Here is a 72,089-nt window from a genome sequence, read left to right on the forward strand (position 1 = left end):
CCTTCAAAAAAATTAAAAAAATAAAATTACCTTATGATCTTGCAATTCCACTTCTGGGCATATACTCCCAAAGAATTGAAAACGGTCTTCAACAGATATTGTATGCCCATGTTTATGGAAGCATTAATCAAAGTAGCTAAAAGGTGGAAGCAACCCAAGTGTCAATAATGGATGATGAATAACCACATGGGGCTTACATATACAATTCCACCTTAGAAAGAAAGAAAAGTCTGGGGGGTGCCTGGGTGGCTCAGTCTGTTAAGCATCCAACTTTGGCTTAGGTCATGATCTTGCGATCTGTGAGCTCGAGCCCCACAGGCTCCGTGCTGACAGCTCAGAGCTTGGAGCCTGCTTTGGATTCTGTGTCTCCCTCTCTCTCTGCCTCTCCCCTCCTTGCTCTCTCTCTCTCTGTCTCTAAAAAACAAACATTAAAAAATTATGAAGAAAAGAAAGAAAGAAAGAAAGAAAGAAAGAAAGAAAGAAAGAAAGAAAGAAGGAGAGAAAGAAAAGAAAAATCTGACACATGCTACACCATGGATAAACCTTGAAGATCTTATGCCTAATGAAATAAGCCAGTCATTCTATGATTCCACTTACATGAGACACCTATGGTAGACAAATTCATAGAGTCAGAAAATGGAATTGTGATTGTCAGAGACTAGGGAAGACAGCAATGGGGAGTTACTGTTTAATGGGTAGAGTTTTAGTTTTTCAACATGAGAAGAAATTTGGAGATGGATTGTGGTAATATTGGCACAATAATTCAAGTGTACCAATATTACTGAACTGTGTACTTAAAAATGGCTTAGATGGTAAATTTTATGTTGCATGTATTTTACCACAATTTTGAAATATTTTTTAAAGGATTTTAGGTTTGTAGGCTGTTGTGCAAGTTCTGGTCTTATGGATTCTGTTACCTCTATGAATTAAAAAGCAATCATCTGTGATGAATGAAGGAAATGAGTGTTTGGATCTGAAGTTTGAGAAACAGAGAAATAAAGATTCTTCTATTAATTTTCTCTTGTTTGTATTCTTATTAATACAAACCTGACCATAGATTGTTCTTTTGCATTAATCCATATTTTAGCTATAATATCTCATTGATAGGTGAGAAATAAATTTGGGGAAAAACAGCATTATAACGACTATTTCCTGCTCTATACCTTGGCCTATTGAGAACAATTTGCACACTGATTCGACAACTTCAAATCAAATTAACCAATTGTCAACAAAGTTTACACTGTTTCCCGATGACCATCAATCCCAAGACTTTCACAATTACTCAGCGTTACAATTCTTTATTAAGAAACCTCTCCCGTTAAATCCAAAAAATCAGAGGCCTGAAACTTTTATCAGGTCTTAGAGGAAGATCTAGTTTCATCCACTATCCTGTGCTAACTATACCCTGGATGCCAATCTCCACGCCACAGGGATATACAGTCAGCAAAAGACATGGTCTGTGCACTTAAAGCTGCTAAAATCGAAAATGAGGATTTTTGTCCTAAACCATTTAGGACTTGAACTTCTCAAATTGTATGCCAGTATCTTGAATGAGACTGTTTTGTATTCATGTGAATCAATTCTACTTAAAATGTAGGCAGTAGCTTTTCCAACAGGATTTCCTAGGTAATTTTTGCTTTCAGGACTCAGGTGCCTAAATGCCTACTGGTTCAAATGTGTTCTTCACATATCAGACATTGTCCACCAGTGAGCAGTTTGCACCCTCATAAATGTGTACACCAGTTGGGCTCAGGGGTGACTGATTGGATGGGGTGCCACACTTATTTCTTTGACTCATAAAGTGCATTGACGACCCTGTGGTGAAAGCCATAGGTAGAAAAGTACTTTGTGTTACTGGCAAATATCCAGGTCCTGTGGTGGTTGGACAAACAATAATCACTCCCTAATACTATTCATAATTGTTCTTTTTTTCTTCAGCATGAAGGACAAAAAACATACCATGAAAAATAATGTAAAAGAAAATGACGTAAAGTTCTATCATTAACATTTAATCATAGGAACTGCTGACAAAACCTATGTAATGGTTAAGCCAGACAGATTTTTCAACAACATCTGGGTGCATTTCACTTAAATTATTTTTATAATTGCATTTTACATACACTGTATTTCAGTTAGCAGTCCGTCATTTCCAAACAAATTATCTACTATTTCCTGAAGTTTAAACGTTTAGGTAAGAATACAGAATTTCCCTGGTGGTCATTTCTGTGAGGTACACTCGGATAGAATTTATTTTCCTCCTAATTCCAAAATAAAGATTTCAATTTTATTTATTTATTTATTTTTGAGAGAGAGATAGACAGACAGAGTGCTAGTGGGGGAGGGGCAGAGAGAGAGGGAGACAGAATCCGAAGCAGGCTCCAGGCTCTGAGCTGTCAGCACAGAACCTGACACGGGGCTTGAACTCACAAACCGTGAGATCATGCCCTGAGCCAAAGTCAGACGCTTAACCAACTGAGCCACCCAGGTGCTCCCCAAAATAAAGATTTCAAATATTTGGTAATAAATGTCTGTGCCACATGAGTAAGAGTGTATTCATTACCTTCACTGATGCTAGATATTTGATGGTCAAAATTGCCTGGAATTTGAACTGATGACTGATGACAACTTTTATTTACTTGTTCTATTTCAGCTACAGTAAAATTTCACTTGGATTTTGATAGCTACCTTCAATGTTCTGTTAGGAGGATCTTTTTTTTTTTTTTTTTTCAACGTTTATTTATTTTTGGGACAGAGAGAGACAGAGCATGAACGGGGGAGGAGCAGAGAGAGAGGGAGACACAGAATCGGAAACAGGCTCCAGGCTCTGAGCCATCAGCACAGAGCCGGACGCGGGGCTCGAACTCACGGACCGCGAGATCGTGACCTGACTGAAGTCGGGCGCTTAACCGACTGCGCCACCCAGGCGCCCCTAGGAGAATCTTTTAGGACCCCTCTGCAACTCACAGGGATGTGATGTGAGACATTCTTTGTCATAATTGTTGGTTCCATAAAGGACACTTTTATCATCTGTTTATTCCCTTGCAAATGGCACTTCCATCCAAACAAGTTCATTGTATTTACCGATCCCCTCCTACTTATGGGTTAGGGGATTGGAGGATCCTGAACACCAGTAAATGTGCATTCGGATTCTGCATTCCACCTCTAGCACCTCTCTAGGCTTGCTTGCTAGAGTCTTTGCTTTACTAGGTAGATAGGCCAGGTTCACTATTCTGATGAACTCCTTAATTTTCTCCTCTGCCTACGGAAGTGATGCTAATTTGGATTTTATTTGATTCTGAAGTTTATCTTTGCTTCCTGAAAACTCTTGTCAGTCTCCTTAGCACCATGTCTCCCCACCAGAGGCAGCGTGGACCTGTTCCCTGCCCAGAACCTCTCAGTGGGCTCTTCCAGGTCAGAATCTTTGATGCCCTGCTTGTTTCTACTATGAAACTAAAGGCAGTTATCTCCCTATATAAACATCCTTGATGAAATTCCTCAGGCGAATTCAGCATGGTTCAACAAACATAAAACATAATCCTTCATAGAAAAGGAAGAGCACACCACATCAGAATGGGTCATAGAGACAGGTATACTACATTCAGATGAAAAGAATCACATAGTTGTTTTATATAATCACATGAGTAGATTGTGGAACTAGAAGTGGAATGAGACTTCACATTCTAGGAATGTCAAAGTGCCTATTTCAGATAGCTAGCTCACTTTCCAATTATTAGTTAGCAAGTGATGTTGTAGAAATCACTATGGAAAATAAACATTCACACAAAAGTTCAGATCAAGGAAAAAACTTTGGCCGAATAAGCATATGCATGCACAAACATTAGAAACTATATAGGTTGGGGTATTTAATTATTGCACAAAGACTGAGTCGGATGTCCATTTCTTTATTAATTCAGCTAAGGATATGATCATCCTTTTTAAAAAGGGGGCAATTTCACACACACATATATGTGGATGACATAGACAGAGGATCAGTACATGAAAGATGGAAGTTGGGAGGAAGCAGGATGAGAAATGAAGAAATAAATGAATATTTGATGACCAAAATCATGACCTTAATGATGTTAAGGAATATAGAGAGGAGATGAGAAAGATAGAAATGGAGAGAGGAGACATAAAGGGAGAGATACATGTATACTCACACTCACACACATACAAAGAAGAAGATAAACATAATGAGCAAGAGTGAAAGAGGCAAGAAGGAAGCAGAGGTAGATAGCAAGATATAAAAGAGAAAAAGATGGGTTGCCACACTGTCCATGGTTCAGATGATCATAAGTCCCCTAGCTGGTTTTTGAAAACTACAGTTTCATGCATGACTGGAATATCAGCAAAAAATTAGTGATGTGGCTAATTTTATGAATTTGATCATGCAGTGAATCTTTTTTTTTTTTTCAACGTTTATTTATTTTTGGGACAGAGAGAGACAGAGCATGAACGGGGGAGGGGCAGAGAGAGAGGGAGACACAGAATTGGAAACAGGCTCCAGGCTCTGAGCCATCAGCCCAGAGCCTGATGCGGGGGTCGAATTCACGGACCGCGAGATCGTGACCTGGCTGAAGTCGGACGCTTAACCGACTGCGCCACCCAGGCGCCCCAGAATCTTTTTTTTTTAACGTTTATTTATTTTTGAGACAGGGAGAGACAGAGCATGAACGGGGGAGGGACAGAGAGAGGGAGACACAGAATCTGAAACAGGCTCCAGGCTCTGAGCTGTCAGCACAGAGCCCGACGCGGGGCTGGAACTCACGGACCGAGATATCATGACCTGAGCCGAAGTCGGCCACTTAACCCACTGAGCCACCCAGGTGCCCCATGCAGTGAATCTTAAGAGTGCTCTATCTCCTATTTTCCTTTTTACTTCATGTACTAAACAGAAGCCTTCAACCCTCTTCATTATGGTCACAAAGTACAAGCTTTTCTAATGTAATAATGAAGATATTTGCTTGGACAATGAAGTAAAGGTAGCATCTAAACACTTAAGAGAAATACAGAGAAATACCCTGCAAGTTGTATCACATGTTTTCTCTGTCTACAGAGCTTGGGGGACGATACAAATGATATAACTGAAAGCAACAGAATTTAAGCTCTCAATTATGTCTCTATATTTGTGTCCATAAAATATGCATATACATATCATATTTTATGACCCTAAGTTATATATATGTATATACATATATATGTTATATGTATATATATACATATATATGTTATATGTATATATATATATATATGTTATATGTATATATATACATATAAGTATATATATGTATATATATGTAAAAAATCCTGCCAATTTTATTTCAAAAGTATTTCCGATACCCAGTCCAATATCTATATTCCATCGTTCCTCTTAAAGGATTAGAAAACTCATGTCTGCCCTGATCATATGGTATTTTCTTGTTTGCCTGTTGATTATCTGTCATCCCTGCTTAAGAATATGAACTCCAAGGGAGCAGAGATCTGTCTTGTGCACTGTTTCCCCATCACCTAGAACTCTTCCTTGCACAGAGTAATTGTTTAATGCTGAAGCACAAAAAATCTTTCATTCACTGACAGTTACTGAAAGTACCCTCTTCAGTTCATTGTTACTGCAAATCTAGTTACTTCTTTTCCATTTTATGCTTTAATAAATAAAATATGACTCTGACACTTTTATGAGAAGTATAGATTTTCTTTTTGTTCCCTGTATTACCACAGTTTTACACATACACTAGTCAATAAAAATTAAAATATGCACATTACCAGATATTGTTCTGATCATAAATCATTATTAAGCAGTAATTTAAAATATTTCTTAATAATTGATGTTGCAAACATTGACCTTGAGTGCCTTTTTACTACCCAAAAGTAAATTTTCTACTGTATTTTTTCTATTTTGTTGTTTTCCTAATCATTTTATTTTATTTTTAAAGCTTATGTATTCAATTTTGAAACAGTGAGAGAGCAAGAGACACAGAGAGAGAGAACAGGGGAAGGGCAGAGAGAGAGGGTGAGAGGGAGAATCCTAAGCAGGTTCCACACTGCCAGCGCAGGGCCCAATGCAGGACTTGAACTAAGAAACTGTGAGATCATGACCTGAGCCAAAATCAAGAGTTGGATGTGTAACCAACCAGGTGCCCCATGTTTTACTAATTATTTTAAAGCTCATCACTTATCCTATCTCTCTCAATAGACCACACATTTCCCTATGTGACTTTTAAATAGAGTTTTTTTTTTTAATTTTACAGCCTCAGTAAGTCTTAAAATGGAAAGTGAATTTTGTATTAACTGCAGTAGTATAACAAGGCCACATTAACATATTGGGAAGCTATGACGAGATATAGATGGATATAGATGACATAGATATAGATTTATATAGATATAGATGATATAGATATAGATAGATATGCATTTGCCATTCCTATACAGTGTGATATCCCCATACTCAAGGACCTATGATGTAACCTTAGATTAGATTTATTATTTACATGGGACCTATCACTATCTAATGATTAAGCACTCTATTACTTTGGAAAAAAAAATTGTTCTTTACATATATATATATATATATATATATATATATATGATGTTAGAATACAGTGTGAAGTTTGAAAAGAGATATATATTAAGATGACTTATTGTTCTTGGCTTTCCTGTCATGTACTTCATTTGACTTCTCACACTATAACCAATATCTCATCATGCACTATCAGTTAATAACAAGCTATGGTTAGTCGGAGGAGGAATAGGTTTTGTGCATGTTATTTCAATCCTAGAAGGCAGAACAATGCCCCAAGACCTCTATTATTTCTTCTCTAAATGTCAAATTCACTGAATATCAGACATTTATCATTTGTATGATGAATCCTTGACATCAAGGACAGCTCGCTGTTACTAATATGGAGAAAGAATCCAAACATACCTTAACTCGGAGGCTGCTTTCCTTTTGATAGATTAACTGATTTTGTTCTTTTATTACATATAGTATGTTGAGTGTATATTTGACCAGCCCTTTAACTAAAGAAAAATATTTATTTATGTGTTTTTCTTTCTCTGTGCTTTAGTATTGGATATGAAATCAGAAAAATTATTGCATGTGATTAAATTCAAATATTACAATATTATTCTTGCACTGATAAGAAAGTAACTGCCACACATGAGCTCAAACCAATAGTTTAGTTCCATGACAAATCATTAAAAAGGGAAAGCTAATCAATTTATACCTGCTTTCTAAAGCAAGTTGGTACAACTTTGACATATTGACTTTAAAACAACTTTATTTCAACTCTATACAGAGTACATATACATATTCTGAATAGCTTCCTCTAAGTAAAAATTCATATCCCATTTGGGAAATATTATTGGATGACTTGAACTTGAATTGTGTTATAAATACCAATATAATTTCTATATCGTATTCCTAGAAATGAAGAAACAGTTTAAAATTCAGAGTCAGTCTGAAAATTTTATTTTCTATGTTCACTTGTTATTCTAAACTCTTCCTCATCTTCAAAAATATAAGCATTACAAGAAGTCAGATTCACTTACTTCACCTCTCTCAACTAAGTATATCAAAGGGTAGTAGAAGGTAGCCAAAAAAAAAGAATAACTGAGAATTTATAAACTGGAACAAAATTATAGTCCAGTGTTAGATTCCACAATCAATGCATAAACTCAAAATGCGACCATTCACAATTATTACTAATAGTTAATGTTAATAATTAACCTTAACTCTTAAAAACCCAACAACATCAATGTTGGAAAGGATTTAAAAGAACTGAAACTGTCACACTTTGCATTAAGTATGCAGATTTCTATGATCACTTTGTAAAACTATTTGCATTACCCATTAAAGATAAACATATATCTACTTATGTCAAGGCAAAACCATTGCAAAAATTGTGAGTGTATTTCCACAGAAAACATGTGCGTAAAAATATTCATAGCAGCTTTATTTATAATAGCACCAAACTGGATACTATTCAAACATCCATCAACTGTAGAAAACATAAATAAATTATAGAATATTAATACTAACACTACTAGCAATAAAATGGACTTCTATGAAACACATGTATAAATTTTATAAACATAATGTTGAGCAAAGAAACCAAACACCAAAGAATAAATACTAGATATATATTCTGCTTCTACTGAGGATGGAAACTAAAAGAGGAAGGAGGAGGAGGAAGAGGAGGAGGAGAGTACAGCATTCAACCTAACAATGAGAAGAATCTTATTACAAAATTAGAACTTTAATTGAAACCATCAGAGATCTGGGTTTGCAAAGCAACCAAGTAACCAAAGTTCAAAAGAAAGATAGACATCTCCAAGGAGATATGAAACATGTAGTCTGGTACATGTGTGGCAGAACACAGAATAATAGGTACCAACTGCCCCACAAATAAGTAAGAAAAAATTAGCTAAACATTTAAAAATATGCTAAAAGCCAAATGGGCTAGTATGACAGTGTGGAACTTGTGGGAACCTATTCAGAAATAAAACTTTCATGGTTGTTCTCAGTGGTTCTGTAAATAGCCCTACTCTTCTGAGACAGAGAAATGTAGATGATGTAAAGATAGGAAATATTGCTTTTATTTTCCCTGAGAGTATTTTACTCTTCATATACCATTAAAATTAAGCCAGTAGCCATTTTTCTAGTTTCTTGTCCTCATCCAAAAGGATAATAAAACATCTCATATATCTCAGAAAGACAAATGTCTACAACCTGGACTGGGTCACTAGGTTAAGCCACAAGGTGCCAGAAAGACTGAAGTGCTTGCTCCCTAGGTATTTACCTTTCAAATAGTATGTAGTATAAAGCTCCAAGATATTTTTCCATTATGAAAGCTGGAGATATCTGGAGCTTATCTGGCTCATGAACAAAATGTATTTACATTCCATAAGTAAGAGTGAGAATCCAAGATTCCATTTCATCCTGAAGAAGCAAAAACTTTTTTTAAAAAAAATTCTCCCGGGGCGCCTGGGTGGCTCAGTCGGTTGAGTGTCCGACTTCAGCTCAGGTCACGATCTCGCGGTCCGCGAGTTCGAGCCCCGCGTCAGGCTCTGGGCTGATGGCTCAGAGCCTGGAGCCTGCTTCTGATTCTGTGTCTCCCTCTCTCTCTGCCCCTCCCCCGTTCATGCTGTGTCTCTCTCTGTCTCAAAAATAAATAAACGTTAAAAAAAATTTTTTTTAAATAAAAAAAATTCTCCCTTCTGGGGAGGAAAAAGGGACTTCTGTCTCTTATTGCATGTAAATAGAGACAGTCTGTCATTCTCCACCTTTCACATATGGAGCGTTTAGATAGTCATGAGGAGGGAAATTACCCATTTGACTTTTATTTCATCACACCAAGGGTAATAATTACATAAAGAAGGACTGGTTCACTTATTTATTATAAGATAATAAGAAATGGGTGTCTGATCAGAACATCATGTGTTCACATTCAGGGAAATATTAATAAAGATGAAAATTTCAAACTCAATAGAACTCCAAACACAAGGATAGTTCACCCTCACCCATAGGCTATTTTCCATGAAACTCCTTAAGGTGCTCAGAAAAAAGATTGGAGGCAGTGTAAGACACTAGAGAGAGCTTTCCTTTATGATGCTGGTGTACAGAAGATTAGAAGCTGCTGGTTGAAAGACATCTGAACTCATCCTTCACACAAAGCAAAAGCCGTAAAGTATTGGGGAACTGACAGCAAGCCCTCTCACTCTCAAAGGAAAAGATTGATTCCAGCTGCCAGAGTGTAGAAGGGGTAGGGGAATAAAAAGAACTCTGCCCAAAGGATGGGGAGAGGGGTAAAGGGCATAGTCTCAGACACAGTATCTTAAACCAATACCATTAAAAATCTGTCACTATTGTGGGAGATGTGAGAAACTTTCTCCTGAACAATAAAAAGATAAAAGTCAGGGAAAAAAGGCAATATTTGGCTACCATAGTAAGTAGGGCAGAAACAATGAATAAGCCCTATCCCCAAAGGTCCAGACATTCAAATCCCCCTTAAGACTGTGGCTAGATTAGTAAAACAACCATATCTGTGACCCATGACAAATTTAGTAATCATTCATATGACAAGGAATGCCTTTTTTTTCCCAGAGGGGCAAGAGCATCCAGAGAGACTCATTTTATGGTAAAGACATATAGACATAAATGAAAACTAACTATAAAACATGCATACTGGTATATATACCCCAACATCCCAGCCTCCATTCCAAACTCAAGGCAATGACACCCAATATCGTTAGCAAAATGTCAAGCACAGGTACAGAATAACATAATTTTGGCTAAACTCCAGACCAGACTGATAAAACCACCACAGTGACTAAATGAAAGAAGTGTGCCCATTTTCAGGCATATATAATTTACTTAAGTCTCTACTACAAGTGATATTGAAGATTTAATAAGAAATTAAATACACACAAAAAATCAGGGTTAAAAAAATGTTGAGAACCAAAATAATAAACATGATAAGAAACAGAAATGACCCAGGTGCAGAGATTATTAGAAAATGTCTTTAGAATAATGGTGATTAATAGGTTAATATAAACAACATGAATAAATAGTTTCAGAAGAGATGGAAATGATGAATTATGCTAAAATGTCAAATGAAATACTAAAATTTAATAAAGTATCAGAAATAAATCATTCTTTTTATGAGATCATAAATAGACTTAAGATAGCTAAAAAATAAATGAATTTGGAGATTTTAATACAATTTATCAAGACTAAAAAACATAAGAAAACAAAGCAAACAAAAGTTTAAAACACATGCAAGAACTGTGGGACAATAGCCAATGATCTAATATATATGCAATTGGAGATCCAGAGGAAGAGAGTAAAGGTGACAGAGAAAAAAAATTGAATAGATTATGGCCAAGAATTTTTTTAAAAAATGATGAAAGACATCAAACTCTCAAAACTCAAGAGTACTACAAAAATGGTAAATGCAACAACAACACAGCTCTAAACACATTATATTCAAACTGCTGAAAATCAAAAGTAGAGAAAATTTTGAAGGCCACCATAGAAAAAAGACACATTGCACATAGAAAAACAAAGATACAAATTACTGTAGAGTGGAGGGTAGCCAAGATGGCAGAGTAAGAGGACCCTAAGCTCACCTCTTCATATGGACACAACTAGATAATACTCACATCAGTGTAAATAACCCCAAAAAATGACTCAAGCCTGGCAGAACAAATTCCACAACTAAATATAGAGAAGAGGTCACATTGAAGAGGGTAGGAAGGATGGAGACACAGTGGGGAGTAAAACTATGGTATTCTGCAGGGTGGAGGGGGAGGGAGCTGCAAGTGAAGATAAGGGCAAGAGACAGACTATCACACCAGGGAGTCCACATGTGGAAGATGAGTCCCCATAACATTTGGCTTTGAAAACTAGAGGGACCGAATTTTGTGAGTGCTTACAACCAGCAAGACTTACAGCCTGGAACTTAAAAAAAACAGAGGGTTCAGCTCTGGGATAGCCCAGAGAGCAAGACGAAGCTAAGTCCCCATCCTTAAAATAACAGCATGATAAATAGCTCAAGGATGTATAGGAACATTTTGGAAAATGCAGGTGAACATGGGAGGGAGATTTATTTATGCACCACAGAGCATGTCCCAGGGACACAGTTATTGAAGGGACCTCCCTAGGAACAAAGGAGCTGGCAGATGCTATCTCCCTCCCTGTCTGTCAGCATAAACACACAGCCACCTGCAGGATCCAGGGTGTTGCCCACATTCACTACCCAACTTGCTTACACCAAGTGTGCCTCATTGCACTTTGGCAGATCTACCCTTTCCCAATCACATTTGCCTCAGTCCAGGTGCATCTGTTCCTTTCCCCCAGAATACCAGCACAGATCTTTCCAACTCATGCATTTTTGTGGGACCTTGGTCCTAGCAGCAGTGGTCATGGGTTCTGTAGAATCCTGAGGTACACCTTGTTAAAATTGCACACCCCATCCATGCAGCCCTGGTTCTAGCAGAGACATGGACAGGTCATATTTTGTAAGCAGACTGTGCACACACCCTAGCTGAGGATAAAACACTGCCCACAAATGGCAAAGAGAGCCTCTGCAGATGACTTATGGGAAGAATGGCCAGGACTCTCAACGGCAATGCACACACAACACACATAGAAGACACCCCTGAAGGGTGAGGTTCAGGTGAACAGGAGATACTACACTGCAGGGCAGTACAGGAACTTCTTTATGAGCCCATTACTTTCAAGAACAGGAGATGTAGCTGAACTCTTTCTTTCTTTCTTTCTTTCTTTCTTTCTTTCTTTCTTTCTTTCTTTTCCTTCCTTCCTTCCTTCCTTCCTTCCTTCCTTCCTTCCTTTCTTCCTTCCTTCCTTCTGATAATTTGAGAGAGAGAGAGACTGGAAAGGGGAGGAGAGAGAGAGAGAGAGAGAGAGAGAGAGAGAATATTAAGCAGGCTCCACACTCAGCACAGAGCCCAATGCAGGGCTTGATCCCACAACCTTGGGATCATGGCCTTAGCTAAAATCAAGAGTTGTATGCTCAGAGTGCCTGGGTGGCTCAGTCGGTTAAGTGTCCAACTTCAGCTCAGGTCATGATCTTGTAGTTCGTAAGTTAAAGCCCTGCGTCGGGCTCTGTGCTGACAGCTCAGAGCCTGGACCCTGCCACAGATTCTCTGTGTCCCTCTCTCTTTGCCCCTCCCCCTTTGGCCCTCCCCCACTCTCTCTCTCTCTGTCTCTCTCTCTGTCTCTCTGTCTCTCTCTCTCTCTCTCAAAAATAAAGATTAAAAAAATTAACAACAACAACAACAACAACAAAACAGTTGGATGTCCAACCAACTGAGCCACCCAGATTCCCCATAGCTGACTTTCCTAATGTACAGAAACATACAAAATGAGGAGACAGAGGAATCTGCTTAAATGAAAGAACAGAACAAAACCACAGAAAGACACCTAAGTGAAATGGATATAAGTAATATGCATGATAGAGAATTTAAGTAATCATCAGAAAGATACTCAATGGACATAAGAAGAGTGGAGGACCTCAGTAAGACCCTTAACAAAGAGATAGAAAACATAAAAAAGAAACAATCAGAAAAGAACACAATGAGTAAAATTAAAAATATATGAAATAGCATAAATAGCTGGCTAGAGGAAGCAGAGGAATGAATTAGCAACGTGCAGGACAGAGTAATGGAAAGTAATCAAGCTGAGAAGTTGAGAGAAAAAAATATGCAAAATGAGAATAGACTCAGAAAACTCGATGACTCCATCAAGCATGACAACATTTGCATTATAGGGGTTCCAGAAGAAGAGAGAAAAGGGGGCAGAAATTTTACTTGAAGAAGTAATAAGTAAAAACTTCATGAATCTGGGGAAGGAAACAGATATCCAGATTCAGCAAGCACAGAGATTCCCCAACAAAATCAACCCAAGGAAGTCCACATCTACATATAGTAATTAAAAAGTAGTGACAAAGAGAGAATTTTAAAAGCAGCAAAAGAAGACAGCTACACACAAGGGAAAGCCCATAAGGCTATCTGTGAATTTTTCAGCAGAAACTTGGCAGGCCAGAAGTGAGTGGCATAATACATTCAAAGTGCTGAAAGAAAAAAATCTGCAACCAAGAATATTCTATCCAGAAAGGCTATCATTTAGAATAGGAGGAGAGAAAAAGAGTTTCTCAGAAAAACAAAAGCTAAAGGAATTCATGACCACTAAACCAGAACTATAAGAAATGTTAAAAAGGACTCTTTGAATGGAAAGGAAAGAACATAAGCAAAAGTAAGGAAAGTAGGAAACACAAAAGCAGTACAATTAAGTGCATAGATAAAAATCAGTCAAAGGATTCACAAATAAAAGGATGTAAAGTATGATACCATATCAAAAACCTGGAAAAGAGGAGTAGTGAAGAATGGGCTCAATTGCAATAAAAGGAGACAGAGTATAAGAGCAAAATTTAAAAAAAAAAGATAAAATAGAAACAACTAGCATGATGACAAATATAAATATAGCCATATCAATAATTAGATTAAACATAAATGTCTGAAAATCCCCAGGTATAAATGGTCTAAAATACAGAAATTGTCTGATTCAATTCAAAATCAGGATCTAATTCTATGCTATCTGCATGAAGCATTCTGGATATCAAGATATAGGCACATTTTAAAAGTAAATATATGCATAAGATGCACTATGCAAACACTAATCAAAATAAAGCTGACATGGATATATTGTCTAATAAAGTACACTTCAGAATAAGAAATATTGCCATGGATAGGCACAGACATTATTAATGATAAAGTGGTGAGTTCATTGAGAAGACATGACAATTTTCAACGTGTATGCACCTAACAGCAGAGCTTTAAAATACATGAAACACAAAATGATGGAACTGAAAAAAGTATAGTTGAAAAGTCAATATTCTGCTCTCATTAACCAACAGAATAAATAGATAATGTTGGGTATAGATAGTCCTCGACTTATGGTGGTCTGACTCAACAATGTTTTAATTTTACAATGGTGTGAAATAAACACATATTTAGTAGACATCATATTTTGAATTTTGAATTTTGATATTTTCCAAGGCTAATGATATGCAGATCATACTCTCACGATGCTGGGCAGTATCAGTGAGTAGCAACTCCCACTGATTATGAGCGTAAATAACTGATAAAACCATTTTTTATCCATATGACAATTCCGTTTTTTCACTTTCAGTATTATATTTAATAAAGTACATGAATTATTCAATACTTTATTGTGACACACCTCAATAATAAGATGGCAAATAATGCAATAAAAAATGAACAAAGATTTGAATAATACTTTATTAAAAAAACATATAGAGACAGCAAGTAAGGGTGTAAAAATGTCCTTAACATCATTAGTCATTCAGGAAAATATAATTAAAATCACAGTGATATACCATTACATGCTGGTAAAGATGCAGAGCAAGTGTGACCCTCAAGAATTATTGGTGAAGGGGCGCCTGGGTGGCGCAGTCGGTTAAGCGTCCGACTTCAGCCAATTCACGATCTCGCGGTCAGTGAGTTCAAGCCCCGCATCAGGCTCTGGGCTGATGGCCCAGAGCCTGGAGCCTGTTTCCGATTCTGTGTCTCCCTCTCTCTCTGCCCCTCCCCCGTTCGTGCTCTGTCTCTCTCTCTCTGTCCCAAAAATAAAACAAACGTTGAAAAAAAAAATAAAAAAAAAAAAAGAATTATTGGTGAAAAAGTGCAAAAGTTATTATTATTTGGAAATTAATCTTATAATTTCTAATATAGCTAAACATATTTATTGTATTAACTAGCAATCTTTCGTGTATGCCTTTTTTTTTACCCAGGAGAAATAAAAATACATATTTCTGTAGTTAAATATCTAATCCCTGAAGAAATTCTTAGTTTTGAAGAAATCCTGTTTTTTGTAATTTTTTACTATATGTTGTGTTAATATTAACTACCCATTTTTTTTTCAACATTTATTTATTTTTGAGAGACAGAGACAGAAGATGAGCGGGGAGTGGCATAGAGAGAGAGGGAGACAGAATCCAAAGCAGGCTCCAGGCTCTGAGCTGTCAGCACAGAGCCCCACACAGGGCTCGAATTCACGAACCATGAGATCATGACTTGACCCCAAGTCAGACATTTAGCTGACTGAGCCACCGAGGCACCCCTTAACTACGCATGGTCTTAAAATCATGATAGGTTTCTTTTCTTGTGTGGATTAGACAATTATGTAACTTCTGGGTTGGACAATAATTTTTTCAAAAAGGGCAAAATATTTGTTTATTTACATGTGGATATGTTTATGGAGGAAATGACAGTAAAAAATAAACTTTCATTTATAAGCCTGAACTTCACCAAAACTTCCCTATAACTCAACATGCCATTAATAGTTTGTTCTTTCTCGTTAAGGAGTAAATAGAGTTAGCAAATTTTTATGGTTATATTTTGTTTAAGAAAGCAAAACTAAAATTTCTAAGCATCTCTTTGGTAAGACTATGTATATATATATATACATATATATGTGTATATATATGTATATATGTATATAAATATGTATACATATACACAGACAAATATATATATATACATATACACATATATATCTATCATGATTACCAATTTACTGTGGAAAATATGGTTTTTCATTGAGTGTGCTTGTTTACTATGTAATATTGCTATTAAAATATAGAAACTTGATTAAAACTGCCAAAAAAGTGGTAACATAACTAAAACTGTGTATTACAAATGGCTCATTTTCTCTGCTCTGTGACACACACACACACACACACACACACACCACATACCAAACAACCAACAGTCCACTTTAGAGGCAATAGCCATATTTTTGCCTAAAGAGTGGACTGTAACTTGTTAATAAAGTAGATTTGAGGAAAAAGCTTGCACTCAAATTAATGATGTTAATTCAATAATATCTAAATTTATTTATTCATCCATGTAAAAAATATTTATTGAATGCTTACTGTGTTCCAAATATTGTTCTATGTTTTGAGAAGTAAATAAGTAATTTCAGATAGTGCTAATTTCTATGATAGAAATAGAGAAAGGTAAGAGTATAGAAAATGACAGAACAACTCACTGAGAGGAGTTTTTTAAACAAAGAGATGAGTGATGAGAAGAAGCAGGGTTTATCTCATCAATATTTTTAGTGGAAATTGGTTGACTATATTCAACTAAATATCACAAATTTAGGGGCACCTGGGTGGTTCAGTCGGTTAAGCTTCCGACTTCAGCTCAGGTCATGATCTCATGGTTCGTGAGTTTGAGCCCTGCATCGAGCTCTGTGCCAACAGCTCAGATCCTGGAGTCTGCCTCAGATTCTGTTGTCTCCCTCTCTCTCTCTGCCCCTCCCACACTTGCACTCTGTCTCCCTCTCTCTCAAAAATAAACATTCTAAAAACTAAAAAATATATATCATAAATTTAACATGTCCAAAGACAAAGTCTTTACCCTGCAAAACTTTCATTGTCAATTACCTCCAACTGCTCTCAATTCATGGCATCATTATGATGCGATTTCACATTATTATGCCATTAATCTGACAACTATTAGGTGAAAATAGCATCATGGGTACAAAATAGGGTAAGATAAGCAGTAGTGTCTGTGGGGTAATTTAAATATGAAATCAAAGGCCAAGTGTAGTGATAATTGTTTAAGAAAACCATATATTAATTGTCTCTAATATTATTTTGCTTATGGTTAATTCATACTCTCTGAAGGGAAACTAATGAAGTAAGAGACATGTTAGTGTAATGCCCCCAATTTTGAATCCGAGAGACCACCAAGGAGCCAATACCGATGCAAACGGACGAGGGTTTATTTGCAAGCTCGAGCTTGGGCCCAAGTATACCTGACACAGCGGAGCAGGGACTTGGACCCCTAGGTTAAGAAGCATAGCAGTTTTATAGGGGCCAGTGGACAATGAGATTGTAACACACACAGAAAGTTGCACATTCGTGTCAGTCCACACACAGGTGGCCAATTGAATTACAATTTACCCTATAGTAACTGTTTGAACTAGCCTATCACTCTGATCAGAATTGGCGCGCAAGTTTGGAGAGCAAAAGGCGGGGTTTACATTCTTTGGCGGTTAGGGGTTCCGCATTCCTAAATGAGCCGGTTTCCAGTAAGGGTGTGCTCAGCGGCTTGACTAGGGTGGGGGAGTGTCTTAAGCAATAAGTAGATTATGTGGGGGTTATACATGAGATGGTGAGTGTAGCACAAAATGGAGTTAGTCTTGCTCTACTTGTCCAGGGGTAGGGGATTTTTGTTAAATTCCTTGGGTCCCACAGTTAGGAGTAACTCTAGATTTGTAATTGCAATTAAAATCTTTAGATTTGTAATTATCTTTTAAGCCTTTAGAATTTGTATGACCGTTGCTCTCCAAAAATGCCTTATACTCAAAATTTAGGTGTGTAAATTTATTTTTTTATTTTTTTTTTCAACGTTTATTTATTTTTGGGACAGAGAGAGACAGAGCATGAATGGGGGAGGGGCAGAGAGAGAGGGAGACACAGAATCGGAAACAGGCTCCAGGCTCTGAGCCATCAGCCCAGAGCCTGACGGGGGCTCGAACTCACGGACCGCGAGATCGTGACCTGGCTGAAGTCGGACGCTTAACCGACTGCGCCACCCAGGCGCCCCTAGGTGTGTAAATTTAAATGACATTCTGAAATGAACTTTTTTAAAAAGACTAAATCTAAGATTCAATTAAAGTTAAAATGTTTATTTAAATGTATAACAAATTTGCAATACCTATTCACCTGATCTAATGAAATAGCTATTACTTTCATAAAAATGTGTTAATAGAAAATTATATCACTTGCTTTAATGTTTACTTAGAACTAAAACATCTAGTTTACTTAGAACTAACCTCTCCAAAAGCATGTCCGTTTTAGTATTGCAATCATTTTAATCTTTATCTTTTCAGAAACCTGATTGCGCATGTGTGCAATATGTTAGGTTAGACTTAACTTTCATTTACCAACGTGTCTATCGGCGAAATGCAAGAATATTTATCTCTTTGCCCCATACTTTAGAATTTTAATAAAGGATTGCACCACGATTTGAGGGTTTAACTTGTTAAGTACATGCATGCACACACGCACATAAATGGATTCTTAGTCACATGTAGAAATGTTTCTTTTTTTTTTTTTTTTTTTAATTTTTTTTTTCAACGTTTATTTATTTTTTTTGGGACAGAGAGAGACAGAGCATGAACGGGGGAGGGGTTAGAGAGAGAGGGAGACACAGAATCGGAAACAGGCTCCAGGCTCTGAGCCATCAGCCCAGAGCCCGACGCGGGGCTCGAACTCACGGACCGCGAGATCGTGACCTGGCTGAAGTCGGACGCTTAACCGACTGCGCCACCCAGGCGCCCCAAGAAATGTTTCTATAAATATGCTTGAGGACATTTTGGTTTTCTACAATCTGTTATAATCAAAACACATTGAATGTTAACATAATTGTTGTGGCATATGTTTTTGGGCTACCTTAATCAAGAATTCCAAAATTGGCCCAAGTCATAAGTAACAGTCAAGCTCCATGAGATCAGAATTAAACTCAGGATACCAAAGCCAATCATCTGAAAATGGTCTTCAAGAGTCAAGCCCAACTGATATTTCATGGATTTTTTTTTATTGCTGAAAATGTTTAATAATGCACTACTTTCTAGATAGCATGGCTCTGTGTCTTGTTAAGGCTATCAAGGGATACAATTACCTTAAAAAAAATAGTCTTGCTTGATAGCATGTTTTTACACATAAGCAACATCACTGGATTCAATCAGACTAAATCAACATACTCCACATAGAGAAATATCCATAATATGAAATCAATGGTCAATGCTATATTCTCTACTTGGGGGGGGGGAGGCTTGTTGAATCCATGACTGAACACTCTTTCCATGCATTTGAGCCAAGGGTAGATTCTTGAGAGGGTCTAACTTTTAGGCAGTGATTTTCATAACATATTTTTTCACAGTTCTATGAAAAACAACTCAGATTACATGGAGACTGAAAAAAAGAGGGAGAGATAATGGGGGAATTAAAACAACCCATTTCTAACTATTTTGCATGGTCCTTAAATTACTCATAAATAATAAATTACAAGCTTAGAAAATTGCTTCAATCCTTTCTAGAGTATAAATATCCAAGAGAAACACTACAAATGTTAGGTTGGAAAATAAGCATAAGGCAGTTTTCCACTTAACATTGGATTTTATTGATCCAAACAAAGATTCAAGAAGATAGATTGAATAAAGGCAGAGGAGAATATAACTAAGAAATGAGGCAATCTTACAAAATCTGGAAATTAGTTATTTTGAAATGGGAAAAATACAAGTATTAACGATGGGCATTCTGGAATGTTTCAGGCACTTTAAATGGTTTTAATAATAAGGGCAGAAAACAACTCTTCTACCCTTAGATGAAAAAAAAAAAGTCTTGCTAATATTAGGTTTAATTATAAGTTTCATGGTGGTTTCACAAAACCTGATCTTAGGACATGGCACTTATGCCATGATAGGAGAAGTTCTGAAAACAATTCTTAAATTAAAATGGTACCAATTCATCCTGGGAAAATTCTACAATATTAGGAAGTAAAATAAGAACAAAGGAAACTAATTTGCTATTCACACACATATATAGCTTAATTATTATGTAATATAAGGTCCATGTGTACTAGAAAAGGAAGCAAGAATACAAACTATAGGAGATTTGGGAAAACCTTGGAATTTGTCTTGGTGTTAAATGGGTTTGTTTTCCATATTCTTTCTTATTTGTTTTTGTTTGTTTATTTGTTTTTGTTTTTGTTTTTGTTTTTGTTTTTGTTTTTTTTAATTATCAATATTAGATATCCACACCTTTAGCAAGGAATGAAATTCCAATAGAGACATCTAAGAGGAGACATACTGGAGTATTCCTACACTAAGGCATTGATTAAGTGGGCTCAGAAGAAAGAAATATTCAGAGTCCACGAAAATATATTTCTAGGCGGTAATATATTACATACAGTTTTTATACCTAATATGTGAATTGTATATAGTTCAATGTGGTATTTATTATATTAATATGCTTTCAAAGTCACCATAAATTGAAGTAGTCCAATTTATGTTCACTAAATGATGTCGCACAAGCAGTATCTACTTTTAATTACATGCTAGCCATTTATATGTCAAACTTATCTTCTATGTTCAATGGAGATAAATGGCCACTCAAGATTTTAGACTAAGTTAATAGTTATTATTTGACTGGGAATGTCAGAGTCAGATAAGTTCTTTACATCTGATTACTGCTTCCTCTATTATTGACAAGAGAGATTAAGCTGAATCATACATTTAATCTTATTTCTACTTCTTATTCTTCCATTTTGCTCATGAACACCTTGTCAGAGATTGAGACAGAGACCAAATTCTCTTTTGTCACTTTATCTCAAGCTTAGCTTTTCATGGTCAAATTGAAGTAGTGTATCTGGTAGTTAAGAGCTCTGTCACAAGAGGGCTAATAGGTTATCAATAAGAAAGACAAGTAACCTGGATTCAAAATCTGGATTCAAAGAGGATTAGAATGGATTATGCTAGGGGCGCCTGGGTGGCACAGTCGGTTAGGCGTCCGACTTCAGCCAGGTCACGATCTCGCGGTCCGTGAGTTTGAGCCCCGCATCAGGCTCTGGGCTGATGGCTCAGAGCCTGGAGCCTGTTTCCGATTCTGTGTCTCCCTCTCTCTCTGCCCCTCCCCCGTTCATGCTCTGTCTCTCTCTGTCCCAAAAATGAATAAACGTTGAAAAAAAATTAAAAAAAAAAAAAAAGAATGGATTATGCTAAGTGAAATTAAGTTGATCAGAGAAAGACAAATAACGTATGATTTCACTCAAGTGTAGAATTTAAGAAACAAAATAGATGAACATATGGAAAGGCAGAAAAAAAGAGAAGGAAAGAAACCACAAAAGACTCTTACTAGTAGAGAAAAAAACTGAGGGTTGAAGGAGGGAGGTTTGTGGGAGATGGGTTAGATGGGTGATGGGTATTAAGGAGGGCGCTTTGTAATGAGCACTAGGTGTTGTATGTAAATAATGAGTTACTGACTTTCTACTCCTGAAGCCAATATTGCATTGTATGTTAACTAACTAAATTTTAAATTAAAAAAAAAAAGAGCACCTGTGTGTGTTTGGAAATAGGAACTAGCCCAATCAGATATTAAAACATACTATAACACCCTATAATTAAAACAGTGTGGTATTGACTGAAAAAAAAAATAAAAAACACCAAAATGATGGTAATATACTATATAATATAAATTATATCTGAAATTGGAAGCAAAAATTACTTTCAAATATATAATACATTGAAATATATAAAATTTATCCAATATCTGAGAATGTATTCCAAATGAATAATAGATCTATATATTAAACATGGAAACATCCAAGTATGTATTAAGCAGTGATTTCAATTTTATTGAGGTTTTGACTATTTTTTTTTCAGAATCTCTTCACCATGAATTGGTTAGAATTGACCAAAAGAAAATGTAAGGCGATATCCAGAAAGATACGTGGTCTCACTTTGTGACTAAATATGATCGACTTATTTCATTATTAGCCTCCAAACTCTGACTTGTCCATACATGTAGTATTTCAAGAGGACTCAGTGGTGACTTTAACATAAAATGGCTGGCATTGATTTTGTGATGAGAAAGTTGAACGAGGCAGAGAAAGTGGTAAAGAAACTGCTAATAAGTTTAAAAAAAGGTAAGCTAACCATTCAAAGACACTGAAAAGGCAATAAATTGTTGTAGCAAGTAGGAAGAATGGTGACCTGTGTTTGTAGTTGCAAAACAATTGGAAAAACTGTTATCAACAGTAAACTGGGAAGACAGAAAATTGTCTAATAAAATCTGTCATCCTGGAAAGATGATTTATAGGAAAAATATCTGAAAGTGTCCATTCATTTGTTTTAATGTCTATGATAAGATACAGAAAGAAAAATAGAACTGAAGAATGAAATATTTAGTTTGCAAGCAGAATTTAGAGATACTAGAGCAGTACCAAATATGATAAGTGAATCTGCTTCTTATCTTCAGACTCTAGTCAGTAAAAATCTCCACAAATAAAATATTAAACAAGGTCTAAGGGTAAGATCAAATCCATGGATATGGTAAGACTTTTTTAAAGAGCTCTACTGAATTTGAGTTAGTGTCTAACAGCCCTTTAAATCTGACAACAGGACTTAGTATTTCCCATGTTGTTCCCCTGAAGATTGATATAATTTTGTAAACAAAGTTTTGTCTTCTAAAGAATACAGAGGTGGCTTTGAGCACATGAAATCCACTTGAATCAGATTCACAGAAAAGTGATAGGTTTTAAAGGAATCGTACTAATGATTATACAACATACTTGGTCTACAATCGATAGAAATTCTTTAAAAAGAAAAAAAGTTTGGGCCCACAATTTTCTATAATCAGGAAACAGGTGGGAATGTTATTCAGCTTTTGTTTTGGTTACCCAGGTGGATGTAATAAATTATTCAAACTTATGCACTCATTGTTTTGTTAGTCCAGAATTAGGATGGAATTTATCTAGGTGCTTTTCTCTTCCCTATCAGGTTGACTGGAATAAATCACTTGACAGCATTCACCTTGTAGTCGCACTGGTTTGGAAGGACCAAGAAAGCTTTACCAAAGTATCTGGCACCTTGTTGCTCTGACACATGGCATCTATCTCTATATAGTTAGGTTAGGCTTCTTCACATGCATATTGGGACTTGTCAACTTGATGATCTTGCAAAGTCTTTGACTCCCATCATACAAAACAGCCCAAGCTAACCTTCTGATGGTGAGAAACATGGGACTCAGGGAAATTCACTTCTAATCCATTCAAAGCTTATTTTTTTCTATTGGTTATTTTTTTGCCAATATCCTCAAAATCAAAAAGTTCTAACTACCTCCTTAGTATCTTAAAATTCTAAAGTATTTGTCTTGGCTTATCCTTAAGAAGAAAGGTAAAAGCCGCATCTCATGTTGTTTATATTCATTTTTTTACAGAGTTTGGTTATCAAGGTGACTATTCCCATAAGAAATCTTAATATGAAATATATGGAATAATATTGCTTTCGTCTAAAAATTACTTCTATGAGAGAGTGAGAATATTTTCTTTAGAAACGAAAAAGTTTTCATGTTTATAACTATTCCTTATTAAAGTGTACTTTAAATAAAATAAGAAATCTCAAAGCATAATAACCCGTAAAATTTCTTCAAACTTCATTTTCAAATATTTTAAGTTATTAACTTTATAGCATCATATTCTAGAGATGTCTCACTTACAGTATTGCATAACTTATGCTCCAGTAGAAAATAATTAATTGTGAAGACGCTATTGCGAAGCTAATTCAGAACACTTATAGATTCCTATATAAATCTATTTTTGAAAAGGTTTTAAAGATAGGCTTTTTAATATATTTTCTGAAACCTAATATCCAACTACTGTGACTTCTTGACAAGTTACTCAAATTTTAATTATATAAAACAATCATTGTTATGATTTTTAATTCTATGGGCCAGAAATTTTGACAATGAACAGTGGAGATGCCTTGCTTCTTCTCACAGTATTGGAGGTGTGAGCTAGAAAGCAAGATGTTGAGGACTGTAATCATCATAAAGCTGGTAGTTGACAGCAGCTATTGGCTGAAAACTTACCTAGGACTGTTGGCCAGACCATCAGAAAGATATGTAGACAAACAAATAATCTGATAGGTGAGAAATGGTATCTCAGTGAAGTTTTAATCCCTATTTCTTTCATTATATGCAAGGTTGATAATTATTTTTATGTTTAAGGATAATTTTTTACTTATTACTTATAACTCACTTTTTTTTTCTTTTAGAACCTATTAATATCTTGCTTGTCTTACTTTTAGAATCTCTTTATATACTGGAGTTATATATTAACTCTTTATTAGTGATATCATTTGAAAATGTGTTTTCTTATTTTACCATCTGTCCATACATGAGAAATACTTTTATTTTTATGTTATCAATTACCATTTACTTCCCTTACATTCTCTGAAATTTTAATCATAGACAATTTTTTTCTTCACTTACAAGAAAGCAACAACTCATATTTTCTTCCTGTTATATGTATTACAAAGCTTTTGCTATGTAACAAAGCACCCAACATTGAGTGGTTTAACATGGGTTGGTAATTTTTTTTTTTTTCTGTAAAGGGCCAGAATATAAGTATTGAAAGTTTTGTAAGCTATATGGTCCCTATTTTGACTGCTCATCTCTGTCATATTTTACTGACTCCTGCTCTCTTCCAACACCTTGATTTTGCAGATAGGGAATGTGGCATTATGCACATGCTTATTACAGCTATTTGCTTCTTAGATGAAAGGAGACAGGAGGCTGAGCCATGAGCAATGGAAAACACTGGAAGAGAGGATCATGCTCAGAGAACAGAATAGTAGTAAATAAACTAAACTCATCCTTGATGATACAGAGGTCAATTAACTGTGAAGTCACTGCTAGGAATAAGATCTGAGTCCCTCTCTAAATAAGAAAATACTATTCTTCAATAATGCATAAAGTAGAATAACAAAATGTTAATAGTTTAATATTATAGAATTTAAACTGCTTATTTTAAATGAACTTATATTAAGTAATATATTAGAAAAATAAAGGAAACTTATTGTTCTTACTGAGCCTGAATAGAATAGGTTTACTGATTCTAAATAGGTCATATTAAAATTGAAAGTATTATAAATCTAATGTTTAAAACATTTTGCATAAAGCAAGGTTACACTAAATATGTAAAACTGACAATGAAAGGCAAAAAAACCATGTGTTATTTTTGAAGTAAAACATAAATAAATTTAAACATAAAATTTGATAAGATATTTAAGAAACAAGAAGTGTGTTAGCAATATATTAGAATGAATAATTTTATAAGTATTCCATAAACGTTGAAAGGCACTTTTCTGGCACATGTTCTGAAAAACAATCATAATATTTTTGGGAAAAAGAGCTGTACTATAAATCACATGAATAGGACACGATTCCAGATTATTAACTTTCACAGAGGATATTACTCTAAAAATTCTCATAGAAGACTATTTATTCTGAAATCTTTATTTGTTTCTAAAAGCCTAGGTAGTCATTTCTGAATGCAACCAATACATTCAGAAACTATCATGTTTTAAAATATATATATAAACAATTTCTATGATATAGGGATCACTGCCTACATCTATCCTTTAGTGATAGTGTGTGTTTTTGTTTGTGTGTGTATGTATGTGGAGAAAGAGGGAGAAAGAGAAAGAAGTTTTGCAATTCTCTTTGGTAAACTGACATTTTTTTTACTGTGATTTTAAATCTAGTAGTTCTGTAAATTTCTATAATGGTACCTTTATTTTCTCAACTGGAAATAATGTCCAGCTGCTCTCACAAGCTGAGAATTGGCCCAGTTAAATTCTGTAGTCAGTAATAACACTTAGCACTGTGATTATTATACCTTATGATCCATACACAGTCATTAAATCTCAGTTTATATGATAATCTTGGTGTTAATGGGAAATACTTCAGTCAATTTAATTTTTCTCTGCCATATTGAGAAAGATACTAATACCAAGGTTTATTCTGATTATTCGCAGTGACTAAAATTATAACTAATTTTGATAGAATAGATAGCTCCCCAACTGTGGCTCATTTTACCAAGGGGAAGAGGGCCTTTGGTTGAATTTATTATCTCATGGAAAAAGTAAGACCTAATATCTAACTTGATACATGCTTGTCACTTATTCGACAATGTCATAATCCTTCTGTGGGGCATATCAAGGACCCATAATGCCAAACATAGTTTACATGGATGATGAGTGCATTTGTTTAAACAAAGGGACCCACTGTTTGTCATGTGGACTTTTGTTTGAAGAAACTATGAAATAATACAAATTATTTTTTGAAAAACTCATCAAAAATATCTACATTATAAAACAACTTTGTTGCAATTCCACTTATACTACAATTGCTAAAACATTATTTTTAGTATTACCTTTAGTGTCTACCCAGTGTGGGAGCTGGCTGGCACTAGCTCAAGAGTCATTCGCATTCACCCCTTTCCAACTCTGTGTTTGCTAATCCTCCATATTGGCAGCTTAAAATTGGCATTTGTAGGGGTATACATACCTCAGAAATAAATTGTAAAATGCTGCAAATCAAGGTTCCTATGGAGATCCCATTGTTAATAGTCACCACCATAGCATACTGAGTCAACTTGCTTGTTACTTTTTAGTTCAGTCTATTTTCTTAACCTATTTTTTTGTTTTTGTTTTTGTTTTTTCCTATGTCTTTGTCCTTTCCTGGTTTTCCAAGTTTGTTTTGTTGTGTTTTGTTTTGTGTTTTCACCGGGTGTATTCTGTGCCAAGTCATTTACTTAGGGTTATATACTAGTGACAGATTTCCTTACTTTTCATTTATCTGAGAATGTCTTGGTTTCCTCTTCATTCTTAAAGGTTATCTTTATCTAGTAAAGACAGAATTCTGGAATTAAAATGATTTTATAACAGCACTTGAGAAATGTTATGTCGTCTTTTTCTGGTTGACATGGTTTCTGGTGAAATATCTGCTGCCATTTGAATTTTATTTTCCCCTCTCAGAAAGGTACTATTTCTTCCTCACTGCTTTCAAGAATTTTGTGTGTGTCATTTGTTTTCAGTTTAATTGTGATAAATCTTGAGGTGGATTTCATTGGAATTATCCTGTGTGAGTTAAATAAGCTCTCAAATCAAGTTAATAAGCTCTCAAATATAGGTTTATGTCTGTTGGTGAATTTAGGAAATTTTTATCCTTATTCTTTTCTTCTCCTTCTGTGACACCCACGATACAAATATTAGATCTTTTGAGATAGTCTCCTGCGCCACTAAGGCCTGTTTATTCTTTTTTTAAAATCTATTTTCTTTGTTATTTGGGTTGGTTCATTTCTTTTTTTATTTTTTTTTAATTTTTAAAAATTTATTTCTGAGAAACAGAGAGAGAGAGAGAGAGAACAGAGTGTGAGTGGAGGAGGGGCAGAGAGGGAGACACAGAACTAGGAGCAGTTTCCAGGCTCTGAGCTGTCAGCACAGAGCCCCTTGTGGGGCTCAAACTCACGAACTGAGATCATGACTGGAGCCAAAGTCAAATGCTCAACCGACTGAGCCACTCAGGTACCCCTCAGAGGTGATGAATGTCATAAATACTCATGTGTCCATGTTCATGGCTAATATGTTAATGCATGAACAGAACATTGCAGAGTATTGGGGATAGGTTTAAATTATGTCTTAACTCACACATGTTATCATAGTATATTGATTTTTGTTTCTTTTTTTATATGTGTGAAGATGTAGATAACTATATATCTTTCATTCATAATAAGAATATTGAAATATTGGTAATTCTATGACATATTATCATCTCTATAATCACATCTTCTCCTCATTTTCTTAGTTCTTATCATTTCAGTGGCAGCCCAGTTGGCTGGATCAATGGATGAAGGGAATCACTTGATTGCATCTGAGTTTATATTTCTGGGACTCACTCATTAATGGGAGATCCAGCTTCTCCTCCTGGTGTTCTCCTCTGTGCTCTATATGGCAAGCATGACCGGAAACATCCTCATTGTGTTTTATGCGACCATTGATCCTCACTTACATTCACCTAAGTACTTCTTACTGGCTCATCTCTTTTTCATTGACTTAGGAGCCTGCTCTGCCAAGATGCTTCACCCAAGATGATTTATGACCTTTTCAGAAAGCGCAAAGCCATCTCCTTTGGAGGCTGCATTGTCCAAATCTTCGTCCACGTCATTGGTGGTGTGGAGATGGTACTTCTCGTCACTATGGCCTTTGACAGATATGTTGCCATTTGTAAGCCTCTCCACTACTTGACCATCATAAGCCCACGAATGTGCATTTTGTTTCTGGCTGCTGCCTGGGCTCTTGGTGTCAGTCACTCATTGTTCCAACTAGCATTTATTGTTATTTTACCCTTCTGTGGTCCAAATGTATTGCTTTTACTGTGTGTATAGCTTTTACTGTGTGTATAGCTTTTACTGTGTGCTTTATACTGTGTGTATAACTTTTACTGTGACCTTCCTTGGTTCCTCAGACTGGCCTGTAGAGATACCCACAGATTGCAGTTCATGGTCACTGTTAACAGTGGGTTTATCTGTGTTGGTTCCTTCTTTATACTCTTCATCTCCTACATCTTCATCCTTTTTACTCTTTGGAAACATTCCTTAGGTGGTTCATCCAAAGCCGTTTCCACCCTGTCAGCTCACACCACTGTGGTCCTTTTGTTCTTCGGTCCAACCATGTTTGTTTCTACATAAAAATATGGAATGCTTCATGAGTTGGTGTGTCATCCTTGTGCAGGAGTCATGCTAATCTTGTCTGTATCATTCAAATTTTAGTATATGTACTGCCAAAACAAGCGCTGAGTTGGTTAATTTCTATTGTTCTTCTTAAAGTTTACAGATTTTTTTTCCCTGCCTTCTTCATTTTGCTATTGAACCTATCCGTTGAGATTTTTATTTGATTACAGTATTTTTTAGTTCTAAAATTGCTTCTTCTATCTTCAATTTCTTTCCTGAGACTTTCTGTTTTATATTTATTTCAAAATGATTATAATTGCACATTGAAGCATTTGATATGATAGCTGGTTTAAAATCCTTTTCTGATAATTCTGACTTCTGAGTTATTTCAAATTGGGATCTATTGATCATTCTTTCTCATTCAAATAGAGACTTTCCTGGTTTATAGTTTGATGAGTGATTCTCTCGTTTTCTGGATATTTTGGGCATTATGGTTGAAAACTTGGGTCTTATTAAAATCTGTTTTAGCAATTCTCCTAGGATAGTGTTCCAGAGAGGGAAAAGAAGCACTGTTTTTTTATTGACAGATGGAGGTGAGAGTCCAGATGCTTCTTTCAATCTTCTTTGATACCACAGGGGGAGAGAGGATACCTCATTACTGCTGGAATTTCAGGCTTTGAACTAGATATCCACTGACATCATCTTGACTGAGAGGAAGAGGAATGCATCATTGCTGTTCTCTATGTGGCCTCCACTGTGATGATAGGGAGCAGGTAAGAGTCCTGAATCTCCTCAGAGCCTCCTCTGACACCCCAATGGGAAGAAGGGATGCTTTGTTGCTATTCAATAGTGGTAAAGACTAGGTTCTCCACATATTCGCCACTGGCACCAGAAGAGAGGAGCATATTACTTCCAAGTAGGGGTAAACGTCCTGAATTCCCATTGCATTTAGCCTTCTCTGACACCACTCTACCAGAGAGTAGGTGGTTAGGAGTTTCTTATAATAGCCTGGTGAGGATGGGAGTCTAGTCTCCTCACTCAGTCTTTGCTGATGGGGGTAAGAGTAGCACTACAGTATTTTTCTTTGGTATTTGTCTGAAGTAGGATGGTCGCTGCCTGAAAGTTTTATAACTTGCTTGGCCATCACTTTCCTGGTCATTGAGCTAGAAAAAGTTGGTTTTTCATGGGTATTTTGGCTTATGACCATTGACATTTCCATGTTACTGACTTCATCATCAAGTCTGGGATACATAAGGCAAAAAAGGAAACTCAGGAAAGTCACTGCTGTGTCATTCCTTGGTTATCACAGTTTCTAACAGCCTGCCTCCTTCTCTCCACATTTTAGAATCTTCTTATATTTATTCTATATATATATAGTTTCAAGGATTTTTAGCTCTACTAACTAGAGAAATAAGGAAAAGTATGTCTAGTTCATGTTGTCTAGAACCACTTTCATCTGACTTGCCAAATCCAGCGAATCTGCAGGCAAGTGTGTGTGCTTGTGTATATGCATGTGTATGTGAAAATGTTATTCAGATTTAAGTCTGATGTATTGACACAGAGAATGAAGTGGGAAAGTGTCTGTGATGCAATATCAAATATGGAATTTTCAAAATGGCTTGAGGTATGATAGCATTACTTGAAAAAATGCATTATATGCTAATTCATTTTTTAAGAATCACAATATTCAGAGGCACTTGGGTGGCTCAGTAGGTTAAGCATCTGACTCTTGATTTCAGCTCAGGTCATGCTCTCACGGTTCATGAGTTCAAGCCCCACATTGGGACAGTGCAGAGCCTGCTTGGGATTCTCTCTCTCTCTCTCTCTCTTTCTCTCTCTCCCTCTGCCTGTCTCCCACTTGCTCTTTTTTTCTCTCTCTCTTTCAAAATAAATAAACTTAAAAAGAAGAATCACAACATCATTTAGGTGTTTAGATTGTGTATTACAAAATATTATTAACTCATTGCTCTAAAATCTCTAAACAATCTCATTATTTTAGAATTTTGCACTTACAAATTCACAATTTTGTGAAGGCCTTATCAACATTAATATGGCCTCTAGTTTTGGTTCTTTTGCTATGGGAACACCTGTCCTAAAATTTTATAATGTAACAGAGAGTGATATCCTCACAACTATATTAGTCACTAGGCACAAGGAGGGACCAGAGTAGAGGAACTGAATCAGCTCTTGAATTAGCTCTTGATTCAAATTGACTAAGTATTTGTTTGGACATTTATCTCCTATCAGAATGAGACTGGGGAAGTTCCTTAAAATTTCCATCATTCAATTGCCTCATCTGAAAAATGAAGACAAAAGTATCCCCAAAGGATTTATAATTATATATAAATAAGGTAATATATATAAATTCCTTAGACAAGTTACTGGCACACAGGAAACTCTCAGTAAATATCAGCTACTAATAAACATTAACTATTAATGTTATTATACTTAAATACAAGCCAGGTTGTTTTCGTATAACCTACATTGACTAGTTTCATTCAAAATGGTACCCTTGTCAAAAGAAGACATCATCAGAGAGTGTATTACTGAACACTTTGTGGGGTTTTTTTGGTATTTTACTTTATTCTATAATATAGTCTCAGTCACAGAATAGAGATATAAATGTAAATGGATCGCTTTATTTTTCTCATGTTATAGTAAAATGGTTACACTTATTGGGTGCTTATTAAACGCTAGAGGTTCTTCTAAGTGTTTTTTATGGTACTGTTATCTCAATTGCTCAGATTAGGAAACTGAGGCAAAAAAAAAGTAGTGACAAAAAGTTACATAGCTGTTATGAAGTGGAATTAGTTTGCCACAGAAATCATTTTTTTAATGTTTATTTATACTTAGAGAGAGACAGACAGAGAGACAGAGACAGGGACAAAGTGTGAACAGGGTAGGGGCAGAGAGAGAGGGAGATACAAATTTGAAGCAGGCTCCAGGCTCTGAACTGTCATCACAGAGCCCAATGCTGGGCTCAAACTCATGGACTCAGAGGTCATGATCTGAGCTGAACTCAGATGCCCAGCCAGCTGAGCCACCCAGGCGCCCCAAGATCATATTTTTGAGAAACACAATAAATATTTTGTATGTAATTTTAGTATAATCTGAAATCCTTTAAAATTATAAATAAGGAAAAATTAATAATTATATATGAATTTAAATCCTCACTACATCATACTGCACAGTAAAACCATTCACATTGGAGTAAAATACAAAAAGTCTAAGAAATCAACACAAATGAAGATCATTACATATATTTAATCCATCAATGAAACAGAACTATAGCAAAAATTGTCAAAATTGAAAACATTCTCAATATAATAAAAAAGGTAATTGTTAAAATTTTTAATTTTTTTTTTCAACGTTTTTATTTATTTTTGGGACAGAGAGAGACAGAGCATGAACAGGGGAGGGGCAGAGAGAGAGGGAGACACAGAATCGGAAACAGGCTCCAGGCTCTGAGCCATCAGCCCAGAGCCCGACGCGGGGCTCGAACTCACGGACCGCAAGATTGTGACCTGGCTGAAGTCGGACGCTTAACCGACTGCGCCACCCAGGCGCCCCTAAAATTTTTAAATAAAACTATGAGTTTCAAGAAAACAAGTCATTTCTTGTTTTTATATTTATCTATACAAATTTACCTATATATGTGTGTGTGTCCATATATACTATGTTCTTTAAAAATACTACAACAAAATTACTATTGTTATTATTTATAATAATTTTGTTGTATTTTTAAAGATATCACCAGAATAATATATATATATAATTTATTATGTATTATATATATTTTAACAACCTCAAAAAATAGTGCTCTCTTGTTTATTTCTAACTTGCGAATCTAGAGTGACCACATTGTATTTCATTAAGATATGTATACCTTAAAAAAACAAATATATACAATTTTCAAATTATTTTTAACGTCTATTTATTTTTGAGAGAGGGAGAGACCAGAGCACAAGTCGGGAAAGGACAGAGAGAGAAGGAGACACAGAATATGAAGCTATCTTCAGGCTCTGAGCTGTAAGCACAGAGCCCGATGTGGGGTTCGAACTCATGAACCATGAGATCATGACCTGAGCCAAAGTTGGATGCTTAACCAACTGAGCCACCCAGGCACGCCTGCAATTTTTTCTTATGTTTAGTATGTAAACTTCCCTAAACTTAATTTTTTCACCAATTTGCAGTGAAATGTGGAAATCTACACAGCAGCTTTTTTCAGGGCTCTTAAATTTTTTCACTCGTATAACTAGGTATTGAGAATTGAATAATTCAATAACCATGGCAACGGTAAAATAATTTAGTTGACAGGTTACCATAATTATTTTGTTATCAGAAAAATTATCACTTATTTCTTTATATCAGTTTGTTGTATATCTCATAGTTTCAGCATAAGCTGATGAACTGTTCTGTCATAGTCTGAAAATGATTTATAACATTTTTTGATTTAAATGACTTTCATCATAGTATTTCATGAAGTTTTATAAACCTATAATATCAGCAGTGCAAAATATTTATTTTGAAGTGTGCTAATTTAATTAAAATGCCTAGTTAAATTACCTTGTTTAAAAGTAAAAATGTTTTTATTCAGTTATTCTAAGATTATTTGAACTACATTTTTTGAGAAGGAAGAGATTCTTTAGAGTCTATATATTTTTTTCTGTTCTTACTTTATGTTGTGTATATAGTATCTATTTAATATTTTTGTTTCAAGAAATAACACTGAGCTGGGAAAACCATCAAAATATGGAAAAAAATCAGGTACAGAGCTATGAAAATCCAGTTCATAATGGCACCATTATAACAATACTGACATTAATATGGTAGTGATGGAGACAAAAAGAGCCAAGGGGATATTTAAAAGGTTGAAGGTTGAAACAAAAGATTTTTTTAAAATGATCCATATTTTTGGGTCGCCTGGGTGACTCAGTTAAGCATCTGACTCTTGGACTTGGCACAGGTCATGATCTTGCGGTTTCACGAGTTCTAGCCTGCATCAGGCTCTGCACTGGCAGCACGGAGGCTCCTTGGGATTCTGTGTCTCCCTCTCTCTGACCCTTCCTAATCACACTGTCTCTGTCTCTCTCAAAATAAATAAATAAACTTTAAAAAAATAAAAATAAAATTATGAATATTTTTAAGTGGCCTAGTCCAACATCTTGGTTTTACAAATAGGAAACCTGGCATTGGGTATGGTTTATCATGGCCTTGGCTTAACAGTAAGCTTTATCCTTCAAATTGTTTATCTATGCTAGTCCAATTACTCATTTCTCTTTCACTTTGACAATGTCTATGCTGCACAACAAGAAGAGGTTGTATGGTACTGTATTAAGAATAACTAAGTAAGCCCCAAACAGCCTACTTGGAAGAAAATAAGGGTTTTCCTATACCCTCTTCCACCTCTATGTATGCAAGAGCAGCAACAGGGAGGGAAGTCAGAAGTTTGATACAAGTCCAAGTGAGTGGTGATGCTGGCCCGCATAAGAGTGATACAATTATACGGAAAGAAGAGATGAGTTTGAGATGTGGTCTTGAGGTGGAAGGGGAAAATTTGCTGACACAATTAGATGAAGGGGAATTAGGGAAGAGGAGGAATCAAAGATGATAGGCTTCTCACATCTGGCATGACCAATTGGTACCACTTTCTGAGACAAGAAGACTGTAAGTGGATTCATTTTGGAAAAGGGAAGAGCTCAATTTTAGTCATAATTTAAGAAGTATTTATAGTACTAAGAAGGAGAGATCATTTAAATAGTTGGATGATTTAGCCTAAAGCACAGAGAAGTGGTTTTATCTAGAGCATCTATTCAAGTGTCCCTAACCTAATGATATATGATTCAAAGTCATGGCGGTAAACATGATCAATTAAAAGAGAAAATGTAGATTGTTCTCCAAATGCCAAACATCAATACTATTAATGAAAATCACAGTAAGGATATTATCTTAATAATTATATTATTATTTTATATTAGTATTAATACTGAATATTAATTTACATGCTTATAAAATCATAGTATTAACACTATTGATTTTAATTATTATTAAATATTAATAATAAACCCTAATGTTTGATATAGCTTGGTGGAAGGAAATTGAAGGCTTGAGGATAAACAGAAAATTCTTAATAGGATCTAGAGGTAAGATTTATATATGTCAACAACAAAAAGCTTAAGGAGACAATAACCTTACAATTAACAATCTGTTTCTAAAAAAATATGAATAAACTATAGCAAAACAAAAATTGAGTCTAAGAAAGAAAAAACTCTAGACCTCAATAACTTCAGGTATACACATTTCATAGTAGAAAATGCTAAGAATTATATTTTATATTGGCTAAGGTATAATCCATCTTTAAAAATGAAGAGTCATTGTTGTATCTTATCTCCTATTTCTTGATTGTTTCACCAGAAAAACAGAAATGTAATGAAAAACTGACATGTACAAAATGAGAGTGCAGAATTCAAACTACATCGCTGCCATGAAATACTTTGTTGACATATGAAGTCACCAATATTTGACTATTTTGATCCATAAAAACTGGCAAAGTAATCAACAAAAAAGAAATACTATGAAGTGTTTGAAGACCACATTTAAAACCTCACTTTGTTTGAAAGTAATAAAAACAAAATCCCTACTTTCACCAAGCTTACATTCTAGGAACATAAATAAGCTTGACCTAATAGATGTTGAAACAGATTAGAGAGACAGAGGAAGATAAAGTTTTCTGAACTCCTCAGTATTTCTGCAAGAAACCCTAGCCTCCTGAAATGTGTATGATATATAGATAGATAGATAGATAGATAGATAGATAGATGATAGATAATATTTGCTTTCATTTCCCCCAGAAATACTTCACTCATAACATACTATTAGCATTAGATTGGTGACCATTTGTCTAGTTTATTGATTTTATTGAAAGGAATAGTGAAATTTATCTCCCAGAGATAGTGGAATTATTACAGCCCAGATTAGGTTCTTAAGGTAAACCCTAGCATGAGTGCCAAGGAGACTGGACATTATCTTTCTAGATATTGACATGATGAGAAAAAAAGAAAAAAGAAGAAAGAAAGAAAGAAAGAAAGAAGAAAGAAAGAAAGAAAGAAAGAAAGAAAGAAAGAAAGAAAGGCCTAGAACAGAGAAACATCTTTAAGTAAGAAAAGATTACACAGAAAGATTATCTGTCTCCTGGTAAGTTTTTATTTAAGCAGATGATTATAGTTAAGATTCAAGTCCCTTACATTTCCAAGGAGACCTTTTCAGGAAGGGAGGACAGCTGTGTCTTTCCTTTTTATAAGCAGAGAGTAATAAGTTTTTGTCATCTTTTGCCTATGGGGCATCCAAGGATCATGTAAAACAATTGACCTGGCACTTACCCCATTGCCCTAGGGATAAAGACTAGGGCAAGTGGAGGGTCAATAAACAATTTACACAGAAGCATTTAAGAGTAAATCAGGTTTTGACCCAGAATACCTCATGTGATCATGACAGAGTGAAACTGAAGAGATTCCACAAATAATTTCTTTTTTTTTTTTTTTGCTCCTTTTCCTGATTTTATTCTTGCTAGGACCTGCACCCCCATCTTATACATGTCTTATAGTACAGATAACGTATGTCCTGTCCTCCTTGTAAGGGTCAAGGGGTTAACAAGTTCTTTGGAGGCTTCCAACACAACAGATAACATCTAAGAAGTGGCAAGGTGTGGTGATCATCTGTTTTCCAAGACAAGACTCCAGACATTTTGACACCAAGGCCCCTAGATCTAACGCCTGAGCAGTCATCCTTGTTTTGGCCAGTTTCTGGATGCCTGAGAGGAACATGCACCAGACTACAATCGTCAGTAAAACTCTAGACCTGAAGTAAAGATGAGACTCACTCTTCTTTCCTTTCTGTGTCTCCAAAACACTGGCTGCATCTGCACTCTCTATAATCTTTAATAAACTCTGTCTCACTTTATCTTGGCTCATGTTTGATTTCTATTCTGCACAAGGCTGAGGACCCTTTTGCTTGGTAGTGCAGGAACCCTTCTGGATCATCAGACCCAGCCAGCCTACACCAATCATTCAAAATAAAATTAACAAATATAAATATTAAAACTCAACAGATAACTTTGTATACAACAAAAATATACATATCATTTAAACAGCTTTGAACTATTTAATGTTTTTTGTTTTGTTTTTTATTTTTTATTTAATTTTGAAGGAGAGAGAGAGCATGAGCAGGGGAGGAGCAGAGAGAGAGGGAGACATAGAATTCAAAGTAGGCTCCAGGCTCTAAGCTGTCAGCACAGAGCCCGATGTGGGGCTCGAACGCACAAACTCTGAGATCATGACCTGAGCCGAAGTCTGACGCTTAACCGACTGAGCCATCCAGGCGTTCCAAACAGCTTTGAACTATTAAAAAGATAAATCTCAATAGATTCTCAAAACAGATATTATACAGTTTTTCCCCTTACCTGAGGACAACATAGAATCATTAAGAGACTTGATTGAATAAATTTTGAAACATCAGCACAATAGCAGATGAAGTATATTTTTTAAAAGTTCTTATGTCTCACATTCAGGTCCTTTATCCATTTTGAGTTTATTTTTGTGAATGGTGTAAGAAAGTGGTCTAGTTTCATACTTCTGCATGTTGCTATCCAGTTCTCCCAACACCATTTGTTAAAGAGACTGTCTTTCTTCCATTGGATATTCTTTCCTGCTCTGTCAAAGACTGGTTGGCCATATTTTTGTGGGTCCAATTCTGGAATCTCTATTATATTACATTGGTGTATGTGTCTGTTTTTTGTTTTGTGTCTTTTGTACTTCCACACAAATTTTACGATTGCTTGTTCTAGCTTTGAGAAGAATGCTGGTGCAATTTTGATTGGGATTGCATTGAATGTGTAGATGCCTTTGGGGAGTATTGACATTTTCACAATACTTATTCTTCCAATCCATGAGCATGGAGTGTTTTTCTATTTCTTTATATCTTCTTCAATTTCCTTCATAAGCTTTCAATAGTTTTCAGCATACAGATCTTTTACATCTTTGGTTAGGTTTATTCCTAGGTATTTTATGCTTCTTGGTGCAATTGTGAATGGGATCAGTTTCTTTATTTGTCTTTCTGTTGCTTCATTATTAGTATATAAGAATGCAACTGATTTCTGATTGATTTTGTATCCTGCGACTTTGATGAATTCATGTATCAGTTCTAGTAGACTTTTGGTGGAGTCTATCGGATTTTCCATGTATAATATCATGTCATCTGCAAAAAGTGAAAGCTTGACATCATCTTTGCCAATTTTGATGCCTTTGATTGTCTGATTGCTGATGCTAGCACTTCCAACACTATGTTAAACAACAGCGGTTAGAGTGGACATCCCTGTTGTGTTCCTGATCTCAGGGGCAAAGCTCTCAGTTTTTCCCCACTGAGGATGATATTAGCTGTGGGCTTTTCATAAATGGCTTTTATGATGTTTAAGTATGTTCCTTCTCTCCTGACTTTCTTGAGGGTTTTTATTAAGAAAGGATGCTGAATTTTGTCAATGCTTTTACTGCGATTATCAGGATCTTTTCTTTGATGGTTCTTTGATGGATCAATCAAAAGATTGATGGCTCTTTTCTTTTCTTTCATTAATGTGATGGGGAAACCACCAAAACCCTAGAGGAGAAAGCAGGAAAAAACCTCTCTGAAGTCAGCCGCAGCAATTTCTTACCAGACACATCCTCAAAGGCAAGGGAATTAAAAGCAAAAATGAACTATTGGGACCTCATGAACATAAAAACTTCTGCACTGCAAAGGAAACAATCAACAAAACTAAAAGGCAACCAATAGAATGGGAAAAGATATTTGCAAATGACATATCAGACAAGGGGCTAGTATCCAAAATCTATAAAACTCCCCAAACTCCACACCTGAAAACCAAATAATCCAGTGAAGAAATGGGCAGAAAACATGAATAGACAGTTCTCTATAGAAGACATTCAGATGGCCATCAGGCACGTGAAAAGATGCTCAACGTCGCTCCTCATCAGGGAAATACAAATCAAAACCACACTCAGATATCATCTCAGGCCAGTCAGAGTGGCTAAAATGAACAAATCAGGAGACTATAGATGCTGGAGAGGATGTGGAGAAACGGGAACCCTCTTTCACTGTTGGGGGAATGCAAACTGGTGCAGCCACTCTGGAAAACAGTGTGGAGGTTCCTCAAAAAATTAAAAATAGATCTACCCTATGACCCAGCAATAGCACTGCTAGGAATTGACCCAAGGGATACAGGAGTGCTGATGCATAAGGGCACTTGTACCCCAATGTTTATAGCATCACTTTCAACAATAGCCAAGTTATGGGAAGAGCCTAAATGTCCATCAGCTGATGAATGAATAAAGAAATTGTGGTTTATATACACAATGGACTACTACTTGGCAATGAGAAGGAATGAAATATAGCTTTTTGTAGCAACGCGGATGGAACTGGAGAGTGTTATGCTAAGTGAAATGAGTCATACAGAGAAAGACATATACCATATGGTTTCACTCTTATGTGGATCCTGAGAAACATAACAGAAGACCATGGAGGAAGGGAAGAAAAAAAAAGGTTAGAGAGGGAGGGAGCCAAACCATAAGAGACTCTTAAAAACTGAAAACAAACTGAGGGTTGATGGGGGTGGGAGGGAGGCAAGTGTGGGTGATGGGTATTGAGGAGGGCACTTGTTGGTATGAGCACTGGGTGTTGTAAGGAAACCAATTTGACTATAAATTTCATATTAAAAAATAAAGTAAATAAAATAAATAAAAATTAAAAAAGAAAAAATAAAATTTAAATGTAAAACAAAAAAAAGTTCTCATATTTCAAACATTTTATTATGTAGAATTTTTAGAGACATAGACAAGTATAAGGAATCCTCATGAACCTATTATTTAGCCCTCAAAACATGAACACATAGGTGATCTTGCTTGTTCTAAAACCAATCCACTATTTATCACTAATTAGGGATAATGAGTGTACCTGCCTCCCAGAAAGGCTATTTAATGTAAGATGGAGTTACTATAGGGAATACTGTACCCACCCCAAAGAATGAATTCTAGGTACTAACTTCTTGTTTGCCTTGGCATTCACAAAGCTGAGCCATGTTCTACCGGAAGCCATTACTATCAAAGCACCCAAGGATACATTCTTTTCGATAAAAAGCTATCCTTTTCTGGAACATGCAGTAAGAAGTGGAGAACTGAACAATTATTTCCATTTCAGTCATCTCTTTTTTATTTATGTAATTAACACAAGATTTTTTTTCTTATATTTTTTAGATGCCTGGTGTTAAAGGATCCTTAATCCTTATTTGCCTCAAAAGTCACTATGCAGTGGTGCTAGGTTATTAGACAGAAGTGTTTAAGACATCAACCTTTGAAGCCCAAAGATAATAAAAATCCACATTTCTTATGTTAGAGTAAATCCCCTAAATATAATAATTTTACTCTCAACTTTTAAACTTGATTGGTTTATAGAAAACATTAAACTGACACTAAACACCATTTATGATCCCACATACATGATAAACATTATCTTGTATTTTTATTTAATATTTAATGTATAAAAAAGTCTATGAAAACATTCTTCTGGCTACAGATCATATTATTTAACTTCCCCTTAAATAAATATATTTATTTAAAATAATCATACAGGGGCACCTGGGTGGCGCAGTCGGTTAAGTGTCCGACTTCAGCCAGGTCACGATCTCGTGGTCCGTGAGTTCGAGCCCCGCGTCAGGCTCTGGGCTGATGGCTCAGAGCCTGGAGACTGTTTCCGATTCTGTGTCTCCCTCTCTCTCTGCCCCTCCCCCGTTCATGCTCTGTCTCTCTCTGTCCCAAAAATAAATAAACGTTGAAAAAAATATATAAAAAAAAATAATAATAATCATACATATATGAATGTGGTTAATTTCATTTAAATTAGCACTTAAAATTCATGATAGAATAAACTACATATTATTATTCTAGTGATAAAGTAATGTAGGTCTAAAATAATATTACTTATAATAATCAATAACGGAGAAATCAACTCAAATATTCTGAAAGAAAACAAATGTCAAGCACAGCAACAAAGGAATGAGGCAAATAATCATTTACATCAAATCTACGACCTGGCTTTTGCAGCAGATTAAGTTTGTCACAACTCTAAATTAATGCTAATTTATTATTGTGAAAACAAAGCTGCATTGCAGTAACCACTAATAAGTTTCTAATGCTCAGGGCATCAATCTTAAGAATTAAAATCTCAAGTCACAAGAACCAACCTATTCATTTAAGTCAATTGGTCTCCATGCTTCGTGAACTTTCTAACCAAGCACAGTCAATTGAGCAAAACAGTAGAATCAATGTACTTTCAGTACCAAAAAGGGGTCAATCATATTAGCTAATAGTTTACATGATTTAAACATTTATTAAATGTCTTTACGTGTAATCACTTAAATGTTGATAACAATCTATAAGCCAGTATCTTTTTATACAAAACTTTTGCTTTACCAATCAGTTATGACTCTTAAGTGTTGTTATCTCAAGAAAGAAATAACAGGGCTTTACAATTCACCCTGTCTTCTAGTCTTTATATTTTCTACTCCCCCACCCTTATATGCTTTATTTATTAAATAAACCACAGCTTTGTTTCCATTGTTCCAGCAAAACACTCTGTGCTCTACTGTATCCAGTCTTACTTAAGCTCTTCTCTCTCTTATAGGAGGCAGAAATCAGAGACAAGTGAGATTTTGCTATTGTTCTAGAAATGGTCTAATTCTCACAATTAAGAACAGAAGATAACAAATAATCCAGTATTAAAAGCAAACATTTCCTTATGAATAACATTTATCACATCTTGCAAAACTTATTTGAAAAAAAAAAAAAGTACAGGTTCGTAGAACTGGTCTACCCCACATCTTCACACTAGTCAATTTAAATCTGGTAAGTGTGAGAAGAGAAAGGTTGACCTTCTGAAGGATTTCAGGTTAGTTGAATCAAATATGTTCTCTTCCCTCACATCTCCCTGTTGCAAGAAGCAGAAAATCTTTTCCCTTCCAAGAGAATAATGTATAAAAATTCTACTGTAAGAGATGACTGGCACTTCTATTTCCATCTGGATATTTGCCTAGGCAGTGGTTCATTAATAGTTTCTAAATAATTAGGGTTAAAAATTTGCAAATGATAGTGTGTCAGGTGATGGACAAGAGACACAGGGGTAGGACTTCATCCTTGGATTCAATTCCTAAGAGGTTTGTAAGACAGATTCTGTGTCTAGATGAATGCTCAAGAATTAAAAGCAATTGTTCAACTCTGTTGCAGAGAGGTAAAACAAATCATGTACACTAATAAAATTAAGTAAATTGACATAAGCAGGAATCAGAGAAACAAATGACTAAATTTCACAAAGGTATTCCAATGCCTAAGGAAGTTGTTAGATATAAACTCTTATAAGTATTGATTCTTAATATTTAATTGCCTACTTAAAAACAAGTTGGAGATTAACTTCATTTCTAAGGAACCACATGCATTTCTTTTGAATCTTCATTTGAGAAATCTTTTATGACTTTGATCTCCATTATAGGAAGTGAAGAAACTTAAAAATTTTTTTTTAATGTTTATTTTTGAGAGAGAAAGAGAGAGACAGAATGCAAGTGGGAGAAGAACAGAGAGACAGGAAGACACAGAATCGAAAGCAGGTCCAGGCTCCGAGCCGGCAACACAAAGCCCGATGTGGGGCTCGAACTCATGAACCATGAGATCATGACCTGAGCTGAAGTTACCGACTGAGCCACCCTGGAGCCACACCTCAAGGAAGTGAAGAAACTGTCTTTGAATCCGTACTAAGTTGGGAGTATTTTTTTTTTTTTATTTTCTGAAATTGCTGTTGTAGCAAACAGCAAATCTCTGAAAGATAAAAACAAGTGTGTATTACAATCTGATCTCTGTTTCTCCAAGCATATGTGTCTCTAAACTCTGTGAAAAGACCTTTCCCTAATGGAGCTAGTAACTTACCACTAAACACAATTCCCAATCATGGAAGTATTGTCACATTTTCTAAATTTATCTCGAGTTGATTCTCACCTCCAGACTCTTTCTCACACCATTTTTTTCATCAGTTATATGGATAGAGTGGGCAGTAAAAAAGTAGTTGCTCCCTGTACTAGTTTTCTGTTGTTGCTGTGACATGTTACCATAGACTTAGTGGCCTAAAACAACAACAAAAAAATTATTGTCTTACAGTTTTATAGAACCAAATTTCAGTATGGATCTCAAAGAGCTAAAATCAAGGTGTTGGCAGGGTTACACCCCTTTCTGGGTGCTTCAGAAAAGGGATTGTCTCCTCTTCTTTCAGATTGTTGACAGAATTCAGTTTCTCGTAGGACCAAGAAGCTATCATTTATTTGTGGACAATAAACAGCAAATAAATAAACAGAGTCATTTTCAGCTTCTGGAGGCTGCTGTATTTCTTGTCTGTGGCCTCCTACTCTGTCTTCCATGCTAGTAAAAGTGGTAGTTCCTTTCATGTTTTGAATCTACCCTGCCTCTTCTTTAGTCTCATGTGTTTTACTTCATCTGGAAAAGAGTCCACTGTTCTAAAGGCCTGTGTGGGCTCCTGGGTGGCTCAGTCGGTTAAGCATCTGACTTCAGCTCAGGTCACGATCTCACTGTCCGTGAGTTCGAGCCCCGTGTCGGGCTCTGTGCTGACTGCTCAGAGCCTGGACCCTGTTTCAGATTCTGTGTCTCCCTCTCTCTCTGACCCTCCCCCGTTCATGCTCTGTCTCTTTCTGTCTCAAAAATAAATAAATGTTAAAAAAAAAAATTAAAGGCCTGTGTAATTAGATTAGGCACACCCTGATAATCCAGGACAACCTCCTTATCTGCAGTATCTCTTTTCCAAACTAAGTACTATATCCACAGGCTCCTAGGATTAGGAAATGACTCTCTTTGTGTGTGGGGGGAGGGGGAGGGAGGGAATGTCATTATTTTGCTTACCACAATGCTTGTGAATATATACTCCAAAAGAGGAAAACTTTTAAAAACATTAATATGTTGTCATGATAGTTGTTGACACTATGATGAACATACATTAGAAGACCAACGATAGGGTGCCTGGTTGGCTCAGTTGCTTCAGCATCTGACTTTTGATTTCAGCTGGGGTCGTGATCTCAGGGTTCATGAGTTCCAGCCCCACAACAGGCTCTGTGCTGACGGTGTGCAGCGTGCTTGGGATTCTTTCTCTCTCCCTCTCTCTCTTGCCTTCCCCACTCATGCTGTCACTCTCTCTCTCTCTCTCTCAAAATAAATAAATAAACACAAGAAAAGAAGACAAATTATAAAAGCAAGAGTAAAATGTGTTCAGTACAGAATTTAACCAGAAGATAGAGCATGGCACAACACAGAGCTGGTATTGATCCATTTCTATGTGCTGGCTTTCCTGATATTCTTTACAGTGTGCCTCCTTCTTGCCTTTCTTGTCTCTTTGGAATTTTCATCTTTTAATGTTTTAAGTAAAAATTTTTACTTCAAATAATCTGAAGCTATGAAAGCTAAGAAAAGTTTTTTCAAGTATTCCAAAACAATCCAAATCTGCCTGAAGTACTAATGTTGACCATCCTTTCTACCAAGAATTCACTGAGGTGTGTTTTTATGATTGGGAGGCTCACAGAATCATATACAGTGTAAATGCCATTTTGATATGAGAATATCCAGACATTATAACATGCTAAATGTTTTCCAAGGTGAGAGATGGTAGTCTATTTCTGGAAGTCTCTAAAATATAGTTGATAAAATAGGTCAAAGATCCTGATAATAATCAGTATATGAAAATTAATGATCCGTAAGTACTCAGTAGGATAGAATAGGAAAGCAGGATGTGGATTGATGTGAAAAGAGAACCAAAGGAAGAATATGAATGTACAAATGCTACTTTTATTTCAAAGAAGAGGTAGATTTGGTCACTTTATTTTGCTTGTATTGTATTATTGAACGCTAAATTTTTGGTTGGTTCAAGTGCTGGTGAATTTAAGTATCCTGTATTTAACAATGGATTGAGGTAAACACAGAATGTTTAAATTTAAATGTTCCAGATGTAAAGGAATTTATAAGGTTAAAAATCACAAATGAGGAATTAAACTATACAATAGAAATTCACTTTCTATAGTAAAAGTTATTTCAGTTACATTAAGTATCTTCTAAGGACAGATCGTTTCACCTATGTGCAAATGATGATGTTTGGAGAGGGAACCAATTCCCTGTTCTTATGGGTAATCCTTGAAATGTCTACCATTTTTTTGTTTAAAGAAAAACTATTTTGTGCTTCAGTTTCCTTACAAAATTATAGATCTAGTGTCTTTACTACCTATTTTAAAAATTGATGGGACAATAGAATGTGAAGATTTTAAATGGTCAGACAAATTCAGTATAAATTTTAACATTTATAATGCATGACAATAATATCTATTACCTTTTATAATTAGAAACATCTTACAAAAAATCTTATCAACTATTCCCACCCTTAAATTCTGTCCACTTTTTCCTTGAAAGTTTATCCGGATTTGAAGTATTTATTACCACCTCCATAATCGTTGGTCTCAGCCATCATCACTGTTTGCTGGAGAGTTGGGAAAGCCTCTCGGTTGGTCACTTTGCTTCTGCCCATATTCACTTCTATACATATTTTCCACAAAGATGTCAAAATAAAAACACTAATACATAAATCAGATCATAACATTCCTTCCCATGACTTCCCATCATGCTCAGAATAAAAGCCAAAGTCCTAGGTATTGTATAAAAAGGGACCAAGCCAAAATTACTTCTCTGACTTCACCTCTCACTGATCTCCTTTATTAGTTAGTAGAGCATTTTGTCTTCCTTGTTGTTCCTTGAGCACAACAGGGCATTTGTACTTGGTATTCTCTCCGACTGGACTGGTCTTCTGCAAACATCAACATGACATGGTTATCTTGCTTCCCTCAGGTCTTCACTCAAGTTATCTTCTCAATAAATCCTCCCTAACTTAATTAAATTATAGAACCTCAGCCTTGTATTTGCTATCCCCTTGCTGTGCTATAATTTTCTCCTTAGGGCATAACACAACTTTAAAAATTATATATTTTATTTATCTTGTGTAAATATACTTTTTTCCTCCATTGAAATGTCTGCTATACGAGAAAAAACTTTGCCTTTTTATTTTCAGCTACATCCTCATCACTTGGAATGGTGCTTCACAAAAAGTAGTCACTCAATAAATATTTATCGAATGATGCTTGAAAGAAAATAAGCATGAATGCATGAGTATTTTCATTTATAGTTCCTACTATAAAATGAGATAAATTAAGGTAATCACTTCAGTTTCTAAGTATCCTATATAAAGTAGCAACCTCCTCAAAACACATAATCTAGTTTACTCTCTATCATATCACTGTGTTTCTTACCTAAACCTTATCACAGTAAGATATAGCTTGCTTAAATGTACAATGAATACCTTCAGGACAAAAGCCTTACCTTTCTATTTCAAACTGTAACTTGAAATATCAGACCAGTTCATGACACTTCATAGAGCTCATCAAATGTTAGTTATATGAAGAAATAATTAATTATGAATGAATGAATGGACTTTGTATCTCGAGGGCCCTCCTACTTTTCAGTGATGACAAGAGGCCAATAGCTTAGAGAGGAAAACAGAAAATGAGAAGAAAGTGCACTCTCTTTCAGTGCTAAAGAAAAAAACAACATTCAAATTTCAGTATAAAGACAAAACAAAAAAAGGATCAGTGAATGAAGCTCAGATATTTACATTAAATTAAATGGTTATATCTCCCTCCTATACCAAGACAAGTAAATGAAACTATCTGCTGTATAAACCACTAACACTATATATATGGACTTTTTGATGTTTTCTCTTTCCAGATTATTAAAGCTGTTCCATTTTTGCTGACTTTATCTGTTTAATAATGTACAGGTTAGGTGAGGCATGAAAGGGACATAGTGTGGTATGGCCAGGAATTAGGACCAGTTCTGCTTCTCACTGCCTTGGAGATGGTCCATGGGGTCAGTTAATGATCCTACTCTTGTGCTCCATTACTTACCTGTTTCAGCCTTTTTCCTATGACATTTTGGATGTGTTACCATGCACAAGATTTGTAAAGGAAGAGAATACACAATAAAATTCACTATTAACATTATGATTAGGAATTAACTAGAAATTTTGATGCTGACTTATAGTCTTAATTCAACCTATAAACTAATGTATTTAGTAAATCTGCAATAAATGTATTAGCTAGTGCTCTTCTTTAAAAATAACACATCAATTTAAGCAAAAAATGGATTTCATTATTCTTTATTTGTTCCCTGACCAGGACCAAAATTATAAGTTCCTATCAGAAAAAGACAGGTGACTATTTGACAGACTGGTCTGCAATATCACCATTGCCCAAAATTCTCAATCTTTTGATATACTTATCCATCACTGCCAAGCTCTGGAATAATGTGATTGCAGTAATAGAATGAAATGGTTGTGCTCTTGAAGCAGTAGGTGGCTTTGCCGAGTGTAGATGAATTACTGCCAAGGAATACATTGGTCATGCACAAAGCAACTGTATTTTGCTTCCTCAGACTTAGTTAAACTACACTCTGAATCAGTGGTGCTCAAAATTGGTCAAAAGTCCCATCAAATACAGCAGCAATACCAACAAGTTTAACTCAGCTTGCAATTTGCAAACTGAAGTTAAAAGGTTGCTTTTCAAAATGGGATTATTCAAAAAAAAATTTCCCCATGTGAAGCTTTAAAATATAGTTTAAATGTTTTTAATGTTTTACTAACCACCATATGAGAAAATTGTTTGCCACTCCATTATTGGCATATAAATTGAATAATATCTATTTGTTATTTCAAAAAATGTAACAAATGCATAGCAGGCACTAGGGAATTTTCTGCTCACTGTGAACAAGGAGGACCAAGTCTTACCCCTTGAAAGGCTTATATCTTAATGAGGAAACTAGACACCACACAGATTATCAATATTTTAAAAAAAGATCTAGTTTCAGTTGGAATAAAGCACTGCATGAAGACAAAATAATGACTAAGAGTGACATGGGTACAGAATGACTCACTGAGGAAGTGACATTTGTTCAGAGACCTAAGAAAATGAGGAGCAGAGCCATGCAAACATGAAAACGGAGAATATATCCTGATAGCAAGTACAAAGCTCTGTTGTGAAATGAATTTGACTTGTTGAAGGAATGACAAGGGCAATATGATGCAGAAGGATGTGTGGGGAGAGAAATTAGAAAGTGATATTGATGGAAAAGAGCTAAGACTATCTTTGTAGAGCCCTATAATCCATGATGGTCTACTGAAGGATTTTCTACAAGTGAGTTGAAAGAAATAACTTTCAGAGAGTGGAGCAACTAGGAGATCCTTTCATTAATTTAGAAAAGAGACAGTAATTGTGAGGAATACGTGGACAGGTGGTAAGAAATGTTTGAATTTGGATTTATTTTAAATGTAGTTCCAACAGAATTTGTCAATATTAAGTATGCAAAAAGAGGGCTTAATAATGACACTTGAATTTGAGGCCTTTTTATTTGGGTGACTAGTAATAACTTTGAGGGCAGTGAGAGAGCCTAGAACAAGCAGATTTGAGATGCGGAAATGCATCATACATACAATACAAGCATAGGTTGGAGGTATTGTGGGCTTAGTTCTAGACTATTATAATAAAGTGAATATCACAATAAATCAAGTCAAATGAACATTTTGCTTTTCTGGTACATGTAAAAGCTATGTTTGACTCCACTGAGGTCTATCAAGTGTGCAACACCATTATATTTAAAGCAATATGCATACCTTGATTAAAAAATACCTTATTGTGAAAATTTGCTAACCATCACCAGAGTTTTCAGCAAGTCATGCTTTTTTTGTCGGTGGAAGGCCTTTCCCTGGTTGATTAGCATGGTGGTTGCTGAAGGTTGGGTGACTGTGGCAATTTCTTAAAAGAAGGTAACAATCAAGTTTGCCTTAGTGATTGATTCTTCCTTTCATGGAGGATTTATCTGTAGCCTATAATGTTGTTTGATAGAGTTTTACCCACAGTAGACCATCTTTCAAAATTGGAGTCAATCCTCTCAAACCCTGCCTCTGCTTTTAACAACTAAGTTTATGGACTATTCTAAATATTTGTTGTCATTTCAACAATCTTCACAATATCTTCACCTTAAGTAGGTTCCACCTCCAGAAAACACTTCCTTTTCTCATCCATAAGAAGCAACTCCTCATCCACTCAAGTTTTATCATGAGCTTGTAGCAATTCGGAAGCCTCTTCAGGCTCCATTCCTAATTCTAGTTCTCTTGCCATTTCCACCACACCTGTGGTTACTTCAGGTCTTGAACCCCTCAAAATCATCCACAATGGTTAGAATCAACTTCTTCCAGACTCTTGTAAATGTTCATATTTTGACCTTTTCTCATGAATCACTAATTTTCTTCATGGTGTCTAGAATGGTGAATCCTTTACAGAGGTTTTCAATTTATTTTGTCAAAATCTATCGGAGAGATCACTGTCTATGGCAGCTGTCACCCTACAAAATGTGTTCCTTAAATAATAAAATGTGAAAGTTAAAATTACTCCTTGATTCATGGGATGCTGAATGGATTTTGTTTTAGCATATAAATGGCATTAATCTCATTATCCATCTCCATCAGAGTTCTTGGGTGACCAGGTGCATTGCAAATGAGCAGTCGTATTTTTAAGTGTCTTTTACTCTAAGCAGTAGATCCCAACAGTGGGATTAAAATATTCAGTAAACCATGTTGACAACTGATGTGTTGTTATTCAGCCTTTGCTGTTTCAATTATAGCACAAAGGCAGAATAGATTTAGCATAACTCTTAGGAGACCCAGGGTTTTCAGAATGCTCTGTGAGCACTGGCTTCAACCTAAAGTCATCAGCTGCCTTAGCCCCTAACACGAGAGTCAGCCTGTCCTTTGAAGCCGAGCACTGACTTTCCTCTTTACCTGGCAAATTCCTAGATGGCATCTTCTTCCAATAGGCAACTGTTTCGCCTATATTAAAAATCTACTGTGGAATGTAGCCCCTTCACAGATGATCTAAGCTAAGTCTTCTGTAGAAATTGCTGCAGCTTCACCATCAGCACTTGCCATTTTACCTTGCATTTTCTTGTTACAGAGATGGTTTCTTTCCTTAAACCTCATGAACCAAACTTTGCCAGCTTCCAGCTTTTCTTTTACAACTTCCTGACCTCTCTTAGCCTTCCTAGGATAGAAGAGAGCTAGGCCTTGCTTTGGATCAGGAATTGATTTATGGGAATGCTGTGGCTGATTTGATCTGCTATTCAGACCATTGAAACTTTCTCCCTATCAGCAATAAGACTCTTAGGCTTTCTTACCATTTCTGTGTTCACTGGAGTAACACTTAATTTTCTTCAAGAACGTTTCCTTGGCAATCACAACTTGGCTAACTATTTGGTACAGGTGGCCTAGCTTTTGGTCTATCTCAGCTTTTGGCACACCTTCTCATTAAGCTTAATCATTTCTATCTTTTGACTTTAAATGAGAGATGTGTGACTCTTCCTTTCACTTAAACACTTAGAGGCCGTTGTAGGGTTCTTATTAGGCCTAGTTTCAATGGTGTTATGTCTCAGGGATTAGCGAGGCCTGAGGAGACAGAGAGATAGGGGAATAGTCAGTCAATAGAGCAGTCAGAGCATACAATATGTATTGATTAAGTTTACCATTTTATAATGTCTCAGTTTGCGGTGCCCCAAAATAATTACAGTAATAACCTCAAAGTTCCCCGATCACAGAACAAATATAATATAATGCAATCAAATATAATCAAATATAATCTTAATGAAAAATTTTGAAAATATTATAAGAAATACCATAAGGTGACACAGAGACACAAAGTGAGCAAATGTTGTTAGAAAAATGGCACTGGGAGTCATCTGGGTGGCTCAGTCAGTTAAGCATCCGACGTCGGCTCAGGTCATGATCTCACAGTTCATGGATTCGAGCTCGGCATCAGACTCTGGGCTGGCAGCTCAAAGCATGGAACCGGTTTCAGATTCCATGTCTTCCTCTCTCTCTGCCCCTCCCCTGCTCATGTTCTGTCTCTCTCCATCTCTCAGAATAAATAAACTTTAATAAAAAAAAAAGAATAGAAAAATGGCACTGTAGACTTCCTGTGACACTGGTAACAGAAAAGTGCAATAAAGGAAAGCTTTATCATAAAAAGAGGTATGCCTGTTATAACATCTTTATCAGAAAAGATAAATATAAACACTGATATAGCCAAGAGTTTTAGAAAAGGCACTAGCAGCCCTCAGGATGTTTTAAATAATTGCAACACTGTCTATTCTGAAAACAAGATATTTAAGTGAGAAATCAAAATAGCAAATAGTAACAAAAAACCCTTTACATTTTTAAATATCATAATGCATTTATAAGAATCTCATGATTAAATCTCAAGTAGATTTTTTTAAATTATAAGCAAGCTATAATTTCAATAGTAAAATATCAAAACTTGAGGTATCAACTAAGGTAGTATTCAGGAGGCAAAGCTTAGCTTAACTCCAGTGCCCCAAATATCAAGACCTCAAGTCCAAGGGTCAGCATTGACTTCTTTCTTGCTTATTACACACTGGCAACATTTCAAACTTGTTTTAGAAAAAACACGGGAAAAGTTAAATTAATAAACTAAGCAGCCACATTAAGAGACCACTTAAGCTTCTTAATTTATAAAAATATTTGGTGCTAGTTTTTTGTTTTGTTTTGTTTTTGTTTTTGGTCAATGTAAGTGTGTGAAATGGTGTCTCCATATTTTAAATTGCATTCCTCTGATCATGTTTAAATCTCTTTTACTTTGTTAATCAGCTTTGTGTGTGCCTTCCAAGAGCTATTCTTCTACTGGATTTTCTGTGCCTCATGGATTCCTAAAAGCTCTTTATATATTCTAGAGACTAATACGTTGTCAGTCATGTGTTGTTTTTTTTTTTTTTTCAAATAACTAATTCCTCTTTATTGCTTTTCTTTCCATTTTGTCATGTTGTCATTTAGGCATAGAGACATTTTTTTAATGTTTTGTTTAGTAAAATTAATTATCTTCCCCTTTTAAAATGATTTTAAAAGGTTTATCTTATTGCTATTTAATAAATTATTTTCTCATGTGTTCTTGTAAACTTTTATCATTTTGTTTTTCATATTTAAGCCATTTTCTAGATCTAGAAATTTTTGATACATGATAAGAGGCAAAAATGCAAATTTTATTATTTTGTAAAGGGTAGCCACATGCCTTTTTGTGCTATTTAGTGAATAGTTCTCTTCCCACTATTTATCTGTACGATCATTTCATAATATACAAATCTTGCCAATATATGTGACAAATGCTTAGGCTCGCTATTTTGTTTTCATGACCAATAACTTACTGTTTCAAGTACCATCCTTTATAACTATCACTGGATATTAGTAGCACTTGAACGTCATTCAAAAATGTCTCCAGACATGGTCAAAGGTGTCCTAAGGTGGGAAAATTACTCCCAGATAAAACCCTTTTCTGGACCAATTAATTTAAAACTATAATATTAAAGTATGTTGAAATGTTATAAAATCCCTGATATTTATTTTCATGTATCAACTTGGCCATTTCATGAATGGCAAGGAAAGCACTATGAGTATTGATTTTGGGGTGACAAATTCTTTTTAATGAGTAGACAAATGCACAAATATGGAATCTGTAAAACATAATGGGGATTGGTGGTCTATCCTACTGGTTTTGTTTCTCTGGTGGAACCCTGGCTAATTTATTTCATACATATTCATAAGAAACAATTTATTTGTGAGATGAGAGGAAGAAAAGACTTCTTCAATACAAAATTATTCTAAAGTACAGAGATGAGAAGTTTAATAGTAAAAATGAGACTGACATTAATCAATAAGAAAATAATTGTTGACATTTTCCTTTTTATAAGTTGTTTCCTCTGTGTGCATAAATTATACTCTATATAAGATGACCTTTGTGAGTGGTGGTTGGGATAAAATTCATAAATCTGATTAACTTACAGAGATCATATCTTTTCTTTAAATGATTTTCATTTTGACAATAATTTATCTAAACCATTGAATATTTGTTTTCCCTTTCCATTAAATTTCTCCCTCATTAAAACTGAGCTAATCACCAGGACCAACTAAAACCATAGATTTCTCAAAGTCATTATATATGACAGCCAATGCAAACAAAACTGTTAAATAAGTTTAGGCAATTTCTGGATCTTCCCTGACTACTTCCTAATTTCTCATTACCACCTCCACCTTCTAAAAAATGCTATGGGGTGCCTGGGTGGCTCAGTCAGTTAAGCCTCCGACTTCAGCTCAGGTCACGGTCTCGCGGTCTGTGAGTTCGAGCCCTGCATCGGGCTCTGGGCTGATGGCTCAGATACTGGAGCCTGCTTCCGATTCTGTGTCTCCCTCTCTCTCTGCCCCTCCCCCGTTCATGCTCTGTCTCTCTCTGTCTCAAAAATAAATAAAAATGGTAAAAAAAATTTTTTAAGTAAAAAAAATAAAAATAAAAATAAAAAATGCTATCAAGTATATAATACTAGTACCTATAAATGTAATTGCATGGCCAAAAGTAATAGTTGGTACCATTAACATCAATGTTTGAATTATCATAATTTATAATTTTTGGAGATTATATGAGAATGGAAAGTCTTAACACACTCTTAAAATAATTTTGTAATTTATTCTCTGTGACGTTAGGAAAATTACTTAACCTCTCTGAGCCTTGATGTCCTAACCTGTATGCAACCTAATTTATAATTTCTCATTCTCAAGGAGAGTTAGTGCCAGAAGTTGGCTTCCTTCAATAAGCCCTTTCAGCCCCTTCTATTGGTTCCCCAAGTTTCTGAGTGACATGGTCAGGAAAAGGTTTAAGTATTCGCTTAATCCAGCCCCTCCTCCTTCTGCTGGAATCCTAAATCAGCTACCTGAATTTCTTGATACCATTACTTGCCTAGGTATCTGTGTCCCGCACCCCCAATCATAACTGTTTCCAGTTTACTGAACTTTGACATCACAGAATGGCTCCTCTTTATCCACATTGTCCTATGTTGAGCAAGACCTTTTCCTTTTATTCTCCACAGCACTGCAAAGATCACAAACAAAAAGTGTTTTAGGCATAGACATGAAACAATATAATCAAATGTAAGATTATAGCAGCCTATTTCCAAAAGTCTGAATTTTTCAACCATAAGTAATTTTTCAGGGGGGATATCAATAGATTGAGCTACACTTTGGTTAGTTCAATTTTTGTCAGTCTTTTCATTAAGAGTTAAAAAGTATAAGTGTCAATGTCACTGAGGAATAACTTAATAACTGTGAAATGGGCATAAAATCAACTATACCAAGGAATTTTATGAGGTAATATGTGGAAAATACCACATCCATAATCAATTGAGAACAAATTGACCTTATGATAATGATAAAATTATAATGATGAAAATAATACATTAACAAAATAGTTAATAGTTAATAAAATAGTTAATAATACATCTCTCCCCTCAAGTGTGAAAAATCTTATTCATCTTTTCCTACATGTGAAGTTTAAGTTTTATTCTAATTGTAAAATCAATAGCTTTGTCTTCTTTTATAAAGGATTTTCAGCTTATAGAGAAATAATTTTGCTTATGCATAGTGTTTTAATTGTGATTTAATATTTTGCACTCAGTCTTTAAGCTAATTTATCATAAGAATAAAAATAAAAATTCTGTTGTTTTTGTTTGAGTCACAATATATGGAGTGAAGCAGTAATTGATAAGAAATGAAAATTTGGGAATATAATTGCATCTCGCTCCAAAATAATCTCCCACACACAGTCCCCACTTCATCCCTGAGGAGTCCTGATATGAAGGAAATCTCTTTTCACATTTAGAAAATCAAATGGTAATCTGAGAGAGTTGAAGTGCATGGGAAGGGCAGAAGATCATATGTCCAGTCATATCGGTCCAGTCTAGACCTAAGAAACAGAATCAAGAAAGATCTTGGCTAATACATGGTTCAGAACTACATATGAATTTGAACCAGCTTTTTATAACTTACAAGTCATTAATCCTCCTCAGGGGTACTTGACGGGTCCCATTCTGTGGTCAATTGTTTCTCAACAAGTATAGTTCACATATCAATTGCAGACTACACAGTAAACATTCTCCAGAAGTAGACTCATTATGCTTGGGTTATAATATACAATAGGTAGCAACTGCAATTGGACTCTCATTTACCTTAAATCTAGTCTATTCCTCTAGATTCCTTGACTGGGATTTGCAAGAAATTTGATCACGTGTCAAATCATCAGTCATCTCTCAAGCCAGGGCAAAACATTACTGTTCAGATAGTAATATTTTTCTTGCAAAATTACACTTAATTGCTGTTATATACAAATCCAATCAACTAAAATATTGTGGGTTTTATCTCTAACATAAAAAATAGTATTACAGACATAATACCTAGGTAATAATAGATGATTGATTTAATTAAGGATACCTGTCTCCAAATTAAAAGTATTGCATGATAACAATATCAGTTTGTCAAATAAGATAATTGCCCAATTCCAACTGGATCAAATGATATACTTAAAACAATTGGAAACTAATCAGAAAGTTTTGATTTTTATAATATACTTTGAATTAGGTAAAAGATTTTAAAAAGTGCCCTAATCAATCCCAATATACACAACATGAGGATGAAAATTGACTAAATTTACTCTCATAATCCATTATTAATATGATAGGCTGCCCAGACAGTGAGAATATTATCTGTTAATTGGCATTTCTTAGAGTTAATAAAGAAGGTTTTTCCACACACTTTTAGTTTATGGTTAAACTATTGGAAAAATAGGAAAAAAATTAAGAGTAATACACAATTTACATTATAACTGACTTCATTGCCACTTTATCGCCTGCCAAAAGCAAACAGGTCCAAGTACCTTTGAATTCTGAATAAAAACCTACAATTCCATAAATACAACATCAAGATAATAAACTGCTGCTTTTCAATTGTTACTTTGCCAACTTAGAATTTTAGAATATTACTGGGAAAATTCCAGTTGAGAAAGAAATTAAAATCGTTATTCTAAGAAATTGAGATGTAGTATTTTTTGTTCTACTATTTTCATATCAAGGGCAATTATATAGGCACATATTTGTATTTCTTACTCATTATCAAACACTTTTCAAATTAAACGTATAACCTATATTTTAGAAAAAAATACTTAAAATATTTAAATTAGCAACTGTTTCCCAGCACTTGACACGTAACATTGATATACTAATTAAAAACAGACTTGAGGCTGTCTGTTAAGCATCCAAGGCTTGATTTCAGCTCCAGTCATGATCTTATGGTTCTGAGTTTGAGCCCCACATCAACCTCCATGCTTGGGATTCCCTCTTTCCTTTCTTTCTGTCCCTCCCCCACTCACTTTTGCTCTCTCTCTTAAAATAAATAAACTTAAAAAAATTAAAAGTATACTTTAAGTCTCTAAGTACCAAGTTATTGTAGAATCATAGATCCTCATAACAAGCTCTTGACAATGCTGTTAACCTAACATTATTGCAGGTGCCTGAGGATAATATAACCAAATTCCTTTTGGAATTATGATATAATGTAAACAACTTTCATCATTAAGGAGCAACTATTACAAGTATTTGAGATTTCTATGTTTTCTAATATATTCAATTATTTAGATTACCACAACATTCTAGCTGCTTCCAAATGCTAATATCTTACACAGAAAATTAGGTCTTGGGGAATATAGTAACAACTAAAATACAGTAATTATTGGTTTTATAGTCATCATCATAACATTCGTGGATCTTCAGTATTGTTCCACCTGTTGATTGGCAGGGAACACAAGCTGTACAGCCATAATTTATGAAACAACAAAAACAAAAAAATAGTTTAACTGCATTTTTAATGCTTTTTGAATGCTTACCATTTGCCAATCTCTGCACTATAATTAATTGTAAGATACATTATCTCACTTAATCCTAAAACTAACCTCGTAAATTGAGTTTTATTATATCCCTACTTACTGACAAAGTTATTGGGACTTAAAATATCCAAGGTTACACAGCCAGTTCAACCATTATCTTGTTAGACCTTTACCCTGATTTTTCAAATGTCTATTTTGGTGCAATTTCCTTCTCAGTGATTGAGATAAATGCCCAATTTGAATCAAAATCAATTTATCATACATAAAATTATATTATAGACATTATGACATATAAACTTGAGAAATATTATTTTGAAGTGGATGTCATTTTTAATTATGGGAATATTGAGTTTTTTGTAAAAGTAAGTGATTGAACCAAAGTCACCTTTCTAGTATATAAATGAGCCTGGATTTGAAACTGGTAATTATTGATTTATCATTTTTCCCCTATAAGACATCTGTCTTTTCAGAATTTAAGGACGAATTATATTTTAAATTGTAATTAAATAAAAGCTAGCTTTATAAACTTTATTGTCATAAAAATGAGCCTTACCATTAATAACACTTGTAGACGGAAAAGTTAAAAAAAATTGGATATACCTGAAACTAATATTACACTGTATCTTCACTAAATGGAATTTAAATACAAACATTAAAAAAATTGTGGGCGGAATTTGGTTTATAAACTAGTGTGATAGATTCCATTATTTGATTACATCCACTAGAATACATGTATGTATGATGCTAGGAATGAAGAGAAACCAAATCATGCATATTGCAAAGAGAAGAGAAATGAAAGTTAAGTTTTTCTATGAATACTTAGAATTTCTCCAGTTTTTATTAAAATTCAGTATTTTGTATGTTAAACTAAAAGATATTTGAAGTTCTAAAAAGCAAAATAAACCTTTGACTCACACATTATGAGAAAAGACCAAAGGGAGTATTTATACTTTTCTTACTTTTCACTGACTTTTAAAGAAGGAAATATGGGCCATCTAGTATTATAGCTTCTAGAATTCAATGTCAAATAACAAGAATTAAAGTACTAATATTTCAAGTCTTCTAATTACTACCTTAAATATGTATTGTGATTATATTAAAAAATGTACTCTGAGAAGAATATTCTGGACTTTATACCCTCTCCAATTATCCTTACTTATTTCATTCACGAAGGTGAAGTGGTATAAAGCTGATAAAATGCAGTGACAGAGATAGCAAAAGCTATTTGAAAAGAAAATGAGGCTCATCATATAAGAGTGGGGGAGTGAGCAGGTAAGAGTGATAGAAAACTTTTTTTAAAAGGAAAAAAAAAAAAACAAAGACATGGAATATGCTGGACAATGTGAGTCCAGGGAGGTAGTTTCCACAGAGTACATCTCTATTTAGTGAACTAACTGTTCACATACACAAATACAGTCTCTCTTACAGAAGCTTTGGTTTAAAATTCCTTTTGGTTTAAAATTAGTTGAACTAACTAAAATATTGTGAAGAGGAACAAACATATTTGCATTTCCTTCAGTTTGTTTTTAAAATGCATTTACTACCTAAAAATGTATAGTGGATACACAAAAGATAATGAGAAAGGAATATAAACATAAAACTAAAAAAGTCATCAAAAGTGAAGAGAGCAAAAGAAGAAAGGAACAGAGACAAACTTCAAAAACAGCCAGAAAATAGTCAACAAAATGGCAATAAGTACATGACTATCAATAATTACTTTATTTATTTATTTTATTTTATTTTATTTTTTTAACATTTATTTTTGAGAGACAGAGCCAGTCAAAGCACGAGTTTGGGGGGGGGGGGAGGTGGGGCACAGAATCCAAAGCAGGCTCCAGGCTCTGAGCTGTTAGCACAGAGCCTGAGGCGGGGCTCAACCAGTGAACTGCGAGATCATGACAGGAGCCTAAAGTTGGATGCTTAAGGATTGAGCCGCCCAGGCGCCCCAACAATTAATTTAAAAATAAATGAACTTGGGGCACCTGGGTGTTTTTGAATTGGAAATACAAATTCCAAATTCTATGGGATGCAACAAAATCAATTTTAAGAGGGGAAGTTTATAGCAATACATGACTGTCTCTAGAAACAAGACACACCTCAAAAATTTAAATTTATACCTAAAATACCCAGAAAAAGAAGAACGGACAAAGCCAAAAGTTACTAGAGGGAACAAAATAATAAAAATCAGAGCAGAAATAAAATAGAGGTTTAAAAAACAATGGAAAAGATCAATGAAACAAAAGCTGATTCTTTGAAAAAATAAAACTAACAAAACTCTAGCTAGATTCACCAAGAAAAAAAGGGGACTCAAATAAAAGCATAAATGAAGGAGGAAAATTACAACTGATACCACAGGAATACCAAATATAATAAGCAATTATATATCAACAAAGTAGACAACTTAGAAGAAATGTATAATTCCTAGAAATGTACGAATTACCAAGACTGAATCAAGAAGAAACAGAAAATCTGAATAGGCTAATTACTATTAAGGAGATTGAATCAGTAATCAAAAACCTCCAAACAAACAAAAGCTCAGGACTAGAGGGCTTCATTAGTGAATTTTGCCAAACATTCTCCAAAATCTCTAAAGAATTTATCAAACTCAACACCCAAAAAACAAATAATCCAGTGAAGAAATGCGCAAAACACATGAATAGACACTTCTCCAAGGAAGACATCTAGATGGCCAGCCAACACATGAAAAAATGCTCAACATCACTGATCATCAGGAAAATACAAATCAAAACCACAATGAGATATCCCCTCACTCCTGTCAGAATGGCTAACATTAACAACTCAGGCAACAACAGATGTTGGCGAGGATGCAGACAAAGAGGATCTCTTTTGCATTGCTGGTGGGAATGCAAACTGGTGCAGCCACTCTGGAAAACAGTATGGAGGTTTCTCAAAAAATAAAAAATAGAACTACCCTACAACCCAGCAATTGCACTACTAGGCATTTATCCATGGAATACAGGTGTGCTGTTTCAAAGGGACACATGCACCTCAATGTTTATTCAGCACTACCAATAGCCAAAGTATGGAAAGAGCCCAAATGTCCATCAATGGATGAATGGATAAAGAAGATATGGTATATATATACAATAGAGTATTACTCGACAATCCAAAAAAAAAAAAAAAAAATGAAACCTTGCCATTTGCAACTACGTGGATGGAACTAGAGGGTATTATGCTAAGTGAAATTAGTAAGTCAGAGAAAGACAAGTATCATATGATTTCACTTATATGAGGACTTTAAGACCACAGAACAGATGAACATAAGGGAAGGGAAGCAAAAATAATATAAAAACAGGGAGAGGGACAAAACATAAGGGACTGTTAAATATGGAGAACAAACAGAAGGTTACTGGAGGGATTGTGGGAGGGGAGATGGGCTAAATGGGTAAGGGGCATTAAGGAATCTACTCCTGAAATCATTGTTGCATATACGCTAACTAATTTGGATGTAAATTAAAACACACACACACACACACACACACACACATTATGGTACTGGCACAAAAACAGACACATAGTTTAGTGGAACAAAATAGAAACCCTACAAAGAAACCCACACATATATGGTTAATAAATCCCCAAAAAAAAGGAACCAAGATTATACAATGGGCAAAGTACATTGCTTCAGTACATGGTGTTGGGACAGCCCCATGTAAAAGAATGAAACTAGACCACTATCGTATACCATACACAAAATTTTACTCAAAATGGATCAAAGATTTGAATGTAAGACCTGAAACTATAAAACTCCTAGAAAAAAACATAGGCAGTAATCTCCTTGATATTGGTCTGGGCATTTTATTTTTGATCTGACCCCAAGAGCAAAGGCAATAAAGTCTGAAATAAACAAGTGGGACAATATCAAATTAAAATGCATCTGCAGAGAAAAAGAAACTGTCAACAAATTGAAAAGGCAACCTACTGATTGGGAGAAAATATTTGTAAATCATGAATATCATAAGGAGTTAATATCCAAACTCTAAAAGAACCCATACAACTCAATGGCAAAATAATAATAATAATAATAATAATAATAATAATAATAAATAGGTGGAGCATCTGAGTATATATTCTTGCAAAGAAAACATACAGATGGCTAAGAAGCACACAAATATGTTTAACGTCACTAATTATTGAGAAATGCAAAGTAAAACTACAATGAGATATTACCTCACACTTGTTAGAATGGCTATAATCAAAAAGACCAGAAATTACAAGAGTTGATGAGGATGTGGAGAAAGGGAACACTCATACACTGTTGATGGGAATGTTAAATTGCACAACCAGTGTGGAAAACGGTATGGAAGTTCCTGAAAAAAATTAAAGTACAAATACCATATAATCCAGCTATTCATTTGGGAATTTATCCAAATAAAACAAAACCACCGAGGTTCTGGTCAAAGATGATTACTTAAGAAGACCCTGAACTCACCTCCTCCCTGAAACACACCAAATTATACCTATTTATAGAGTAATTCTCCTCAAGAATAATGGAGGGCTGGGGCACCCCGGTGGCTACCGACTTTGGCTCAGGTCATGATCTCGCAGTTTGTGGTTCAAGCCCTGCATCAGGGTCTGTGCTGATAGCTCAGAGCCTGGAGCCTGCTTCAGAGTCTGTGCCTCCCTTTCTTTCTGTTCCCCCCCCACCACCACCACCACTTGCTCTCTCTCTCTCTCTCTCTTTCAAAAATAAATAAAACATTTAAAAAAAGAATAATGGAGGGCTGACTGAACAGCTGTTGGAACTCTTTCTGGGTCAGAGGGACTACAAGTGACGTGGTTTATGCTCCCTCTCTACCTTGAAAGTGCAAACTGCAACAGGGTCCAGGTACCATAGCTCATTTGATGCTTCAGTAAGACCTGGGTCCCTAGCCCACACTAGCTCTGAACACTCAGGCACAGAGAATAAGTCATGGTTTAAAAGACCAACTAGTATATTAAAAAGCCAGCCCTAGGACTCTGCCAAATGTTGAGGGAACTGGTGGAACTCTCACAATGTGAAAGGCCTGGTGGACACGTTCAACACTCCCTCTCTCCCCCTTGAAGGCACAGACCAGTGTAGGATTCAAGTGACCTAACAAACCTGCTGCCTTGGTGAGCCCCAGGTCCCTATCCCATAACTATCCCAGCTGTCCCACCAAAACAGTCATAGCACAGTTCACACTGGGACACCCCTGGTTAGAGCTCTTTGCAGCTTTAGCCTTTGCACCAAGGTGACACAGGTGAAAAGCACCCAGGAGCCCTCCAGGCTCATACCACTTCAGTTTCACATAGCTTACTAGGGCATACTTGGCACAGAGCTCTCTGGAACCTTCTAGTTGAAGTCTGCTTCAGATAAAGCAGCCCTACCAACGTGTCCCCTATGTGGAATGCCCCTGGAACCCTCAGTTTGCATCCACTTTAGCTTCAGCTATCCTTCCAGGGCACACATTATGCAAAGAGACTAGGGACCACACAACCAATACCCGCTTTAGCTATACTGTCAGGGTGCCTACTGTGTGGACCCTAGGACTTCCCGGCCTAAGCTCTAGTCACCCTGCCATGGCACCCTCTGTGAGAGAGCCCCAGGAAACCATGGCTTATATACACTTCAGCTTCAGTTATCCTTCCAAAGTGCCCTCTGTATACAGAGCCGTGGCACATTCCAGCTTATAACCACTTCAGCTTTAGCTAGCCTGCTATGGTGTCCACTGCATGGAAAGCACTAGGGACCCTCGCCAATTCCAGCCATAGCTCCAGATAGCCAGTAAGAGCCACCAAGCACACACAGTCTACATAAGATATGACCGTATGTAAGATTATTCCTTCAAGTTTAGGAGAAGCAGCTGTTCTGCTTAATCCATAAAAACAAACACAGAAAGCCAAGCAAAATGGGGAGACAGAGGATGAGTCTCCAAAAGAAATGCTAAGAAAAAAACCTCAGAAAAAGAACTAAATGAATCTGAGATAAGCAGTATACCTGATAAAGAGTTTAAAGTAATGATTGTAAAGATCCTCACTGAGGTGGAAAGAATGGAAGAACTCAGTGGGACCTTTAATAAAGAGACTGAGAGTATATAAAATATCCCATCAGAATGAAGGAGTATAATAACTGAAATGAACAATACATTAGAGAAAATTGGTAAAACAATAGCAGATAAAGTAGAGCATGTCAGTGATCTGGTAGACAAGGTAATGGAAAGCATCTGAGTTGAACAGCAAAAACAGAAATAAATTTAAGAAAACAAAGTTAAGGAATCTCTTGGACAACATCAATCAAACAAACATTCACATTACAGAGGTTCCAGAAGAGGAAGAGAAAAGGGAAGAGAACTTATTTCAAAAAATAATAGCTGAAAAATTCCCTAACCAAGGGAAAGAGATAGACATCCAGGCACAAGAAGCACAGAGAGTTCCAAACAAGATGAACTCAAGGAGGTCTACACCACAACACATAATAATCAAAAATTCAAAGACTAAAGATAAAAACAACTTTAAAAGAAGCAAGAGTTAAGCAAAAAGCTACTTACAAGGTAAACACTATAACTAGCAACTGATTTTTCAGTAGAAACTTTGCAGGCAAGAAAAGAGTAGCATGATACATTCAAAGTGCTGGAAAACACACACACACACACACACACACACACACACATACACACACACACACACACACACACATACACAAACAACAACAAGAAGACAAACCTACAACCAAGAATATTCTACCTGAGTCAGTTATCATTCAGATTGGAGAAGAGAGAATTTTTAGACAGGCAAAAGTAAAAGAAATTTATCACCAATAAACAATTCTTACAAGAAATGTTAAAGGAAATACTTTAGGTAGAAAAGAAAAGGCCTTAACTAGAGTTTTAAAAATGTAAATAAAATTGTGTACAATATGACAGTTTATACATAAAATGTGGAGGAAGGGTAAAAAAAGGTTTTTGTGGAATGTGAACTAAAATGGCTATCAACTAAAATGACGATTAACAAATGTGAACTAAAATGACTGCTGTATACTTAGGATGTTATATATGAACTTAATGGTAAACAAAAACCCAAAACCTGTAACAAATACACAAAAAAGTAAAGGGAAATAAAGCCAAACATAACATTACAGAAACCAAAGAAAAAGCAAGAGAAGAAGAAAGGAAAAGAGAAGAGCTACAAAAACAACCAGAAAACAATGAACAAAACAGAATGAATACATACCTATCAATAATTACTTTATAAGTAAATGGCCTAAATGCTCTAATCAGAATACACAGGGTGGCAGAATGGGGAGCAAAAGACCCATTTATATGCCTCCTACAAAAGACTCACCAAAGACCTGAAAACACATACAGATTGAAAGTGAAGAGATGGAAGACTGTTAACCACGCAAATCAGAGTGGAAAAAAAAAAAAAAAAAAAGAAGGTAGCAATACTTCTATCAGACAAAAGTAGGCATTAAAACAAAGACTATAACATAAGAAAATGAAAAGCACTGCATTATGATAAAGGGATCAATCCCTTAAGAGGATATAACAACTATAATATTTATGCACTCAACATGAGAACTAAATACATAAGGCAAATATTAATGGACATAAAGGGAGAAATTGGCAGTAGTTCAGTAATAGTAGGGGACATAAACACCTCACGTCAACGGACAGATTATCTAGTCAGAAAATCAATAAGTAAACAGTGTCTTTGAATGACAAATTGTTTGCCAATTCAAATGGGAAAAATTGGTGAAGGGAGTCGGAGATACAGGCTTCCAGTTATTTATTCCAGTTATTGAATAAATCATAGGAATAAATGGCACAGCACAGGGAATATAGTCAATGATATTATAATAGTGTAATATAGTTTGACACATGGTAGCTACACGTAAGGTGAGGGTAGTATAACATATACAGTTGCTGAATCACCATGTTGTACACCTAAAACTATTTTAATATTGGGTGTCAACTATACACAAATTAAAAAACAACACTAATTCAAAATGATATATACTCATTGCAGCATTAATTACAATAGCCAAGATAGAGAAACAACCTAAGTACATATCTTTGGATGAAGGAACAAAGATGTGGATATATAAACAATGGAATGCTCTTCAGCCATAAAAATGAAACCTTTCTACCTGTGACAACATGTGTGAGCCTTAATGGTATTATGTTAAGTAAAATAAGTAAAACGAAGAAAGACAAATACATTATGATTATACTGATATGTGGAATCTGAAAGTCAAAATCTCATAAATACAGAGAACAAATTGATGATTATCAGAGGGCAAGAGGATTGAGGCAGGTAAAGTTGGTGAAGGGGTTCAATCGTATGCTGACAAACGGTAACTAGACTTATTATGGTGGTCACTTTGTAGTGTATACAAAAATCACATTTTTATGTTGTACAACTGAAACTAATATAATGTTGCATACAAATTTTACCTTAATAAAAATATCTTTAAAGCATTTAATATCTATGTATTATAAGGATTGTGCTCTCTTGGTATCTGAAAATATGCGATATAATAAACATATTACAAACCATAATAAACGTCCTTCTATACATATAAAAACTGCATTTTAAATATGCATTGGTGTAATGTACAAATTTGCTTTGTCACCTGGGCCAAGTTTGACCACAGAGAATAATGCCAACATCAATTTGAAGCGGTAACATTGGCCTCATGGGGACTGGGTTTTAATAAGTAAGCTAAGGCAATGCATTTTACATATTGCATTAGTGTGGGGGGAAAGGGCTATGCTAAATAAATAAAATTTATGTAACATATTCAGTGAATTTTTGAAAAATAAAGTATTAGCAATGAAAAATACAACAGCTATGACTACTCATTTTATTTAACTTTACTCATTAAGGTATCCTTTCTGTCTGATTAAGGGTCCATTAAGTAAAAATAAATCTTCCTGAGATCTGTGGGTTTCTATCCTCTTTTCATTAAACTCTAGTTGGCAGGGCAAAGAGAAAGATGAAAGTCTTGAAAGCAGAAGAGAATTGTTCTGTCTGAGGATGCATTTGCATCCACCTTGGGATAGAATCCAGTTAATGTTAACTTATTTCCATTTCAGTAAATCCAAACAAAATCCAGGCCAATGCCCCAATTTGGGCAGCAAAAATTATAAAATATTGGAAGTCTTCAGCCAGCTGAAGGGACTCACTTCCTGTATACTAAAATATTAATATACTAATAATTACAAAACCTGCTAAAATGAAGAATTTTTTTATTAGAATGTAATGCCACAATGTGTAGTGGGCATGAACAATGAATAAGAATATTAACTAATTAAGGTCTGCCCTAAGAAACTGGTTGCCCATAACAAATGCATATTTCAAAACAATGGTGGAAAGAAAGACACTTAGAGTTCTCCAGATAAGCTCTATAAGAATAAATCCAATTAAATTATTTCATAGAAAAAAAATGGGCACTGAAGAACCTCAATTGCAAAACCCCAGCTGGTAATATCAACACAAATTACCACTTATTTTATTCACATATTATCATTTATCTCAGAACCATCAAGTAGTCAACCAAGGAGTTGTCTAGCAATCATCCAAGGGAGTTAGGAAGCAGTTTGTTAAAAGTTTAAAACGTTACAAATAGGAATAGGCTAAAGTATAATGTACTATATAAGATGATTAAATATTTACAGGATATGTATGTATAACTATGTATATATTAGTTTGTCCTTAGAGTATTTGGTTATTTCTACCAGAATCTCACCTCATTATTGCCAAATCATCTCAGTAATAGTCACAAAATTAGGTGAATTGTAATAATGACAAGAAAAAAAAAGGCAGATAGTGAAAACGTCGTGAAAACCCAAAATAGGAAACACTTCAGTTTCCTCTTTTTCATCAGAGAACATTTAACATTCAACAAGAATTTGGGCAGTGATTTTGCCACAACCTTCCTAGGTACAGCCCTAACAATTCAAGGCAACAACTTCATCCCCTGACTCACTTTGACATGTGTGGAAATTAGGTATTTTGAAGACCTGACTAAAAAACAAGTAATACAGTTTAAAAAAATGTTGTTAAAATTTTTCACTTTTTTTTTTTGAGACACTTAATTGATCTGGAAACCTCTATTATAGCATCCTTTTAATATATCTACTCAATTGCAGTACCAGGACAAGCTGTACTGTGTCCTTGAACATAAGCTATACCAGCCCACTCACTGCTGCTATATAGTTATTAATCCCTCAAGTGACATATTTACTAAGACTTAGCTGATAGGCACATCACTGTCTTTTCTTAAAAAGCTGTCCACCTATGAAAAAACCTCTCCATCAAACCTTACTTTAATCTCTATAGTTAAGAGCTTGCTTATAGTTAATGGCTTGCTTCCCTCTCTTTTTCCCCCTTCCCCTATGTTCATCTGCTTTGTTTATTAAATTACACAAATTCCAATTTGTTTATTAAATTCCAATTCCAATTTAATTCCATTAAATTCCACAAGAGAAATATGTCTTTCTCTGACTGACATATTTAACCTAGCATAATACACTCTCCTCTATCTACAATGTTGCAAATGAAAAGATTTCATTCTTTTTGATGGCTGAGTAATAGTCCATTCTATATATTATACAGCACGTCTTCTTTATCCACTCATCAGTTGATGGGCATTTGGGCCCTTTCCATAATTTGGCTACTATTGGTAATGCTTCTATCAATGTTGGGATGCATATTCCCCTTTATTTTTGTATCCGTTGAGTCAGAACCTAGAAGTGCAATTGCTGTATTGTAGGGTAGTTCTTTTTTAACTTTTGGAGGAACCTCCATAAGTTATATGGAGGCTATACCAGTTTTTCAGAGTGGCTATACCAGTTTGCATTCCCACCAACAGTGCAAGGGTGTTATTCTTTCTCCACATCTTCTCCAACATCTATTCTTTCCTGTGTTGTTAATTTTAGCCATTCTGACAGGTGTGAGGTGGTATCCCTACCTAGTTTTAATTTGTATTTCACTGATGATGAGTGATGTTGAGCATTTTTCCATGTGTCAGTTGGCCATCTTGATGACTTCCTTGGAAAAATGTCTTTTCGTGTCTTCCACACATTCCTTAAATGGATTATTTGGGTTTTGGGTTTTGAGTTTGAGAAGTTCTTTGTAGATTTTGGATATTATTCCTTTATCAGATATGTCATTTCCAAATATCTTCTTCCATTCCATAGGCTGCCTTTTAGTTTCTTGATTGTTTCCTTTGCTGTGCAGAAGTTCTTATCTTGATGAAGTCCTGATGGTTCATTTTTGCTTTTGTTTCCCTTGCCTCTGGATATGTGTCTAATAAGAAGTTTCGGGGCGCCTGGGTGGCGCAGTCGGTTAAGCGTCCGACTTCAGCCAGGTCACGATCTCGCGGTCCGTGAGTTCGAGCCCCGCGTCGGGCTCTGGGCTGATGGCTCAGAGCCTGGAGCCTGTTTCCGATTCTGTGTCTCCCTCTCTCTCTGCCCCTCCCCCGTTCATGCTCTGTCTCTCTCTGTCCCAAAAATAAATAAACGTTGAAAAAAAATTAAAAAAAAAAAAAAAAAAAAAAAAAGAAGTTTCTATGACCAAGATCAACTGTGTTGCTGCCTGTGTTCTTCTCTGGGATTTTGGTGGTTTCCTGTCTTACATTTAGATCTTTCATCCATTTTGAATTTATTTTTGTGTATGGTATAAGAAAGTGGTAGAGTTTCATTCTTCTGCATGTAGCTGTCCAGTGTTCCCAACACCATTTGTTGAAAAGACTGTCTTTTTTACATTTGATATTGTTTCCTGTTTTGTTGAAGATTAGTTGACCATATATTTATGAGTTAATTTCTGGGTTTCCTATTCTATTCCATTGATCTATGTGTCTGTTTTTGTGTTAGAAACATACTCTTGATCATCACAGCTTTACAATACAGCCTGAAGTCTGGAATTGTGATGCCTCTAGCTTTTTCTTTTTCAAGGTTGCTTTGGCTATTTGGATCTTTTTTGGTCCCATACAAATGTTAAGATTGTTTGTTCTAGCTCTGTGAGAAATACTGGTGGTATTTTGATAGGGATTGCATTAAATGGGTAGATTGCTTTGAGTAGTGTGGACATTTTCACAATATTTGTTCTTCCAATCAATGGGTATGGAATGTTTTTCCATTAATTTGTGTCATCTTTAATTTCTTTCATAAGTGTTTTATAGTTTTCAGAGTACAGATCTTTTACCTCTTTGGTTAACTTCATTCCTAGGGAATTAAGTTATGGGTTTTGATGCAATTGTAAATGGGATTTATTCCTTTATTTCTCTCTACACTGCTTCATTGTTGGTGTATGGAAATGAAACAGATTTCTGTACATTGATCTTATATCCTGTGACTTTGCTAAATTCATGTATCAGTTCTAGCAATTTTTTGGTGGAATATTTCAGGTTTTCTGCATATTGTGAAAGTTTTACTTCCCCCTTGCAGATTTAGATGCCTTTTATTTCTTTTGTTATCTGATTGCTGAGGATAAGACTTCCAGTACTGTGCTAAATAACAATGGTGAGAGTGGACATCCTGTTTGTTCCTGACCATAAAGGAAAGCCTCTCAGCTTTTCCGCATTGAGGATAATGTGAGCTGTGGGTGTTTTGTATATGCCCTTAGTGATGTTGAGGTATGTTTCATTTCTCCCTAATTTGTTCAGGGTTTTGTAAAGAATGGATGCTGTATTTTACCAAATGCCTTTTCTGCATCTACTGAGAGAATCACACAGTTCTTTCCTTTCTTTTATTAATAGGGTGTATCATATTGATTAATTTGTAAATGTTGAACCACCCTTTCAGCCCAGGAATAAATCCCACTTGATTGTTGTGAATAATTCTTTTAATGTACTGTTGGATTCGATTTGCTAATGTATTGTGGAGAATTTTTGTATCCATGTTCATCAGAGATATTGGCCTGTAGTTCTGGGTCTTTGTTTGGTTTTGGAATCAACATAATGCTGGCCTTATAGAATGAGTTTGGAAGGTTTCCTTCCATTTCTATTTTTTGGAACAATTTGAGAAGAATAGCTATTAACTTTTCCTTAAATGTCTGATAGAATTCCCCTGGAAGCCATCTGTCCCTGGAGTTTTTTTGTTGGGATATTTTTGATCAATTTGGTTCAATTTCTTGCTGCTTATCAGTCTGTTCAAGTTTTTTATTTAGTCCTGTTTTAATTTTGGTAGTTTGTATGTTTCTAGGAATTTATCCATTTCTTCCAGATTGCCAAATTTGTTGGCATTTTCCCATAATATTCTAATTGTTTTATTTCTGTGGTGTTGGTTGTTATCTCTCCTCTTTCATTTGTGATTTTATTTATTTGGGTCCTTTCTCTTTTCTTTTTGAAGAGTCTAGGTAGGTTTTTATGAATTTTATTAATTTTTCAAAGAACCAGCTCTTAGTTTTGTTGATATATTCCACTGGTTTTTGTTTGTTTGTTTGTCTATATCATCTACTTCTCTAACCTTTATTATTTCCCTTCTTCTGCTGGATTTAGGCTTATTTGGTGTTCCTTTTCTAACTCCTTTAGGTTTAAGATTAGGTTATTTTAGATTTTTTGCTCTTGAGGTAGACCTGTATTGCTACATACTTTCCTCTTTGCTGCATCCCAAAGGTTCTGGACTACCATGTTTTCATTTTCGTTTGCTTTCATTTTTTTTTTTAACTTCTTCTTTAGTTTCTGGTTAACCCAGTCATTCTTCATTGGGACCATTCTAAAGTAGGTCTTTAAAACCACTGTGGTCTTTTCAATTTTTTTTCTTATGGTTGACCTCAGGTTTCATAGCATTGTAGTCTGAAAATACACATGGTATTATTATCTCATAGTTTATGTACTGGTTGAGGTCTCATTTGTGACCCAGTATGTGAGCTAGAGACTGTCCCATGGACATGCACTCCAAATAATGTGTATTCTGCTGCTTTAGGATGAAATGTTCTGAATACATCTATTAAGTCCACCCTGTTCAGTGTGTCACTCAAAGCCATTGTTTCCTCATTGATTTTCTGCTTAGATGATCTGTCCATTGTTGTAAATGATGTGTTAAGGCCCCTACTATTATTGTATTATTATCAATATCAATGAGTTTATTTATGTTTGTTATTAATTGATTTATATATTTGGGAGCTCTAACTTGAGGGCACAAATTTTATTTATTTATTTATTTATTTATTTATTTACAAATTTTATTTATTTATTTATTTATTTATTTATTTATTTATTTATTTTAGAGAGAGAGCACGAACATGGCAGAGGAACAGAGGGGAGAGGGAGAGAGAGAGAGAGAGAGAGAGAGAGAGAATCTTAAGTAGGCTCTGTGCTCAGAGCAGAGCCCAATGCAAGGCTTATTGCACCACCCTTGGATCTTCACATGAGTTGAAATGAAGGGTGGGATGCTCAACTGATTGAGCCACCCAGCTGTTCCAGGGTCATTAATATCTATAATTCTTAGATCTTCTTGTTATATAGGCCCCCTTACTATGATATAGTATCCTTCTTCATCTTTGGTTACAGTATTTGTTTTAAAATCCAGTTTGTCTAATATGAGTATGGCTCTTCTGTTTTGTTTTGTGTTGTGTTGTTGTTTTTTTTTTTTTTTTTTTTTTTTTTTTTTTTTTTTTTGATGTCCATTAGAACTGATGGGTGGTTTTCCATCCCCTCACTTTTCAATCTTCAGGTGTCCTCAAGTCTAATATGAGTCTCTTATAGGCAGCATATAGACAAGTCTTGTTATTTTAATCCATTCTGATACCCTATGTCTTTTGATCAGAGCATTAAGTCCATTTACATGCAGAGTGATTATTGATAGAGATAAATTTAGTGCCACTGTAAAGTTGGTGTTTCTGGGATTTTGTTTCCTCCTTTATAATCTTTGTTGCTTTAAGTCTTTCTTTCCCACAAGGGAATCCCTGTAATATTTCTTTCAGGCTGGTTTAGTGGTCGCAAACTCCTTAAGTTTTTGTTTATCTGGAAAAATCTTGATCTTTCCTTCTATTCTGAATAACAGCCTTGCTATTTAAAGTATTATTGTCTGCATATTTCTCCCATTCAGTGCCTTGAACATATAATGTCACTGCCTTCTGGCCTGCCAGATTTCTGTGGAGAGATCTGCTACTAACCTGATTTGTCTTCCCTTGTAGGTTAGAGTTTTCTTTTCCTTTGCTGCTCTCAAGATTCTTTCCTTATGCCTATATTTTGCAAGTTTTGCTATGATATGTCTTTGCTATGATATGTCTTGGTGTTGGCCAGCTTTTGTTG

General features: G+C 35.3%; 1 non-coding gene and 1 pseudogene across 1 annotated transcript; one reads left to right on the forward strand and one right to left on the reverse strand.

The window, feature by feature from the left end:
* The first annotated feature begins 28,018 nt into the window (after positions 1-28,018).
* LOC123596367 lies at positions 28,019-28,863 on the forward strand (annotated as a pseudogene).
* Positions 28,862-28,968, reverse strand: LOC123596542. The gene has a single exon (XR_006711718.1). It is a non-coding gene; the product is annotated as a U6 spliceosomal RNA (small nuclear RNA).
* Between the last annotated feature and the right edge of the window lie 43,121 nt (positions 28,969-72,089).

This window comes from Leopardus geoffroyi, chromosome B1, assembly GCF_018350155.1.
Source record: "Leopardus geoffroyi isolate Oge1 chromosome B1, O.geoffroyi_Oge1_pat1.0, whole genome shotgun sequence".
In the NCBI taxonomy this organism is placed as follows: Eukaryota; Metazoa; Chordata; class Mammalia; order Carnivora; family Felidae; genus Leopardus; species Leopardus geoffroyi.